This window comes from Choloepus didactylus, chromosome 1, assembly GCF_015220235.1.
Source record: "Choloepus didactylus isolate mChoDid1 chromosome 1, mChoDid1.pri, whole genome shotgun sequence".
NCBI lineage: Eukaryota > Metazoa > Chordata > Mammalia > Pilosa > Megalonychidae > Choloepus > Choloepus didactylus.
The window spans coordinates 229484066-229556154 of NC_051307.1; positions in this window are offsets into that span (position 1 = coordinate 229484066).

The following is a 72089-nucleotide window of genomic DNA, read 5'->3' on the forward strand; positions in this document are numbered from 1 at the left end:
TTTCTTTTGTCTTTATTTCTTTTCTGGAGTAATGAAAATATTCTAAAAATTCAAAAAAAAATTAATTGGGGTGATGGATGCACAGCTGTATGATGGCACCATGAGCAATTGATTGTACACTTTGGATATTTGGATAATTGTATGGTATGTGAACAATCTCAATTTAAAAAAAAAAAAAGGAATTGGCTCCCAGGGCCATATGGGTTGACAAGTCAAACCTCGATAGACCAAGCCAAAAGTTGGAAACTATGATAAAGATGACGTTGAAGCCTTTAATCTGAATTTTCCAGGGGAAGTTGGCTGGCTGGATATTCCAGCAAGAACCAGGGCTGAAGCTGAGGCAGAAATTCTTCCTCTAACCTCCGAAATCCTCAGGTCTGGCTTTTATAATGTCAACTGACTGGATGAGAGACACTCCTCAGATTGCTGAGGGCAGTCTCCTTTGTTGATTGTAGATGCAGGCAACTGATTATTGATGCAAATCCCATCTCTCACATACCTTCACAGGAACAAGCAGACTAGTGCCTGACCAGACAACTGAGCACAATAATCTAGCCAAGGTGACACTGAAACCAAACATCACACGAGTCTAACTCTAAATCCCTATTTTTTTTTAACCCTTATGGTTTACTTCCCTAAATTATAACTCAAATATTGGATATTTAACTTTTAATATTTCCATGTTTTCCTTCCCACCTGGAAAATTTCTCTGTAGCAGAGACTTCAATTTTCCCCAATATATTTTTCCTCATTATTCATAAGAATTGGAATCTTTTAGCTGAGCACATAGCCATCAAGAATAGGATCTTGAAGGAATATCATTAATATGACAACGTAAGACATCCAGTGGAAAGATCTCCCCTCAGAGTTAATAAAAGGATAAATCCCACTTACTTCGATCTCTGGAGAATGATAGAGACTGGAGAAGGACTCCACAAATGCTAAATCAAAGAAAAAGAAAATAATCACCAAAATCTGGTAGAAGATTTCATCCCAGATATGCCAGTCCAGACCCCTCCCATGCATTTTATGAGTACACAGAGGCAGCACAGTTCTGGTCCCTCCTGCCACAGATGCAAACTATAGAGCCATTGACAACAGCAAGTTAGAACCTCACACATATCCAGGCACAGGGTTACAAGTCCTCAGAGATCCAGTGCTCCATTCAAAAGTGCCCACAAGAGAACCGAAGATGGCGGCTAGGTGAGACAGGGCAAAAAAACACCTCTGTGAAAAATACTAGATAAAAACCAGAAAGTGACCCAGAACACCAGTTTCAGCGATGCACCAGATGAACAAGGTCTGCTAAAACCACAGGGACTGTGCACTTGGTGAAACCGGGAGTCTGCATTCTGAAACGAGTGAGTAAGCTGGCTGAAAGTCCTGTGGCTGTGCTGCAGTGTGGGGAAACTGTGGGTTGGCATTTGGAGACAGACTAGTTCTTTTTAAACAAAAAAAACAAAAAACCTGGGAGCGGCTGCAGATAACAGCAACGAGAACTACACAGTGAAGCATGGCAGGAGCAGGCTGTAGCCAGTGCCTCAGTGTCTGGCATAGAGGATAGACCTCCCCACGCCCACTGCTGATTGTCCCTGGGCCAGAGGAACAGAGGGGAGAGCCAAAAGGAGAAAGAAACTGTGCCCCTTGCAGCCAGCTTCCCGGCATGCTGACAACACTCCTGCCCAGGGCCATACTCACGGCCCAGAGCTTCACCAGGAAACCCAGTCTGACAGGAAGTGTTTCCCATGGCACCGCATACATGCCACAATACTGTCCGTGGACAGTGGCCTTGGGTGCACCCACAGCTACTTGTCCCAGAGCTGGGAAGGCAGAGCTGTGCGAAAAGGGGAGAGGGGGTTGAGACGCCCCATTCAGCTATTTTTGCATCAGGCTGGGAGCGCCCCTGCACGGCCCGGCAGCCCAGGGCTTCCCTTGAGGGAAGGCGTGCACTTGTGACGTAGTACAGCCTTCCCTCAGCAGAGGTCCTGGAAGATGACACCTATCAAGCAAAGCAAATGCCAAGAGGCCAAAAACAACAGAAATTCTTAAAACATTTGATAAAACCAGACAATATGCAGAACCCAATCCCAAACACCCAAATCAGACGATCAGAAGAGACACAGTACTTGGTGCAATTAATCAAAGGACTACAGTCAAAAAATGAGAGCATGGCACAGGATATAAAGGACATGAAGAAGAACATGGCACAGGATATAAAGGACATAAAGAAGGCCCTAGAAGAGCATAAAGAAGAAATTGCAAGACTAAATAAAAAAATAGATGATCTTATGGAAATAAAAGAAACTGTTGGCCAAATTAGAAAGAATCTGGATACTCATAATACAAGATTAGAGGAAGTTGAACAACAACTCAGTGTCCTAGAGGAGCACAGAACAGAAAATGAAAGAACAAAAGAAAGAATGGAGAAAAAAATCAAAAAAATCGAAATGGATCTCAGGGATACGATAGATAAAATAAAATGTCCAAATTTAAGACTCATTGGTGTCCCAGAAGGGGAAGAGAAGGGTAAAGTTCTGGAGAGACTATTCAAATAAATTGTTGGGGAAAACTTCCCAAACTTTCTACAAAATATAAATACACAAAGCATAAATGCCCAGCGAACTCCAAATAGAATAAATCCAAATAAACCCACTCCAAGACATATTGTGATGTGACTGTCAAATACTGAAGAGAAGGAGCAAGTTCTTAAAGCAGCAAGAGAAAAGCAATTCACCACATACAAAGGAAACAACAAAAGACTAAGTAGTGACTACTCGGTGGCCACCATGGAGGCAAGAAGGCAGTGGCATGACATATTTAAAATTCTGAGAGAGAAAAATTTCCAACCAAGAATACTTCATCCAGCAAAACTCTCCTTCAAATTTGAGGGAGAGCTTAAATTTTTCACAAACAAATGCTGAGAGATCTTGCTAATAAAAGACCTGCCCTACTTCAGATACTAAAGGGAGCCCTACCAACAGAGAAACAAAGAAAGGAGAGAGAGATATAGAGAATTTTAACAGATGTATATGGAACCTTACATCCCAAGTCACCAGGACACACATTTTTCTCTAGTGATCATGGATCTTTCTCCAGAATAGACCATATGCTGGGACATAAAACAAGCCTCAATAAATTTAAAAAAAACAAACAAACAATTGAATATATTCAAAGCACATTCTCTGACCACAATGGAATACAAATAGAAGTCAATAATTTTTGATTTGTAACTCCACTATTTACTTCCTACAGGATATAAAATACATGAACTCTAATGACAAATCAGTGGTTTTGGACTCAATGTAAAATATGTAATTTTTGACAAGAACTATATAAAGGTGGGGCAATGGAGGATTATAGAAACATAGTTTATGTGTCCTATTGAAGTTAAGTTGGTATCAAAGAAAAACAAGATTATTATGGATTTAAGAGGTTAAATTTAAGCCCACAGTCAACACAAAGAAATTATCAGAGAATATGACGATAGAGATGAAAAGTAGAGTATGGGTTATAAGAAGTGGGGGAAGGGGCAATGGGGAGTTAAGAAATGAGTGTAGGGTTGCTGTTTGATGTGAAGGGAAATTTCTAGTAATGAATGGTGGGAAAGTGATAGCATTACAACATTCTAAATGTGATTAATCCCACTAATGGAATGCTAGGGAGGGGGTGGAATGGGAAGATTTAGGCTGTATATATGTTTCCACAATTGAAAAAAAAAAAAAAGACAGTCTAAATAGATGACAGTTAAATGCCAAGGATGACCCTGGATGGGATCTGAAGATGGAGGACAGGAGGCTCAAAGGGACACAGTTGGGACATAAGGAAAAAAGGAAATATAGAATGTAAGCCTTGAATCGATGTTGAATTTCTTGAACTTCTTAGCTGCACTTAATGGGATTGCATACAAGAATGTTCTTGTTCATGGGAATTGTATATGTGAATTATAGTGTTTGCTCAAGGATGTGTGCAGCTTGCTCTCATATGTTCAGAAGACAGAGCAAAATATGATGGATGATTGATAGGGAGGGAGGGAGGGAAAGAAATGGTATGACAGCATGTTGAAGTTGATGGATCTGGGTATTGGGGGATGGGGTCAGGGTATGCTGTGTATGGGGTTTGTATTGTTTTTGCAACTGTTCCTGTACTTTGAATTTATTTCAAAATAAAATTAAAAAAATAAAATAAAATCTTAATCCTTTCCTGTGACTGTGAACCCATTGTAAACAGGACCTTTTGATGAAGTTACTTCAGGTAAGGTGTGGCTGAACTGAATCAGGATTGGTTTTAATCCTATTATTAGAGTCCTTTATAAGCAGAATGGATACATAGAGCAAGAGAGCCACAGAAAGAAGTCAGATGTCAGTGGAACCCACAGAACCCCGGAGAGGCCACCATGTGCACTGCCATGCCACAGGAAAGCCAAGGACCAAGGATCACTGAGAGCCAGCCCAGAACAGCAGTCTTCTGGGAGAAATCATTGTTTTGATTTTGGACTTCTCCTACCTAGCCTCAAAACTGTAAGCCAATAAATTCAAACTGTTTAAACCAAAAAAAAAAAAAAAAAAAAAAAAGTTACTGATGAGGAAAGACACTCATATGTCTGCAAATATGCCTTAATAAAATGTTCATTGTATAAAAAGCAAAAAAAAAAAAAAAAAAAAAAAGTGCCCACAAGAGGAATCAAATAGAGAGACCATGGGAGAACTGTTGGTAAGAGGTGTGTTTACTCAATCCAATCTCTGTTGGCTGGACCACCTAAATAGAAAAAAGGACCTTTCTGGATTCACCCACCTTTCTGGATTGATCCCATCTTAATGCCAGGAGTGGGATACCCTACAGGGGGAAGAACCTGGAGGCCAAAAAGCCTTACAGAAAAAAGAAGAAAAGGTGGGGGGTGGGGGTAGGGGACTAAACATCTGTGAGACAGGACAGGTCTCAGAGCTGAAAAGTGTGAAGAAAAGGGTGCACTGAGTGAAGACTACAATTTAAACAAATTATAGGAGCTGGGGAGAAAATTCTGCACAAAAACAAACAGAACAGATCGAGATTCCCAGAAAAGGAAGAGAGGAAAATAAGCTTTACCCTGAAAGTGAAACAGTTTCACGAAAGTGCAGTTTTAAAAATTGTACCACATATCCAGGACAAGAATCAGGAGAAGAAGAGTGGAAAAAATCTGAACAGTTAAAAATGGCTGCTATAAAGTTCCAGAATAAGTTGGCCTGAGTGTCAAAGAAGAGCCTTAATCAAAGCCAATAAACAATAAAACTCTAGGCAAGAGGGAGAAATTGACCTTCAGAGTTAACACATCAAAATAATCGCATGCCCAGGCATCAGCAAAAAATTACAAGAAAGAGTAAGATACTGCTCAGTCAAGGAACAAATTAAAACATCAGAGGAGACAAAGAATTTGGAAAATGAATCAAAGAGGTTCAAACAAATCTCCTAAATCAATTAAAGGAGATTAAGGAAATATGGATAAAAAGCTAAAGGATATTAAGAAGACAATGTGTGAGCATAAAGAAGAATTTGAAAGTTTAAAAAGGAACATCACAGAAATTATGGGTATTAAAGGCATGATAATGGAGAGTAAGAATACACTTGATGTGAACAACAGCAGATTTAAACAGTCAAAAGAAATAACTGGTGAACTAGAAATAAGAAGACAATAGAAATGATACAGTCAGAACAACAGATAAAGAAAAGAATTAAAAAAGTGAGCAGCGACTCAGGGATTTGAGTGATAACATGAAGCATACAAACATATGCATCATGGGTGTTGTGCCAGTTTGGATATGTCATATCCCCCAGAAAAGCCATATTTAATGCAATTTTGTGGGAGCAAACAATTAGTCTGTTGATTAGGGTGGAAACATTTGATTAAATTATTTCCATGGAGATGTGGACTCTGCCTGTTCAGGGTGGGTCTTAATTAAATCACTGGAGTCCTATAAGAGCAGCTGAGACTTATGGCGACAGCCGTTGAAAGCCGATGCTTGGAGATGCAGACAGAAGGACGTTTGGAGATGGTAAGCAAAGAGATGCTAGCCCACAGTTTGCTCCAGAGAAACTGAGAGGACTCTCCAGACGGTTAGAAGTACAAGAGCTGAAAAGGCTAAGAGAGACGTTTTTGGAGAGAGCCATTTTAAAACCAGAACCTTGGAGCAAAGGATAAGCAGACACCAGCCACATGCCTTCCCAGCTAACAGAGGTTTTCTGGACACCATTGGTATTTCTTCAGTGAAGGTATCTTCTTGTTTATGCCTTAATTTGGACATTTTCATGACCTTCAGACTGTAAATTTGTAACCTAATAAACCTCCTTTATAAAAGCCACTCCATTTATGGCATTTTGCATAATGGCAGCATTAGTAAACCGGAACACGTGTCACAGAAGGAGAAGAGAAGAGAACAGGGGCAGAAAGAATATTTGAGGAAATAAAGGCTGAAAATTTCCCAGAGCTTATGAAAGACATAAATGTACATGTCCAAGAAAAGTAACATAGTCCTAACAGAATAAATCCTAATAGACCTGTTCTGAGACACATGCTAATCAGAATATCAAATGCCAGTGATAGAATTCTGAAAGCAGCAAAAGGAAAGCAATTTGTCACATACAAGGGATTGTCAATAAGACTAAGTCCCGATTTCGCATCTGGAAACATTGAGGCACAAAGGCAGTGTATGAAGTATTTAATGTACTGAAAGAGTAAAAGTACCAGCCCAAAATTCTTTATCCATCAAAACTGCCTTTCAAAAATGAGGGATAGTTTAAAATATTCACAAATAAATAGTAACTGAGAGAGTGTATCAGTGAAAGACCTGTGCTACAGGAATTACTAAAAGGACTTATGTAGGTTGAAAGGAAAAGAACAGGAGAGAGTGACTTGAAGTAGTGTGAAGAAATGAATATCTTCAGTTAAGGTAATTGAGTAAATGTAAAACCTGGTAATGCTGTATCTTCAATATACAACTCTACAATTTAATTCCTGTAAGAGTCAGAATACAATTTAACAAGGAAAAAGGCATATTTCCTGAAAACAGACACACAAAATATAAAGAGGTAATGTGGAACAGAAAATATAAAGAGAGGAAAACAAAGGGATATGGGAGCAGAGATTGTGTATTGAAGCTAAGTTGGTATCTTTTCAAATTAGTAGAATATAGATGTAGTTTGTATAATAGAAACTCCAGATTAAACACAAAGAAAGTATTTAAAATATATAAAGAAACAGAAATGAAAAAGGGATCACTCAGATACATTACAGAAGATCGACTATACAGAAAAGAGGATCGCAAAAAGGAAAAGAGGGATAAAAAAGATATAACATATGAAAACCAAAGGACAAAATAGCTGAAGTAAGTACGGCCTTTACAGTAATAACACTGAATGTTAATGAATTACACTCCCTAGTCAAAAGATACTAGTTGGAAAAATGGATAAAAAAGCATGATCTATCTGTAGGTCATTTATAAGAGACTAACCTCAGACCCAAAGACTCAAGTAAGTTGAAAGTGAAAGTGAAAGGATGGGAAAAGATATTTCATACAAATAGTAACCAAGAAAAGAGCTGGAGTAGCTGTACTAATACCGTATAAAACAGACTTGAAATCAAAAGCTATTATAAGAGACAAATAAGGACCCTATATGTTAATAAAAGGGGCAAGAAGAAATAATAATCATTAATATTTATGCACCTAGTCATGATGCCCTAAAATACATGAGGCAAACATGGGCAAAACTGAAAGGAGACATCTGTAAATGGATAAATAAGAACACCTTTCTCATGGGGTTGCTGGGAGAATTAAATATGAACATATGTGAATAAAACATGCAAATTATTATGTCCTTAAAAAAAAAAAAAACAAAGGGAGAAATATAAACCTCTGACAAAACTGTTGGAGACTTCCCAATACATCACTCACATCAATAGATAGAACATCTAAACAGAAGATCAGTAAGGAAACAGAGGACTTGAACAATATGATAAATGAACTAGACCTAACAGAATATATAGAACATTGTACCCCGAAACAGCAGGATATACATTCTTCTCAAGTGCACATGGATTGTTTTCCAGGATAGACTACATATTGGGTTACAAAACAAGTCTCAATAAATTAAAAAATTTAAATTATGCAAAAAGTATTCTTTGACACAATAGAATGAATAGGCAGAGAGCTGAAAAAGCCACAAATGTATGGAAGTTAAGTAATGCATTCCTAAGCAATCAGTGGGTCAAAGACAGAATTATAAGGGAAATCAGTAAATATCTTGAGATGAATGAAAATGAGAACACAACATATCAAAACTCATGGAATACAGCAGAGGCAGTGCTGAGAGGGAAATCGATAGCCCTAAATGTTTACATCGTAAAAGAAAAAAGAGTTAAATTCAAAGACCTAAGTCCACACCTGGAGGAACTAGTGAAAGAACAGCAAACTAAATCCAAAGCAAGCAGAAGGAAAGAAATAACAAGGAATAGAACCGATGGCCCTAAATGTTTACATTACAAAAGAAAAAAAGAGTTAAAATTAAAGACCTAACTACACACCTGGAGGAAGCAGTAAAAGAACAGCAAACTAAATCCAAAGCAAGCAGAAGGAAAGAAGTAATGCAGATTAGAGCAGAAATAAATGAAGTAGAAAATAAAAGAGAGAGAACATTAATACAACCAAAAGAAGTTGGTTCTTGGAATATATCCATAATATTGACAAACCCTTAGCTAGGCTTAAAAAGGAAAAAAGAGAGAACATACAAAGAAATAAAATTGGAAATGAGAGGGGGGCATTACTACTGACGCCAAAGAAATAAAAGGATCATAAATGATACTGTGACGAACTGTATGCCAACAAATGAGACAACCTAGATGAAATGGACAAATTCCTAGAAACACAAGGGCAATCAATACTGGCTCTAAAAGAAATAGAAGATATCAGCAAGCCAATTACAAGTAAAGAGGTTGAATTGGCCATTAAAAACCTCCCAAGAAAGAAAAACCGAGAACCGTATGGCTTCACATGTGAATTCTACCAATCATTCTAAGAAAGGTTAATATCCATCCTGCTGAAATTCTTCCCCCAAAAAATGAAGAGGTGGGAACACCGTCTAACTCATTCTATGAGGACAACATCACCTTAACACCAAAGGCAGATAAAGATACTACAAGAAAATTAAATTACAGACCAATTTCTTTATGAATATAGATGCAAAAAGCCTCAACAAAATACTAGCAAATTGACTCCAACTGCAAATTAAAAGACACACAAGTGGGATTTATCCCAGGCATGCAAGGGTGGGTCAATATAAGAAAAGCAATTAATGTAAAAAATCATGTTAACCAACAAAGGGAAAAAAAACATGTGATCATCTCAATTAATGCATAAAACACATTTGACAACATTCAGCATCTTTTCTTGATAAAAACACTTAGAAAAATAGGAATGGAAGTAAACCTCCTCAACATTGTAAAGGGCATATATGAAAAACCGACAGCTAACGTCATACTCAATGGTGAAAGAATGAAAGGTTTCCTTCTAAGATTAGGAACGAGAGAAGGATACCTCCTGTCTCCACTGTTATTCAACATGGTACTGGAAGTTCTAGCCAGAGCAATTAGGAAGAAAGAGAAATAAAAAACATCCACATTGGAAAGGAAGAAGTAAAACTTTCACTATTTACAAACTGATAGCAACTAAAAGAATTAATTATCTAGGAATAAGTTTCACCAAGAATGTAAGGACTTACACATGGAAAACTACAAAACTTTACTGAAAGAAATCAAAGAAGATCTAAGTAAATTGATGGACATTCCATGCTCACAGATTGGAAAACTGAATATTGTTAAGATGTCAGCTCTTATCAAAATGATTTAGATTCAACCTCATCCCAATAAAAATCCCAACATTTGACTTTGTAGAAATAGAAAAGCCAATTATCAAATACCCCTAATAGCCAAAACTATCTTGAAGAAGAATAAAGTTATAGGACTCACAGTTCCTGCTATTAAAGCATATTACAAAGCTACAGTGATCAAAACAGCATGGTACTAGCACAAGGATAGTTAGACCTACAAATATAATTGAATTCAGAGTTCAGAAATAGACCCTTACATCTATGGCCAAAAGATTTTTGACAAGGCTGGCAAGTCCACTCAATTGGGAAAAAATAGTCTTTACAACATACAATGCTGGGAAAACTGGATATCCATTTGCAAAAAAAAATGGAAGAAGGCCACTATTACATACCGTATACAAATATTAACTCAAAATGGATCAAAGACCAAATACAAGAATGAGGAGTATAAAACTGTTAGAATAAAATGTGGGGAAGCATCTTCAGGATCTTGTGTTAGGTAGTGGTTTCTGAGACTTTACAACCAAAGCACAAGCAACAAGAAAAAATAGATAAGTGGGACCTCATCAAAATTAAACAGTTTTGTACATCAAAGGACTTTATCATGAAAGTGGAAAGACATCCTACTCAATGGGAGAAAATTTTTGGAATCCACATATCTGATAAGGGTTTAATATCCAGAATATATGTAAAGAAATCCATCAACTCAATAATAAAATGACAGACAGTCCAATTAAGAAGGGAAAAAGACTTAGACTTAAATAAAGATGTTTCACCAAGGAGGATATATGAATAACTAAAAAGTACCAGAAAAGATGCCCAACATCATTAACTACTAGGAAAAGGCAAATCAAAATGACAGTGAGTTACCGTTTCACACCCCACTACAATGGCTACTATTAAAAAAAAAAAGTTACAAGAGTTGGAGAGGATGTATAGAAATAGGAAAATGCATTCATGACTTGTGGGAATGTGAAATGGTGCAGCCACTGTGGAAGACAGTTTGGCAGTTCCTTAGAAAGCTAAGGATAGAATTACCATATGACCCAGTAATCCCTTTGTTAGGTATATTCGAAAGAATTAAAAGCAGGGACTCAAACAGATATTTGTACACTGATGTTCACAGCAGGATTATTCACAATTGCCAAAAGATGCAAACAACCCTAGTATCTATCAACCAATTAATGGATAAACAAAATATGGTGTATCCATACAGTGGAATATTATTTAGCATTAAAAAGGAGTTTTAGAAGTTTAGATTCATGTGATAACATGGGTGAAACTTTTACAACATTATATTGAGTGAAATCAGCCAGACAGAAGTGACAAATATTTTATGATATCACTGATATGAAATAATTAGAATAAGCAAACTCACAGAGTTAGAATCTAGAATATAGGTTACCAGGGGCTGGGTTGTGGTAGGGAATGGGGACTTCATTTATAAATTGTACGTAATTTCTATTTGGGTTGATTGTAAAGTTTTGGAATGGTACAATGTTGGTAGCACAACATTGTGAATATAATCAACAGCACTGAATTATACATGTGAATGTACTTTAAAGGGGAAATTTTAAGTTGTGTATATGTTGCTAGAATAAAAAGAGATGAAACACAGGACTGCAACACAGTGAACCTGATTGTAAACAATGGACTGTAGTTAGTAGAATTATAATATTCTTTCATTAGCTGTTACAAAGGTACCATATTAATGCAAAGTGTTAGTAATGGGGGAGGGGGAGGTGTGTATGGGAATGCTGCATTTCCTACATGATTTTTCTTTATACCTACAACTTCTCTAATTAAAAAATTTTTAAATGCCAAAATGAAAGAATGAAGTTCTTAAATCATACCTTCCCTATGCATCCATGTGATTAAATGTGGCTAATGAGATATCATGGGAGTTCTAATCAACTTTAGGGCAATGTCCTCAGAAAAGAGAAGGTATGCTCTCCTTTGATCCTTTCTTCACTCTGCCCACTGGAATTTGTTCCTGGGACTGGCACTGGATCAGCCATCTTGGTATAAGATATGGAAGCCATCCCACATGCGGAATGTAGCAGAGAAGCAATATGGAAGGACCTGGTTCCATGACTAGCACTAGGCTAGACTCTTCCTGTGCTTATTTTGAGAGAGAAATGAATTCCTGATATATTTATCTCAGTTATTTTGAAGTTTTGGTCTTTTAAAGCCAACCTAATCCTGACTAATGTACTCTTGGAGGCAGAGAGTTTTTGAACAAGTATACTTCATAGCATGTATAGAAGGTACTTGATAAATATCAGATTGTTTTATAGTAATTAGAAATTTCCAAATATACCAAGGCCTAAAATCATGAAAATCACAGTTTCTATTATACATAAATCCAAAACGGCAATGTATTTGAAACTCTTGGAATTGGATAGTTTATTAGGCTAAGGTTTATTTTGCGGCCACTCCAGTAACTTCCTCCATTTAAACTCATGGAAGCATTGTTATAAAATGTTGTTATACATAGTTGAGAATTTTCCCAGTGCTGTCAGAATAAGAAAAAGCTACATTTTAAATTCCTTTTCTGAAATAATGTCATGTTTTATTATGGAACTCTTAACTGGTATTATTATAATAAAGAACCTGTCATCAATTACTGTACAGATCTTCATTGTAATAATTGTATACATTCTTGTCCACTTAATGTAGGTTATTGTAATATGGCATTACAAAAAAAAGTCTTGGAGAATTTTCTAAGAACTAACTCAAGAAAGAAGCCAATCTGAGAAACGTCTTCTAACAAGAGCTATCAATGATACAGAGCTGAGATACTAGATGAGAGAAGAAAATAAACCAATGAACATTTCAGTGTTGCTGTTGTCTTAGGAACATTGCTTCAGGGCATTACTTTCTCTGAATACACAACTGTCTTCCGATTAAATAAAATGATAAAAGCATTCATATTAGGTTTGTCTTCTTTTATTTACTATCCCTATCCTTCATTAAATATTTTCAGGCTCCCAACATGGGCTAGGTACTAGCTCAACTCTAGTGATATTATTAATAAACATAGTCAAAATCCATGCCTTCCTGGAGCTTACTTTCTTCTGGAGGAAAACAGGCAAAATATGCCACTGTCAGAAAATTAGGGGAAAGAGCCATGCAAGCAGTGAAAACTGGGAGTGTACAATCCTGGAAGCTGGAACAATCTTGGTTGATTCAAGTTAACTCCAGGCTAACTTTAAAGTGCCTGGAACAAAGTGGAAAAGGAGAGAGTTATTGGCACTAGGTTGAGAGGAATGAGCAGAGCCTGGATCATTCAAGTTAACTCCAGGCTAACTTTAAAGTGCCTGGAACAAAGTGGAAAAGGAGAGAGTTATTGGCACTAGGTTGAGAGGAATGAGCAGAGCCTGGATCAAGTAGGACTTTAAAGACCATGGTAAGATGTTTGATTTAGAAGGAGGGTCAGTGGAAGTGCCAATTTTACGTCAGAAAGCTATTGTTCTTTGGCTTTCTTACTATGTCCTTCCTAGTTAAACTTAGAAATAGACTTTTAGGATGTGCACTCCTAAGTCCTCATATCCATACAATTTATGTAACTATCATTGCCAGAAATTGCGTGCTATTTCACAAATGCTCATGTTAGTGGATATTTGAAGGTTGGAACAAGTTATGAATTCTTGTGAACTATGAAAAATCATGAATCTTACTCAACTATTAACTTCTTTTTGTACTGAAAGCATGCAGAAAAGCAAATTCAACCTAACCTGTCTATAATGTATTAGGCTGATTAAATATTGATTTTTAATTTTAGATGTCATTTCCTATTTAATAATGTTTCAGATTTGCTGTTTCCTATTTATAACTCTGTACATCCATTTTTTTTACATATCTTTGAAAAGCTGTAGCAGACTTTTAAATACGTAGATACAAGTGGGTACATGAGTAAACAGTAATACTGAACTGTGTAGTTCTGGAAAAGTTCTTATATTGTTTGCAAAGAATATTAAGTATATTCTTCTCATGGATTTACATTGTGGAAATCACCATAAGAATCAAAAACTCGGTTGTGTTTCTGGGGCCTAAGTCAGAGACTATAAATACACCAGTACATGGCTTTCTCCTGGAAGGAATACAGACATCACCATCCACTCGTTCCTATTGAATCTGGCCTCAACTTCAGAATCTTTTCATGATGGTGTTCTAGACAGTCACTACCAATCAACTAGAGTTGGAAAGAGAAACTGACCCATCACTTGTCCTTGCCTTAGGTCATCAAGAAGCAAAGAAAATACAATATGCATCTTTTGCAGGTGTAAAAATTGTCCTTTCATTTCTTTGAGTGGAGGATATTGTGGAAACAATACAGTCATTATAATTAAATAGAGGTAGGATTGAATCTGGATGTGGTACTTATATTGGGCCAGTTTCTTAGCTTCTCTGAGCCTTCCTTTTCTCGAGAATGAAATAAGAATGATAACATTGTCTTCACGGGATTTGGGGGAATATAAATTAAATGGTTGACAATACGCGACATTTAATAAATTTTAGATATTAGAGTCCATATTTTTTCTAGAAACTAAATGATACCATTTTGGTCTCATAGTCTCCAAAGATTTTTTACTCCCAAATGGGAACAGTTTCTACTCTCATTACAAATAGAATCTGGACCCTTATTTAAGGGAACAGAGCATCCAAAGGGAAATGGAAATTATATATATATATATTTTATATATTTAGAGTAAGAGTGAGAGACCCCAGACATACATACATACCACATTCATTTGTTTTGATTTCAAGTCTGAATCTATCGCTTTTGTCCTTAAGCCTTTGCAAGACTTACAAACACTAAGGTAACTGTGATCTTTAAAATAAGTTCTAAAGAAGAGGAGGAAAAAGGCCTTTTCTCTTTTTTTTTAATCATAGTTTTTAATTGTGGAATGTAACATATATACATAGAAGTAATAACTTTCCAAGTGCAATTTAACAAGTAGTGGGAGCAAATTTCAAAGAATATTGTGGGTTATAGTTCCACAGTTTCAGTTATTTCCTTGTTGTGAAATATATATATACAATAAGATAATATCTTTCAAAGTATGATTTAGTAAGTAGTTATATAAGAAATCTCCAAAATTGTTATGGAAAAGGCCTTTTCTTTACATTAAGAATATAGGCATACCTCATTTTATTGTGCTTTGCTTTCCTGTACTTCACATTTTTTACAAATTGAAGGTTTGTGGCAAACCTGTATTAAGCAAGTCTGTCAGCACAATTTTCCAACAGTTTGTGCTCACTTCATGTCTCTGTGTCATATTTTGGTAATTCTAAAAATATTTCCAACTTTTTCATTAGTATTATATCTGTTATGGGGATCTGAGATCAGTGATCTTTAATGTTACTGTTCTAATTGTTTTTGGGTGTAATGAACTACACATTTATAAGATGGCAAACTTAATAAATGTATGTGTTCTGACTGCTCCACTGATTGGCCATTCCCCATCTTTCTCTCTTTGGGCCTCCCTATTCCGTGAGATACAATGATATTGGAATTAGGATAATCAATAACCTACAGTGGCCTTTCAGTGCCCAAGTGACAGGAAGAGTTGCATGTCTCGCACTTTTAAATCAAAAGTTAGAAAGAACTAAGCTTAGTGAGGAAAGCATGTCTAAAGCCAAGATAGGCCAAAGGCTAGGCCTCTTGCCGAACAGCTAGTTGTGAATACAAAGGAGAAGTTCTTGAAGGAAATGAAAAGTGCCATGCTACCGAATACATGAATGATAAAGTGAAACAGCCTTATTACTGATATGGATAAAGTTTTAGTGGTCTGTATAGAAGATTAAACCTGCCACAACATTTCCTTAAGCCAAAGCCTAATCCAGAGGAAGGCCCTAACTCTCTTCAAGTCAGTGAAAGCTGAGAGAGGTAAGGAAGCTGCAGAAGAAAAGTCTGAAGATAACAGAGGTAGGCTTATAAGGTTTAAGAAGAGAAGCCATCCCTATAACATAAAAATGCAACCTGAAGCAGCAAGTGCTGACATAGAAGCTGCAGCAAGTTACCCAGAAGATCTAGCTAAGATTATTGATGAAGGTGGCTGTGATAGTTAGTTTCATGTGTTAATTTGGCCAGGTGATGGTGTCCACTTTTGTGTTCAAGCAAGCACTGGCCTGTTACTACAAGGAGATTTCATGACTGGTTAATGAACCGGAAGGCTGGTTTATTAAATCATCAGTAAATTGAATTCATCCATGGCTGATTATATCTATGATCAACCAAGGGAGTGTCTTCCTCAATGAGAGAATCCAGTCAGTTGGATTTAATCTGATCAGCTGAAGATTTTTAAGGTAGAAGAGAGAACTCTCATTTCTTTTTCTTCAGCCAGACAGCCTCTCCTGGGGAGTTCATCAAGGAACTTCACTGGAGTTGCCAGCTTGTGGCCTGCCCTGCAGAATTTGGACTCGTGCATCCTGCCCTACAAAATTTGGACTTGTGCATCCCCACAGTTGTGTGAGACCCTTTTATAAAATCTCTTATTTACAGATATCTACTGTTGGTTCTGTTTCCCTAGAGAACCCTGACTAATACAGTGACTATACTGAACAAAATATTTTCAATATAGATGAAACAGCCTTCTATTAGAAGAAGATGCCATCTAGGTCTGCCATAGCTAGAGAGGAGAAGTCAATGCCTGACTCCAAAGCTTCAAAGGACAGGCTCATTTCTTGTTAGGGGCTAATGCAGCTGGTGACTTCAGCAAAGTCTGGATGACAGTGTATCTGTTTACAACATGCTTTACTGAATATTTTAAGCCCACTGTTGAGACTTGCTCAGAAAAAAAGGATTCCTTTCAAAATATTACTGCTCATTGTCAAGGCACCTGATCACCCAAGAGCTCTTATGGAGATGTACAATGAGATTAGTGTTGTTTTCATGCATCTAACCTAACATCCATTCTGCGGCCCAGGGATTAAGCAATCCTTTTGACTTGCAAGTCTTTCATTATTTCAGATACACATTTTGCAAGGCTAGAGCGGCCATAGGTAGTGATTCCTCTGATGGATTTGCGCAAAGTAAGTTTAAAACCTTCTGGAAGGGATTCACCATTCTAGAAGCCATTAAGAACATTTATAATTCATGGGAGGTGGTCTAAATATCAACATTAACAGGAATTTGGAAGAAGTTGATTTTAACCTCCATGGATGATTTGAGGGGTTCAAGACTTCAGTGAAGGAAATAACTGCAGATATGGTGGAAATAGCAAGAGAACTAGAAGAGGAGCCTGAAGATGTGACTGAGGAGTTGCTTCTTATGGATGAGCAAAGAAAGCACTTTCTTGAGATGAAATCTGCTCCTGGTGAAGATGCTGTGAACACTGTTGAAATGACAAAAAAGGATTTTGAATATTACATAAATTTAGCTCAAAAAGCAGTGACAGGGTTTGAGAGAATTGGCTCCAGTTTTGAAAGAAGTTCTACTGTGGGTAAAATGCTATCAAACAGCATCGCATTCTACAGAGAAGTCTTTCATGGAAGGAAGAGTCAATGGATGCAGCAAACTTCATGTTTGTCTTATTTTAATAAATTGTCCCAGTCTCCTCAACTTTCAGCAACCACCACCCTGATCAGTCAATAGCCATCAGCATCAAGTCAACACTCTAACAACAAAAAGATTATAACTTGCTGAATGCTCAGATGATTATTAGCATTTTTTAGCAATAAAATTTTTTAATTAAGGTATGGACATTGTTTTTTTAGACATAATGCTATTGCACACAATAGACTATAGATTAGTATAAGCGTAACTTTTATATGCACTGGGAAACCAAAAACTTCTTGTGACTTGCTTCATTACAATAGTGACTTTTAATTTTATTGCAGTGGTCTCTGAGTTGTGCCTGTAAAGACAAAGTTTTGCAAAGTTTTGTTTGTTTGTGATATTTTGCCAAATATTAAAGTTTTATTTTTGATAATAATATATTAAAAAATAAGATTCTAGCTTAAGTAATTTGACACAATATACCATCTACTCTTGACATAGATTTCTATTAAAGAGGAATTAAAAATGTGAGAACATGGCCATGATAATTTCATTGTCAAATTGCTTTATTATACTAGGATAGCATTTCTGTATGATTTGTATAATTTTAAAATATATCTTCAATTGTAAAGCCTGGGTTCAAAGCAGTGCTTCTTATCTATGTTCCTTGTCCTGAAGAAGTTATTGTTTCACTCTATCAGAGGCTCTCCAACATTATAGTTTTTAATATCTGAAAAATGCAGACTTATAACCCCATACCAAGAAATTTTTATTAAGAGGATCTGTGATAGGGTGAAGTAGGAGGAGTTCATGTCGGAATTTTCTTGTGGTTGGCAGGCATGTGTGTAGTTTCCAAAATGTTTTAATTTGTATTTAGTTACATTGCTGCATTTGTTTTAGAGTTTCAAATAATGTAAAAGGATAGTTGAGTTGTGCTTTGTAAAACTAAGGAATGAGTTAAAAAGAAAATTCATTCTGAAACACAGCACCTTGAAAGGAGACAAGTTTTATTAATTTTTGAACCCTCAGTATAGTGCTGTCACTCAATAAATGTTTGTTGAATAAATAAATTAATAATCTGAATGAAGTTTTAACTTTTTAAAATGAGATGACTTCTTCCCAAATGAAAAATAAATGCAAAAAGGCACCTCTATAGAATTTAATTTCTCTCTAGACTCCCAAACTGAAACATCTGTTTTATATAGTACAAGAATATTGCTTTTACTCACTAACTCTAACCCTGAAAATGTCTGTTACAAATAACTGAGCTCTCTAATCATTCATAATGACCCTGTCCTCAAAGCAGAACTAATCAGTGATTTGGAATCAAATTGGCAATTCTAAAAATGAGACATTGTTCACATTGATTTCTTTTTTTTTTTTATTTTGAAATAAATTCAAAGTTATGGGAACAGTTGCAAAAACAATACTAACCACATACAAAGAATTCCATCATACCCTGACCCCCCTCCCCCGATAGCTCAATCCACCAACCTTAACATGCTGTCACATCGCTATTTCTTTCCCTCCCTCTCTAGCTATCATTCGTCATCTATTGCTCTGTCTTCTGAACATATGAGAGCTAGCTGCACACATCCTTGAACATACACTATAATTCACGTATACACTTCCCATGAACAAGAACATTCTTTTATGCAGTCCCATTAAGCGCAGCTAAGAAGTACAAGAGATTCAACAATGATGCAAAGTTTACATTCTGTATTTCCTTTACCTTATTATCAACTGTGTCCCTTGGAGCCACCTGTCCTCCATCCTCCAGTTCCAAGTTCATCCTTGGCATTCAATCATCATCTATTTAGACTGTCTTTTTTTTTTTTTTTTCCCAGTTGTGGAAACATATATACAGCCTAAATCTTCCCATTCCACCCCCTCCCTAGCCTTCCATTAGTGGGATTAATCACCTTTAGAATGTTGTAATGCTCTTTCCCACCATCCATTACTAGAAATTTCCCTTCACCTCAAATAGCAACCCTACACTCATTTCTTAACTCCCCATTGCCCCTTCCCCCATTTCTCTTAACTCAAACTCTACATTTCATCTCTATGGTTATATTCTCTGATAATTTCTTTGTGTTTGCTGTGGGGCTTAAAATTAACCTCTTAAATCCCTATCAATCTTGTTTTTCTTTGATACCACCTTCACTTCAATAGGACACATAAACTGTTCCTGTACTCCTCCATTCCCCTACCTTTATATAGTTTTCCAAAATTACATATTTTACATTGAGTTCAAAACCACTGATTTGTCATTAGAGTTTGTGTAATTTATATCATGTAGGAAGTAAATAGTGGAGTTACAGTTCAAAAATTATTGACTTCTATTTGTATTCCATTGTGGTTGGAGAATGTGCTTTGAGTATATTCAATTTTTTTTTAAATTTCTTGAGGCTTGTTTTATGTTCCAGCTTATGGTCCCTTCTGGAGAAAGATCCGTGATCACTAGAGAAAAATGAGTGTCCTGGTGCTTTGGGATGTAAGTTACTATATATTTCTGTTAAAATTCTCTATATCTCTTTCTCCTTTCTGTTGTTTCTCTGTTGGTAGGGCTCCCTTTAGAATCTGAAGTAGGGCAGGTCTTTCATTGGCAAAGTCTCTCAGCATTTGTTTGTGAAAAATTTAAGCTCTCCCTCAAATTTGAAGGAGAGTTTTGCTGGATAAAGTATTATTGGTTGGAAACTTTTCTCTCTCAGAATTTTAAATATGTCATGCCACTGCCTTCTCACCTCCATGGTGGCCGCTGAGTAGTCACAACTTAGTCTTATGTTGTTTCCTTTGTATGTGGTGAATTGCTTTTCTCTTGCTGCTTTCAGAACTTGCTCCTTCTCTTCAGTATTTGAGAGTCACATCAGAATATGTGTCAGAGTGGGTTTATTTGGATTTATTCTATTTGGAGTTTGCTGGGCATTTATGCTTTGTGTATTTGTATTGTGTAGAAGGTTTGGGAAGTTTTCCCCAACAATTTCTTTGAATGCTCTTTCTAGACCTTTACCCTTCTCTTCCCCTTGTGGGACACCAATGAGTCTTAAGTTTGGACGTTTTATTTTATCTATTGTTTCCCTGAGATCCATTTCGATTTTTTCGATTTTTTTCTCCATTCTTTCTTTTGTTCTTTCATTTTCTGTTCTGTGGACTTCTAGAACACTGAGATGTTGTTCAGCTTCCTCTAGTCTTGTATTGTGAATATCCAGAGTCTTTTTAATTTGGCCAACAGTTTCTTTTATTTCCATAAGATCTTCTATTTTTTTATTTACTCTTGCAGTGTCTTCTTTATGCTCTTCTAGGGTCTTCTTTATGTCACTTATATCCTGGGCCATGGTCTTCTTGATGCCCTTTAAATCCTTTGCCATGCTTTCATTCCTCAGTTGTATTTCTTTGATTAATTCTGCGAGGAACTTTTGTTTCTTCTGACAACTTGATTTGTGTTTGGAGTTGGATTCTCCATATTGTCTGGTTTTATCATATGCATTGAGATTTTCTGTTGTTTTTGGCCTCTTGGCATTTGCTCTGCTTGACAGGGTTCTTTCAATTTGTAAAAAGAAACCTATCTAATTTTTCAGAAACACTCTTTGGTGACATACACTTTCTCTAACTAACCAGCTGATGGTGTCTGTGAGTCACCTATACCTCTCAAGTCAGTTCTCCATCTTGTCCCCGCAGTGTGTGGGGAAATTATTCTTGTGGGTTCCAGCCGGAGAACTCAGCCTGGGTGTGTTGCTGGAGCCGTCCGCCCTGAATGTGGGGCGCTTGTACGGGTGGCCAGGGAGAAAGGACAGCCTCAATATTCAAATCCCCCTGTTCCCAGAGATTCAAGGCTGCCGCAAGAGTCCAAGCCTTCATTTCATTTCAGCCACAGACCCTCTCTCTCGCTGTCCCACAAACCACTGGACTTGGCGTAGTGTCCCTGGGATCTCTGAGCGGGTCCCCCCACCCAGCTGCGATCCTCCAGGACCTCTGCTGAGGGAATGCCGTGCTATGTCACCAGTGCACGCTGTCCCTCAAGGGAAGCCCTGGGCCGCCAGGCCGAGCCAGCTCGCTTTCAGCCTGATGCAAAAATGGCCGAACAGGGCATCTCCACACCCCCCTCCTCACACAGTTCCTCCTTCCCAGCTGCGGGACAACTGGCGGGGCTCTGGGCTGTGGGCACAGCCCCAGGCAGGAGTTTATCCAGCCCTCCCGGGAATGAGCTGCTAGCCGCGGGGTTTCACTCGGCTTCTGGCTCTTCCCTCCGTTCCCCCGGCCCCAGGGATATCTGCAGCGGGCTATCTTCCAGGCCAGACACTGAGAGGCTGGCCCAGCCCCCTCTTGCTATGTTTTACTGCGTGGTTCCCACGATCGCACCTGCAGCCGCTCCTGGGTTTTTCCCTTTTTTTTTTTTTTTTTTTAATTGAAAGAGCCCATCGGTCTCCAGACGCCAAACCCTGGCTTTGCCAGATCGCAGCACGGCTTTGGGACTTCCAGCCAGCTCACTCACTCGTTTCAGAATGCAGACTCCCGGTTTCACCAAGTATACAGCCCCTGGGAACTAGCAGATCTCGTCCAGCTGGCACGTTGCTGTAACCGGTATTCTGGGTCAGTCTCTGGTCCTTATCTAGTGTTTTCCACGGAGGTGTTCCTTAGCCCTGTCTCACCTAGCTGCCATCTTGGTGTCTCTCCTCACATTGATTTCTTACATGGTCGTCATCTTTGCATTAAAGGAGACAATTGCAACAGGCTGATATCAATCAATATTATGATTAAACTTTCGAACCATGAGGTGCAATGACTATGGCATGTTTTGATGTTAATTTGTTCTTAATTCCTGATGCCTTTTTTTTTTTTTTTTTTTTTTTCAGTAAGAAAGCTAATGTTACTGTGTTACTCCTGGAAATTCTTACTTCCATTTAAATTGATACTATTTAAGATTCCTTTTGTTTTATATACCTCCTTTGAATTGTTTACACAATCTACTGGGTTCCCTACATTTGTATGCTTTAAAATGTTATATACAAATCATAAAATTTGCCATACTTGTTGTGTTGACTGATGGTGCTATACAAATCTTGAAATGGTATTTTTTTTTTTTTAACTTGATGGGTTATTTCTTGTAGGAAAAAAATCCATGTTGTTTTATAGACTGGTTGTAGAAAATGTTTGAATCAGTTAACTGGATTGTAAGCAAAGAGGCCAAGGCTTTGAAATACTTTTCATGGCGGGGTCAGGGGACAGGGATGGAAAGCTTTTGGTCAGCCTACAGCTCAAATCAGTAAACTAAATCAGATAGATGATTACATGAAAGAGCTTAACCTGCTTAATACAAATTCACCATTTAAATGATTAAAAAAATTAATGAAACATAACTTAACAGTTGTTGGGTCAGAAAAGTGTTGCCTTCATGTTTGAAAGACTTTTTATAAGTGCTGTCTATTTTAAATGACTCTAAATTTCAAGTCACAGATGGTCTTGGTACTAAAATGATGTTAATAAACTATTCTATAGTGAATAAAATGGGAAATCAATCTAAATACATGTTACAAAACCCTGGGTACCTGTCTTCCTCAGGCGAAGTTTGATTTCAAGTGTAGGACAATTAATCTTCTTAGTCTTTCTTTCTTGATAGCCAAGTGACTTAAGCTAATGACCTATAACTTGATAAATGAGACAGAATAATTGTCAGGTTTATTTTTTATTCAATTCTAAAAAAATTCTTTTACATGAATTGTCCCAGTGCCTCTAGGAAAGAGCTAAATCAGTACATATTACCTCTTATTGAAAACATCAAACCTTAACGAAACCTATTTTCCTTTGTAAAAATGTGTTTCAGTTATTCTTTCTCTTAAATCTTTAAAATTTAAAAACTGTCTATATTTAATACATAGTATCTATTTATTTTTTAAATTTCAGGCATGAGCTTAATTTATATGTCTTTTTTAACAATGCAAATAATTATTTACAATTTGGATATTTATTTAACTGCCAAGTTTTTTTTCTTTAGCAATGTACTTTTAGTACATTTTATTATTATTATTTTAAAATATTTGAGTAAGTATACTGTATCAACTTGAAATACTAGCAGGGTGCCTTAGAGGAGTTTGAGGGTTGTCAAAATCAAACTTGAAGGAAATGTTGCTTTGGACTGAACTCACTGTCAATTACCACAAGTCACATCTCATAGATTTCTCAAAGCAGATAGGAATGAAGCAGAGGTGTGATCCATATCACAGTTCACGATCATAGTCATTTTATGAAAACATCGTGAGAAAAGTATTAACAATTTACCTGGGCAGATCCCTCAAGATGATCAAGTTTTGTCTGTGAAAAGAAGATGGCAGTCAATTCATGAAGGGGGGGAAAATCCTAAAACATTCCCAGGAATGGAGTATCACATGCAAATTCACTGACATAGTGTTTTAACAATGTTTTTAGAAATACAAATTGTGTTCTGCTTGGCACCAATCTCTGAATATTTTTTAGCATTCGAGATTAAAAGTGGGAGAAATTGTCTTGATTATATTCCTTAATGAGAATGTTATAGAAGTTACTGTAAATAAATAAATTGTCACTTATTAATCACTAGGTTGAAATAACCAGTTACCTAAACTTGGCCGTCTTTATTTCATGAGGTACGCAACATATATTGTGGATAACTGATACTTTCAGAAATTGTTATTACTCAATATACTTTCTTAGTTCTGAGCATCTTAATTTATAAAAAATCATGATTCTTCAAAGGCCTAGACTCCAGAATTACTTTTGAAAGTGAAACAACCTAATCACTTATGGATATTGTGTAGATGTATAAAAAAGATGTGGCAAATATCATAATACTTGGTCATAGAGCACATAAAAATACAATACTTACCACAGTTAAAAGTGTTTTTTGTACCAATTTACAATGAAGGTGGGGGATCATGGTGTCAGAAAGAGAAATGTTGCATCTAGAAAATGATGTAAAAGAGTATTTCAAATTTGTAGTGCTGAGTTTGATTCATAGAGTGATTTATTTTTTTCAGTCAAATATCAATAGAATCAAATATGGTTAGTAACAAGTACAAGGGCTTCTCTGTAAATTGAGAAATCTTTATTCAATTTGAAATATTCAAGTCATTCTTAGTCAATAGCTCCCTCTTTAGTTCTATGAGAGTTATCAGCATTTATTTATGCCATAGAAAATCAAATTTACAAGGGCTTTTGTGTAGGTACCTGTTGAAATTTGGCCGCTGTATTAATTTTGGAACCAGAATTCCTACTCATGAAACAAATAAAAGTTCCAGAAGTAAAGAGTTGAAAACAAATTTTAATAAAAGTGCTGAATTTGTAGTAATTATTAGTTATATTTAAATAGATGAACTTAATATTTTTAAATAATAATTTTAATGAGAATAAAACTTAAACATTTCAAATATTATACTCTATTTTCAACTTTTTAGCTTATTTAAAATTTGGCAATGTTTTGTTTTCTTATTTGTTAGCTTTCTTGGCATGCTTGCATCTTTCTTTGACTCTGCATGAGCACACTTCTACCAAGTTATATTTTTATTTTGGGATTGGATTAGCTTTCCTTAGAATCAATGATTGTAGAACCTAATCATCAATTGGAATATCCTTCATTAAAATCTGAACCCATTAATATGCTCAATTAACAAGGTTTCGTCTATCTACCTATCTATTTCTATTGCTATCTCTATTTCAACTTCTGTCTTCTTCGAGTGACATGTTTATTTCCCCAATTAGAAATTTAATAGATGTTAATTTCAGAGAATTTCAAAAATTGTCATGGAACTCCCAAAAGGAATTTAAAAAAAAATCATTCATTATAGCATCCTACAGATATAACCACACTTAATATTTAATATTATTTCCTTTTGGTTTGTTTTTGTACAGAGATATATTTTTATAAAAGTGGGATCAAATTGCAAAATATGTTTTTATACCCTTTCAAAAAATCAATATTATAACATGAACCATTAATGTCACATTATATATGCCTTTCCCTCATGTAATTATCTTTCAGAAAATACCATTCAAAATTCCTGAATAGTGTTTCATTGAAGGAAGATAACAAACTGATTTAGGCATAGTTGTGCACTTAGAATGTTGCTGCAATGACTGTCTTTGTGTACGTATCTTTGAATGGGTCTCCAGTGATTTCCTTGGAAAAGTCACTTCCTGGAAGTGAAGTTGTTTGTTGGATGGGCAGGACTCCTTTGATATATTGCCAACTAATTTTTTAGAGTGTAAAAAAAATTGTACAAATTGTTTTTCCTAATATGAGGATCTGGGTTTGATTGATAGGAGAGTGATCATTTTTTAAGACAGTATTTAATTTACCAACCCCTGGTCACTATATCCCCTCCCCCCCAAACACTACAGTAAATGTCTTACTGACTATAAGTTTATGATTATACTGCTTAAAAATGAAGAGAAAATACAGATCTCTCCTAGAAATATATAATAGGTATCCTGGTGGCATTTAACTGAGGTGTTTCCAGTTATTATTTAATTTGCATTTTAAAAGCATGTCTTATAAATTAATGAATCAGTTGATGCTCTAGGGAGCATTTAATAAGATTTATTGCCTTATAAAATTTATATGGCTCTCAGCTACATAACTGAAATTATAATTATTAGCAGTTGCATAATTACATTTGTGATAATTGTAGAGATGACCAAAGATAGAAAATGCCTTAAACTTTCTATATTTTATATAGGAATGGGTAGTTTTAAAGTGTGATTGTAAAGCATATTCATAACTTTGAGGCACCTGTATTTGTTGTTTTTAATTGAAAGGTATAAAAAAAATTTATTACCTAAAAATATGAGTCCTTCATAATAGCAGTAGGATGGAGGAACAAGTGCTGTTAATTAAGAAATATAAAATTCTGGAGAGTTTAAAATGCTCTATTGCCTAGTAATTTCTATAAGTTACCCTGCCTGGGTGGTAGAAGGTTCCTAACCTTCTACAACTTGTCTTCTGAGTGTTAACAAGCTGATCTCAGGCCACTCCTACTTATCCATTCTCTACTTCAGCCTGCCTGGTTCCATGGCTTAGCTGAAGGCATTTTCTCTTCCCCAAATGCACGCCTTCCTCTCACTTTTCCCCTGTCCAGCTGTTACTGGGAGACTCACTCCTTAATCAAATTTTCTCCATCACTGTCTCCTTTTATCCTTGCCAGTCTGATCTTTCACTATATTGAATCTTTTACTTTGCTGTCCCTCTTCCCTCTCCGTATAACCCATTCCCCCTTTGTTTGAGAGAGAAGTGATACGATACAGCACAAAAAGCTTGGTTATGTGACTTGCTTCAGCCAATAAGATCTTCTCAAATGTGATGCACCCAGAGGCTTGAAAAGCACTTGCTCATCTCCCCCTCTCACCGTAGAGAACCCTGCTGCTAACACTGCCTCCAGCTTGCCTGAGGAGGATGCATGAACACGGTGGATCTGAGACTGACCATCCCACTAATTCCCCCTGTTCCATCCAGCCCCCAGATTATTGGCCACCTAACTGCAGCTGCATAAGTGACCCCAAGAGAGACCAGCAGGAGACCATCCCAGCTGAATCAGTCCAAATGGCTGACACATGGATTGGTAGGCAAATAAAATAGTTGTTGTTTAAGCCACTAAATTTTGAAGTAGGTTTTTTCATGCAGCAATAGATACCTGTTACAATTATCTGCCTTACCTTTCAGACCTGTTTTCTCATCTGTAAAATGGAGAATCTTAACTCCTTGTTAATTTGGTCTAATGACATAGAGTAGTGTATATACTTCTTACACTTGAAGTATATATGGTATGTACACTCATACCATCCTGATTCAGCCCTGACTCCATCATGTACTAACTGGGTTTCCTAGAATGAATGCTTTGGAGATCTCTGTGCCTCTGTTTAGTTTTCTCATTTGTGAAATATATATAATAACAGTACTGGAGAATGAGTTAAGAGTCTTTTGCTGCAAATGACAGAATACATGATTTATACTGGCTTGAAGAAAAACGGAATATGGCTCAGTTAACTGAAAAGTGCAAGGGTAGTCCGTTGCCAGGTATTTCCAGATTCAGGAGTTTAAATGACACCATTAGTACCTCGTTTCTCTCCATCTGCCAACCTCTTTCCTCCATGTTGGTATCATTGTCAGCCTCCACGAAGTGCTGAGGTGGCTACGTCCAGCTCCACAACTATATCCTTTATGTTCAAATCCTGTGAAAGGAAAGACTCCCTCACTTTATCTCTCTCCCTCCCCCATCCTCTCTCTCTCAGCAATACCTACAAAAGCTTTATTGGCTCTGACTAAATTGTGTACCTATCACGTGATGAAGAGAAACAAAATTTTGTTGGTTCAAACTGAGTGATATGCTCAGCCTTGGACCTTAAATAAGGAGTCAGTCACTGAAGGTGCAGAGACTAAGGGTGAAGAACAGGGTGATTTTATCCAGAGGAAAATCAGAGTACCTAAATGCAGGTACACTGCTATAACCAGTGGATACCTCAGCCATTTGAGTTAAATGAGTCAATGAATGTAAATGCCTAGTGCTGAGGATGACACTTAGTAAGAATTCAATAAATGTTATCTATGAACATTAATATTCACACACACAAAAGCACAGAGCGATGGAACTCTTGTCTGTCTTGACAGTGGTGGTGGTCACATGGATCTACACATCATGTGATAAAATTACATCAGCCTGAATACATGTGTATATATACACGTATACATGCAAAACTGGTGAACTGAGGTGATATCAGAGTCAGTTTCCTGCTTTGAGATTGTACTATGGTTATGCAAGTTGTTACCATTGAGGGGAACTCGTGAGAGGTATACAGAGTCTCTCTGTACTATTTCTTATGTAATTATGTACATGTTCTGGTTTGCTAATGCTGCCTGAATGCAAAATACCAGAAATGGATTGGCTTTTATAAAGGGGGTTTATTTGGTTACAAAGTTACAGTCTTAAGGCCATAAAGTGTCCAAGGTAAGGCGTCAACAATAGGGTACCTTCACCGAAGGATGGCAGATGGCATCTGGAAAACCTGTTAACTGGAAGGCACATGACTGGTGTTTGCTAATCCTGGTTTAAGTTCCAAAATGGCATTCTCCAAAATGTCAGTTTTCAACTGCCATCTTCAAAATGTCTCTCTTAGTTGCTCTCCAAAATGTCACTCTCAGCTGCACTGAGTTCCTTCTGTTTGTCATCTCATTTATATGGCTCCAGTGATTTAATTCAGACCTACCCTGAATGGGTTGGGTAACACCTCCATGGAAATTATCCAAAGTCATCACCCACAGTTGGGTGGTTCATATCTCCATGGAAACATCCAATCAAAGGTCACACCCTAATCAAAAAGATTAATCAATCTGTCCCCACAAGATTGCATCAAAGATAATGGTGTTTTGGGGGCCATAATACATCCAAACTGGCACAGTACATGTGAATGTACAATTTTCTCAAAATAAAAAATAAAAAAAAAATCTCTTGAGCACAGTGTCTGGCACAGGGTTGACATGAAGGGCACTTATTACAATCATTATTGAATTCTGAAGTAATTAACAGCTTTCCTTTTAAAAAGGCAAATTTTCTTTTAACCGCCTCAAAAAGTTTTCTTGGTTTCCCCCATAGGAACCAATTTGTCTTTCTCTAGGACTCTATTTCAAAGAATGTCACTGTTGCACTATACCTGGGACTGCTGAGTGTCATGAGGATCAGAGTTCTTCATTTATATACCTGCCCCAATTGATTATGAGCTCCTGGAAAGCGAGGAAGATTTTTTTATTTATTTGTTCATCTGTTCATTCATTTACATTTTGAATCTTACCATATCTCTTAGCACAGGTTGTTTTCCATATTGGACTTTCAATAAAATATTAAGATTTGACTTTTGTGTGAGCATATGTTTTTCATGACTTGATTATGATGATTACTGAAGAATGACATTAGACATATTTCTTTATGTACTTGTTTCAAAACTATTATATCATGGCTAATATTTTTCTGAGTTAGATTGCCTTTGGGACATTTCTTATCAGTGTTCAAAGAGACTCTGAAGATAGGAGATATCTACAAAAAAAGGGTTTTGTTTCACAGAAGCCTGGGGATCTGAGATTAGCTTTTGAATGATCATCACAGCAGAGCTTCAATTCCCTTTTTATTTAGGTGTTGTGTGTTTCTGTCGTAGAGGTTTTACATAGAATGGAGTTCATGATCTCCTAAGGAGTTTCTGATTTAAGTGAATTTTTGGGAGCAGTGGAAAAAAAAAATGTCCAAGTGATTTTTTTAATAGAGGATTACTCTCCCACTAGTCAACTGCAGTTCTCATATATATAGATTCCTGGCCATGGCTGAGTGAACAGATAATAGCCTGTTTAGAAGCATTCGCCTTTGTTCAGTGAAGGGCATTCTGTCCTCCCACCACCCTGCCTTTTTCTGTTCATCACGCCTACCAAATAAGTGTGATGCCAAGTCCACAAATAGAAAGCAAGACCATTAACATATTGAGCACTTCCGAGATCAAAATACTGCATGCAGCATGTGTGTTTTAATGAAAATTTAGAAGCAGAGGCAGCTGGAGTCTGCATTTTGTGTTTCCCAGATAAAAGTATAATTTCAATGGGAAAAGAAACCTTTCACACTCAAAGTAAAAATTGTTTCTTACATTTAGTGCCAATTAGTTTCCCATGTTACAATATATATCATTGTTGAGCTACACGTTTTCCAAGGGAGATGAAGTATGCATTCTTTTGCCTGAATTTCTTTTTGCCTAAGGGAATCTACCTCCTGTGGTCTGGTTCCTGCTATTAGTTGTCTTGAAAGTTGGACATTTCATTTATTTGGAATCCCTTCTTCTTGGGGATTGGTGCTTCTGACGGCCTTATCTGTTACCCCTTGGTTTTGCATTTCTTCAGTTGATGGCTTTGAGGCTAATGTTATTGATCACCTTGATAGCATGGCTCATCATCCTGGGAAAATGAGGTTACTGCCTCCATTTCCTTTTGTCTAGCATATGCTTTGATGAACTCATATATTTCTTCCACTTTCTTTAGTGTTTCCTTTTTCTGCTCACCTTCCTGACACCTTTCTTACAGAGGAAGGGAAATGCAATCTCAAGCATGGTGGGATAGAGGATTACAAAAGAAAGGGAAATCTTGAGACTTGAAAGTCTCTTCATTCATCCTAACAGAAAACTATTTGTTTTCTATAGCTTCATAACAAATTACTACAGATTCAGCAGCTTAAATCAGTGTACATTTATTATTGCACAATTTTCATGGGCAAGGAATCCAAGTATGGCTTAGCTGGATCCTCTACTTAGGGTCTCACAAGACTGTAACAAAGGGGTTGGCTGGGGGTCACTCCCAGCTGAGGTGCCAGGTCCTCTTCCAAGTTCATCCAGGTTTTGGTAGAAATGAGTTCCTTGTGGTTGTAGGACTGTGGTTCTCAGCGCCTAGAGGCCATCCATCCATAGGCAGTCAACATGCCTGTTTGCTTACCTCCTTCAAGCAAGCAGGAGAATCTGAAGCTTCACCTTCTTTTAAGAGCTCACCTTATTAGATCAGGCCATGCAGTATAAGCTCCCTTTTGAGGAACTCAAAGCCAACTGTTTGGTCATATAATCACATGAATGATATATCATCATATTTTCAGGCTGATTAATTCTTAGAATTGTACTTTGTACATAGTATGAAAACAATACAGTATACTAAATAAATGAATCGCCACTCTCATTTTTTGAATTATTACAAAAAATAAGATTTCAAGTTTATTGTTGTAGATTACCAATCTTAAAAATGAATCATCCCCCCCCCCAAAAAAAAATGAATCATTCCCTTGCACCAAGTATCAGAGGTTTTTGATAATGGGTTTGTATAAATATTTGACTCTAATATAGTACAATTTAAACTAGATGGAGAATGATTAGTTAGTGCATTTATTTGTCATGGAGAGAAAGCCAGAATTTTTCATTCTTTAAAACTAGCACCTATCTCCAAGTACAGATTTAGCTGATGAATCATTGCAGAAATCATTTAGCTGTATGTGCCACATTCTCCGGTTTTCACAAATTTGCATGCTGGTTGCTGACAGGTGCACCATGTTTTCCAAAGCTGCCTTAGTATTTCCCAGTGCCTCCTTCTGTCTTAATGCATGTGGCTCTCCATGTAGGGACTAGATTTCTGCTTTCATAAATTGCAGACCTCTGTTTAAATTGATAAATAAATTGCTACTTATCAATTGGTCTCTATTTCAGATCATAATTTGATATCTTTTTCAGGTTTTTGATAGTGCTGTAGTTGTGGACTTGGTTTTGGAACGATAGCTAGGGAAAAAGACCAGATTAGGGAATACAGTGCTATTTTGTTCTTTTGGTGAGTGGTGCTTAGGAGGCTTCTGAAACATATGTATTTGTTCATATTCATATAAATAGTTTATGTTATATATATTCAATATAAATACATTTTATATTCCTATACATTTATGTAATTCATGCATATGTGTATGTGTGTGTGAGTGTGTGTGTGTATGTGTATTTGTTACACAATTTAGTAGAGACGTGAATCTCCCTAAAGATTTAGGGTTAAGTTTGGAACCTAGAAATCCTAGCCTAAGATCCTAAACATAAATGTAGACAATTTGGGTAATTCCCATCTACTGTGCTGAAGGAAAAATTCTCTAGCCCTTCCAGACCTTTCTAAATTTTTCAGACAAGATTCCACAATATGGTTATAACTTGCCAGGAGCACTTGCAGTGTTAACCCATAACACTGACCTAAATTCAGAATACTCTCCTTAGTGAACAATTATATGACCTTTGGCAAATCTCCTTAAGCCTAAGATTAGATTCCTCGTCTGTGAAATAAGAGACCACAATAGCATTACTTCTTAAGAGGATGGTTGTGAAGATTAAGTTAGAGCATGCTGCATGTGAAGTTCTTAGCACTTAACCTTTTTAAGCCAGAAATTTCCACCTGTATTACAGAATACTCAATTAAGTGATTAGAATTATTTATCATTGTTGTTGTTAAAGATGAAAACACTTTGTAAATTGAACACTTCTTTACAAATGTGTGAACATATCACTAAATAGTAAAGGACAAGAACCTTAAAAAAAGTAACAATCAGTTAGACTTGGTATCAGTATGTTCAGTTTAGAGTGTCAGCACAGCAACAAGTAGAGTCAAGCTCCTAAGAATGTCTCAAATCACTCACATGTTTATATCTGCACTACCCCTCCTAGAGGAAGCAAACATTCTCTCTTGTTTTAGGCAGAACATTCAAAATAGTACAACAAAGCATACTGGAGAGATGCAAAGTTGGTCCCCTACTTTCTCATCAACCTGGTGTGAAGCCAAAAAAGTTGTTTAAGGTGCTAGAATCCTTCCACCTTTCACATGCTGTTCCCACTGCTGCCTGCCTGAAATAATCTCTGAGCATGCGTGCATGCGCGCGCGCACACACACACACACACACACACACACACACAATCTTCTGGTTACCTTTTTCTGATCCTTCAGCTCAAAGTCTCATCCTTTGGAAAGCCTCCTCTGATTGTTCCTCATCCCCTACTAGATCAGGTCTCCCTTAAATATAGCCTTGTAGCAACCAGTACTTCTGTTTCATCACACTTATAATTTTAATCAGAAGCTCAATTGTACACCTGTCCCCTTTAAACCATCACCTTTCCCCCAATCTCTGCCAGAGCTTTTCAAAGAATGACTAAATGACTCACATTTTCAAAATGGCTTTTCTTATTTCCTTTTGTTCCCAGCTAATTGATTTAGAGCAGTTTTCTTAATCAAGTATCTTTAAACCTTGGGCTCAGTTATGGCTTTTCCTGAGTTCTAAGAAGACAAGGATAGTGGGTATTGTTGTTTTTGTTTTTTCACACATTCGGTGCTTAACAATGCATGAAATAATTAAATATTTAAAAAAGCAGAATCAATTCAATGTTTATGAACTCGAGATTTAAATGAAACACTTCTTATTAATTGAGAACTTCTCAATTACATGTGTTTCCAATAGAATAGAAAATAATGAGGAAAAGTCTCCTGGAATCTTTGATCTCTAAGTTGTTTATGAGTTCAAAGTCATAAGATTTTTAAGAGCACTAATCTTCTCAGAATAAAGATTCAAGCTCAACTCCAAAGAACAATAGTCAATAAATGAGGAACCCTTCAAAATGTTTGCCGATCATAATTTTGCTAGTTTATATCAAAAGTCTTGCTGTGTTTCATAGACCTGGTATGACACAGTCAAAGCGGGTCTGGTGGTGACTTTCACAGGCCCTTCAAAAAGAAAACAACACAATTTAACATTTTCTCTTCTTTTTAGTTAATTTTCTTCCCTAACAAACATGACAAAACAAAATAAAAACTGCATTCATTAAATAATATTGATAATTTTAGGCTTTGTTAATATGAATAATAGAGATTTACGAAACCAGGGACTTGCTAAATCATTATAGGGCAAAAATCATCAACCTGCAAATATTTTCCCTACCATTCCAGGTTCAAACTGGAACATAAGTGATCTAGGGTACTAAATGAAAGTTATTTAACATCACTTTTCTTTAGTTTCCTCATCTGTGAGGTGGGAATAGTCACAGACATAAATACCTCATAGTATATGTTATGAGGAATTAATAAGTTATAAGAGTTAAATAATTTAGACAAATTCCTAGCACATAGTGAGCCCTAAATCTTATTATAAAATGGGGATTAAAAAAGCTAAGGATCCCAGGAACATGTATCCTAATAAGAGTTTTTAATACTTTAGTGTCCTTTCCAAAATTTCATTTTTAATAGTTTTATGCCAAGTGTTGGCATATATATTATTGATAATATATATCTATATTGGTAATATATATCTAGTATGAAAGTTAAATTATAAATAAAATCAAACAGAAAACCTTAAATCTATGATCCTCTGTCAGTCGCAGCCTGAACTCCCTGGAAGTTTTACCATACTTAGAGCCTGGCCCCTGGCCCCAGGCTCCCTGGATCTAACCCTGGCTCCATCTCTACTAGTGATGTGATGTGATATAGGACAAGTTATTTAGCCTACTCTACTTCAGGTTTCCCTATTTTAAAAATTTGTTTCATAATAATAATAGTAATACCATTATCTACATAAAATTAATAAAAGGATTAAATAAGTTTAATATTTGTAAAAATTATAACAGTGCCCCGTACTTACTATGTGCTATATAGGTGTCTGTTAATAAATAATAGTGTTTAAACAAACATTCCTGCAGACATTGGTCTGAGATAAATCTCTCCATGAACAACTGTCTCAGTGGCAAAAGGGAATACTCTATGTTTCATCCTCTCTGGCATATAAAACATAAAATTTAGAGATGTGGGCATTTGTCAGGTTTACAGATTATGAACCATTTTGTGTATCATATCAGGATTATCCAGGAAAGAAGTTTAAGATGGGGGATGTGAATTGTCTCTCCAAATAAGGGCCACTTCACTTCCTTCGTTCCCCCAATAAGGAGGGGGGTGACTATGGCTTCAAGGTTGAAGATGATAGAATTAATGGTGGGGACTTGGCAAGTATTATAATAATAGTACTAATAAAACTTTGATGAAAACCCTTCTCTCTGAAGTTGCCCTGATTCTCATGGTGTGAGTGTATTTCATTGTTAGAAAACCTCAATTCATCCCAACTATCTTTTTGTTAATTTTCAGGACCCAGGATTCAAGCAGTCATAACTAAGAAAGGGAGGGGAAGATGTGTCCTGAAAATTGTTATACCCTTCATTGCCATCCCTTTCCAATCTCTCCTGATCTGCCTCTTCCCCTCTATTCCTCCCAACATCCACTGTTCTCCTTAATTTTGCTGCTCTTTAGGCTACAGCTGATGTATTCTAAATTCTCCTTTAGCATTTGATCCCCGTCAAAACCAAACCATGAGGACTGAGGTAGAAAAGGCATAGTACAATGAATTCTTTTAAGTTTGCAACCCAATTTACTTAATTTGACTCTCCCTAAGTTAATTTAGGCTCTGGACACATTTGCCAGTGCTTATTTTCAAAATACATCCATTTTCCTAACTACAAACAGAAAGAACTACAGTCATAATTACTTTCTTTTCAGTAGATTCTCAGAATAACTTTGCTTAATTCAAAGGAAGAAATATCAGAGTATTGTTGAAAAATAACTAATGAAAGAGTTCAGGTTATGAAAGGTATATTATTCCAGTTTGAAGGCATTTCATTTTTGAGAAATTGTACAGTAATTAAATTTTTGAGAAATTGGTATATTTAGTAAGTATCTATTTCCTAAGTTTATAAAACCATAGTAAAATAGGCAGGTTTAGCTGACAGTCAATACCAGATCTGGGTCATGATAATAGTAATTGCTCACATTTTGCAAGGCATTTGCCATTGCTCAACAGTGTTCTGCAGGCTTCCCAGGCACTCTCTCATTCAATCTGTACAACTTACTGAAGTAGGCAGTAGATAATAATAGGAGGGTAGTTGGTCATATTAGAAAAGAGGATTTTCTAAGTTAAGAATTAAGTACAAAAGTACTCTATAAATGATAAGAAGTTTGTGAGTTTAATCAAAGGTATAATTGTATTGATGCACACATAGATTTGTAGCTAGCTAGCTAGTTAGATAGAGATAAATGATACATGGATGATTGATTACATAGGTAGAAAAATAGATAATGTTCCACTTTGCTAATGCTGCCATTTTGCAAAACACCAGAAATGGGTTGGCTTTTATAAAGGGGGTTTATTTGGTTACAAAGTTACAGTCTTAAGGCCATTAAGTGTCCAAGAGAAGGCATCAACAGTAGGTACCTTCACTAGAGAAAGGCCATTGGCATCGGGGAAACCTCTGTTAGTTGGAAAGGCACGTGGCTGGTGTCTGCTTGCTCCCAGGTTGCGTTCAAAATGGCATTCTCCAAAAAGCTGTGTCAGTTTTCAATGGCCATCTTCAAAATGTCTCCCTAAGCTTCTCTGTGAGCTCCTTCTGTCTGAATGGGCGGGGCCAAACCTCCATGGAAATAATCTAATCAAAGGTATTACAGTTGGGTGGGTCACATCCCCATGGAAACAACCTAATCCAAAGATTCCAACCTAATCAACACAAATATGTCTGCTCCCACAAGACTGCATTAAAGAACATGTGTTTTGGGGGACATAATACATCCAAACCAGGATGGATGGATGGTAGATAGATAGATAGACAGACAGACACAAGAAGATACTTTGTGTTTAAAGTTAGTCAATAGAAACAATGTATGTAAATCAGTGATGTCAGGTCAGGGACCTTTCAGCAAGATGGCAAGAGTGACGAAGAAATAAAATGAATTCCAGTAAGGTATGGGGCAACAAATGTTCTTGTGAGCTTTATTTTGGGGCAAATTTAAATGGCATTTGGGACTGAATGGCAAGCTTAAGATCAACTGGGGAAAGTCTTGAGGAGGAAATAAAGAGGCTATAACAAGACCTTGTGCCCTAGAGGGCTTGAGCATGGTCCTTGACTGTCTTCTCCTGATGCTGCTGGGAAACCATTGGAAATAAATCAATAGTTCATGGACCACTTTGCCTCACAATTCGTGCATATCACCATTTTTTGCCTTATGGAAAGACGATGAGAATGAGAAATGGCTCATGATTCTGCTAACTTATTTGAATTGGTTTGGGTTGCTTGCAATTATGACACCTTTTAACCTCAGTTGACATTTGTCCCTAATACTGCTAAGAGGACTCAGACTTGCCCTGAAGGAGTAGAATGGGGAGAGGGAAGGGAAGGGAGGCAGCATTCAAAAGGAAGTAGAGAGAGAGGAACCTAAGATGGCGGCTAGGTGAGACAGAGAAAAAAACACCTCCGTGGAAAACACTAGATAAAAAACCAGAAAGTTACCCAGAACACTACTTCCAGAGTAGCACCAGCCAGACAAGTTCTGCTAAAGCCACAGGGAACGTGCATTTGGTGAAACAAGGAGTCTGCATTCTGAAATGAGTGAGTGAGTTGGCTGAATCCCTCGGCCGCGCTGCAGTGTGGGGAAACGGTGGGTTGGCGTTTTTAAAAAAAAAAAAAAAAAAACAAAAAAGAAGCCCGGGAATAGCTGCAGATAAGACGGGAGCAGTCTGGACTAACGCCTCGGTGTCTGGGGTGGAGGATACTCCTTCCCACACCCACTGCTGATTGTCTCGGGTCCAGGGGAGCAAAGGGGAGACGCACGACTTGCAGCTCTCTCCCCAGTGGGCGGGGCTACTCCTTCCCGGGGCCAAACACACAGCACAGAGCCGAGCCAAGAAACCCAGCCTGACAGGGAGTCTTTCCTGCAGCACCGCTCACATGACACAATATCAGCTGTGGACAGTGGCCTTGAATACACCCACGGCTGATTCTCCAGGAGCTGGGAGAGCGGAGCTGTGCGGAAAAGGGGAAGGGAACGCCCCTACACAGCCCGGCGGCCCAGGGTGTCCCTGGAGGCTGGCGCTCACTTGTGATGTGGCACAGCCCTCTCCCCCTCAGCAGAGGTCCTGGAAAAGCACAGGAGGGAGGGGGTTACCGCTCAGAAATCCCAGGAAACCTATGCCAATACCAAGGACTTTTGGGTCAGCGGCAGAGAACAGCCTTAAATCTCCGGGAACACCTGGGAGGTTTGATTATTAAACCTGCCCTTCCTCCCTAACTGCTCAGGCACATGCCCCTCATTGAGGGGAGACAGCACCGACAACACACCCAAATTAAGTGCACCAATTGGACCCCAAAAGAATCAGATCCTCACACACCACAACGTTGGGGAGAACTGACTTGAGGGGAATAAGTGACTCACGGATGCCATCTGCTGGTTAGTTAGAGAAAGTGTAAGTCACCAGGCTGCAATTCTAACAAATTAAAGATCAAGTAAAGCAAATGCCAAGAGGCCAAAAACAACAGAAAATCTTAAAGCATATGATAAAACCAGACGACATGGAGAACCTGAACCCAAACACTCAAATCCAAAGATCTGAAGACACACAATTCCTGGCAGAATTAATCAAAGAACTACAGACAGGCATTGAGAGCATGGCATAGGATATAAAAGACTTGAAGAAGAGCATGGCACAGAATATAAAAGACATAAAGAAGACCCTAGAAGAGCATAAAGAAGATATTGCAAGAGTAAATAAAAAAATAGAAGATCTTATGGAAAGTAAAGAAACTGTAGGCCAAATTAAAAAGACTCTGGATACTCATAATACAAGATTAGAGGAAGCTGAACAACAACTCAGCCTCCTCGAGGAGCACAGAACAGAAAATGAAAGAACAAAAGAAAGAATGGGGAAAAAAATTGAAAAAATTTGAAATGGATCTCAGGGATACGATAGATAAAATGTCCAAATTTAAGATTCATTGGTGTTCCAGAAGGGGAAGAGAAGGGTAAAGGTCTAGAAAGAGTATTCAAAGAAATTGTTAGGGAAAACTTCCCAAACCTTCTACACAATATAAATACACAAAGCATAAATGCCCAGCGAACTCCAAACAGAATAAATTCAAACAAACCCACTCCGAGACATATTCTGATTAGACTGTCAAATACTGAAGAGAAGGAGCAAGTTCTGAAAGCAGCAAGAGAAAAGCAATTCACCACGTACAAAGGAAACAACATAAGACTATGTAGTGACTACTCAGCGGCCACCATGGAGGCGAGAAGGCAGTGGCATGACATGTTTAAGATTCTGAGAGAGAAAAATTTCCAACCAAGAATACTCTATCCAATAAAATTCTCCTTCAAATTTGAGGGAGAGCTTAAATTTTTCACAGACAAACAAATGCTGACAGAGTTTGCTAATAAAAGACCTGCCCTACTTCAGATACTAAAGCGAGCCCTACCGACAGAGAAACAAAGAAGTGAGAGAGAGATAGAGAGACTTTTAACAGACATGTATAGACTATTACATCCCAGGTCACTGGGACACGTGTTCTTCACTAGTGATCATGGATCTTTCTCCAGAATGGACTGTATGCGGGGACATAAAAACAAGCCTCAATAAAATAAAAAATAAAAAAATGAATTTGTTCAAAGCACATTCTCTGACCACAATGGAATACAAATAGAAGTCAATAACCATCAGAGACTTGGAGAATTCACAAACACCTGAAGGATAAAAATGAGGGGGAGATGAAAACATTCCCAGATAATCAAAAGCTGAGGAACTTCATCACCAGTAGATCAGTCCTAAGCAGGCTGAAGGAAGGGACACCAAACAATTGACTGAAACTACATGAAGAAATAAAGATTTCCAGTAAAGATCACATGGTAAATATAAAGACCAATACTACTGTATTGTTGATTTATAACTCCACTGTTTACTTCCTACAGGATCTAAAATACATAAACTGTAAAGATAAATCAGTGGTTTTGGACTCAATGTAAAATATGTAATTCTTGACAAGAACTACGTAAAGGTTGGGGAATGGAGGAGTATAGGAACACAGTTTACATGTCCTATTGAAGTTAAGTTGGTATCAAAGAAAAACAAGATTTTTATAGATTTAAGATGTTAAATTTAAGCCCCATGGTAAACGCAAAGAAAGTATCAGAGAGTATGACCATAGAGATGAATAGTGGAGTAGGGGTTACGAGAAGTGGGGGAAGAGGCAATGGGGAGTTAAGAAATGAGTGTAGGGTTTTTGTTTGCAGTGAAGAGAAACTTCTAGAAGTGGATGGTCGGAAGGTGATAGCATTGCAACATTCTAAATGTGATTAATCCCACTAATGGAATGCTAGGGAGGGGTGGAATAGGAAGATTAAGGCTATATATATCTTTCCACAATTGAAAAAAAAAATTAAAAAAAAATAAGACAGTCTAAATAGATGACAATTAAATGCCAAGGATGACCCTGGATGGGATCTGAGGTCGGAGGAGAGGAGGCTCAAAGGGACACAGATGGGACACAATGAAAAAAAAAAAAAAAGGGAAATATAGAATGTAAGCTTTATATCAATGTTGAATTTCTTGAACTTCTTAGCTGCATTTAATGAGATTGCATAAAATTATGTTCTTGTCTATGGGAAAGGTATATGTGAATTATATTGTTTGTTCAAAGATATGTGCAGTTTGCTCTCATATATTCAGAGGACAGAGCAATAGATGATGGGTGTTAGGGAAAGAGACAGTGGTGTGACAGGATCTTAAAGGTGATGGATCGGGGGAGGGGGAGGGGGTCGGGGTATGCTGGAGTTCTATGTATGAGGTTTGTACTGTTTTTACAACTATTCCTGTAGGATTGAACTTATTTCAAAATAAAATTTATTATTAAAAAAAAAAAGGAAGTGAGATTATTTTATTATTTTCTTTTTGAGAAAACCAAACTTAGAGCAGTGGTTCTCAGCCTTAGCTTCACATTGAAATTACCTGGGGATATTTACAAACTACTATGTGTATGACATAGATTTTAATTTAATTGCCCCAAGGGCATCCTGAGCACCAGGAAGATGTTAAAACTTCCTAGTTATTCCAGCATATAGCCAAGTTAAGAATCACTGATTCAGGAATGGATTAGAAAGTAGTAGAAAACCCTAGGAAGCTTGATTTTAGTCTTGCATGAACACTACAAGACAATGCAGTATTAAGCAAGGATAAACAGAGTTTTGCAGTTTCTGCAATATGCAACCATTGAGAGTGCCATTTGCATCATTGTTTCAGGAGTCTAAATGGAAATAGTGGTGACAGAATTCAGAGATCTGGTAAAATTCCAGTTTGAGCAGACTGTATGAGGACAGGACAGAGACATGCAGTGTCAAGTTCAAAAAAAGACTTGATGGCTAAACAGTTTTCTGCCCTGTGTGCAGCTATCTATTTCTGTTCCCATCCTTACCAGAACAGGAACCACTCCCTAATCAGGACTTGCCTGGGGGCTTTCCGGAGAGCTGCCGGCAAACAAACAGATGTGGAAAGTAGCAAAAGACTAGATGTCATCCTTATCCAGGACAACTCTTGGTGGTGAGAAAAAAGTGTTAGAAATTTTCTGAAATTATAACTTCAGAATTGGATCAGAAATTATCAATTTAGTGGTCTTTTCTCATAAGGATATGTCACAGAAACTAAACACAGGTTAGTGTGTGTAGCAGAGAAGAACAGTCAACACATTCATTAATCAAGATCCTGTTTAGGCATCTGCTGTGTAGGATATTTACTCATTAACTTAAGTGAGACCCTGTTTATGCTAACATTTCATTTTGTGACAGTGTTGACTCTACCCACACTACCTGCTTCAAAACCTAAGACTTAGGAAATGCACACCGTGGTGGTTTGAAGCTGTCTGTACCCCCAGAAAAACACATTCTTAAATTTAATCCATTCTTGTGGGTGTGACCCAGTTGTAAGTAGGACCTATTGATGAGGTTATTCAGTTCATCCCTCATCAGGATGGGTCTTAATCCTATTATTGGAGTCCTGTATAAGTGGAATGAAATCCAGAAAAAGAGAGAGAAGGCCATAGGAAGCAAGAAGCTGAAATCAGTGAAAACAGAAGAGAAGAGAAGAGACCAGAGCCGCCGCCATGTGCCTTGCCATATGATAATCTAGGGACCAAGGATCGCTGGCAGCCAGCCCCAGAATGCAGCAGTCTTCAGGGAGAAAGCATAACCTTGAACATGCCTTTCTTTTACCCCTGAAAGTGTAAGCCAATAAATTTCCTTTGTTTAAGTCGACCCATTTCATGGTATTTACTGGAGCAGCATAGGTAACTAAAACACACACTTTAAAACTTAATCTCATTTTTCTAATTTAAAAAGTTAATATTTCACTGTAGAAATTATGCAGAGAAGGAGAAAACTAAATAACATAATGGCAGCACTCCATGATCATCTCTGTTAACATGTTTCATTTCTTTTATATTTACTCTGTACATGTGTGTATCAAAAAAAATTATAAAATCAGAATCTTATAATACTTATAGTATTTGTAGTTTTCAATCCTGTTTTTATTTACTATATCATGGCCATTTCCCCACTCATTATATATTCTTTATAAGGATGAATTTAAATGGCTGTATAGTATTTCATTGTCTGGCTATACTACATAGTATGTAACCAATCCCCTTTTAGTGAATATTTTATTATGGACTTTAGCTATTATTCATGGCTTACAATGAACATCCTTGAACATCACCAATCTCTGATCTGTTCAATGGAGATTGAACATTTTAGGGCAAATCCATAGAGGTGGGACACTTTAAAGATTTTAAGGATTTTAAAGTTTTTCATTCATGCTGTCAAGTTGCACTCCAGGAAAATTTTACCAATTGACACGAGAGGTGTCTGTAAGAATGCTATTCTTCTGTACCATCTCTAACATTGGATGTTGCTGTATGTGAAACATTTGTCAATTTGATCCCAAAGCCACTGCCAAGGACAACTACAAACCCTTTGCATGTTTCAATTTTATCATTTATAAAATGATGCTAATGGAAGTATCAACTGTATAAGATTGTTTTATTAAACGTGTAAACACAAATAAAGAGTTGTAATTGTGCCTTCCCACACAGTGAATAGTCAACAAAGATTAGCTCAAATTCTTATTGGCAAAGAATAGCATCCTATTATAATTTTCTTCTTTTTGGGTTACTAATAAACTTGACATTTTTCATATGATTAGCTGTGTGTGTTTTGTCTATCTTAAATTATCTATTACAATTATTTGCCCTTTTACTGTTTGAGTCTTCTCCCTATTTTATCCATTTATAAAACTCATTACATAGTAAAGTTATTAATTATTTTCCTGTCATGTTTTTAAATTATTTCATGAGTTCCTATTTCCTGTTAAATTTCTCCATTTAATGTTAGGGAGGAGGGGTCAATTTTATCCTAAAAACTTAGGAATGCAACTAATATTATCCATCACTTAGCAGAAATCCATGAGCAAGTTTGCCAAATCTGCAAGGTAATTTTGAATAGCATAGGTTTACAAATGCTATAAATTTGCCTCTAAGAAAAGTTTTGAAAGCATTCTTTGTGCTTTAATATGTTTATGTGCTTTAATATATCGTATCCTTGCTTTCTTTTAGCTGTCAAAATAGCTTCTAGTTATGTTTCAATTTTTCTTTTAATCAGAATTAATACCTGAATAATTTTAGGACTTTTATTCCATTTCTAAGTAGTTGGCAAATATCTAAACTTTTGTCACTAATTTTTAGTTGTATCACATTGTAATCAGATACTTTGGCCTCTACAGTTTATACTTTAGGGACACTTACTGAGATTTTCTTTGAGGCCTAGAATATATTTTGAGTTCCTAAAAATGTAACTTGAACATATAAAATATATATTATCTTCTTGCAAAATGTTTATTGTATTGCATATTTATGAATTCAACAATATTTAATATATTATTCACAGTCTCTGTATCATTGGTTTTCAGTGGGGATGGGATAGAGAGGGGAGATGAAGATAACAAAATGAATATGGCTGAGCCTTTCTATTTCACATACTCAGTTCAAGGATGCATCACAATCTCCAGATTTATGGGATTGGGAGTGAAGTCAGGTTGCACTGAGAATGGGTGTTTTTGGAGAAACCCTCAGATAAACCTGCTACTGTCTTCATATCCTTTCCTGTCCCCCTGGAGAAGCATGGTCCTAGAGCCCTCTTTATTTTGGACTACATCATCTGTCAAACACTACAAGAGCTGTGCTTTAGATTTCCCACAAGGATCATCATCATAGACATGCATCATTTACCTTCCAAATATCATTCCCCCTTCCACCATCTAAAGATCGAATTCTTCCCCAGTTTATTCCAAGTGGTCTCCAGCCTTTCTTTTGCAAGAACAAATCTGAATTAATTCCTTGCACAACCTCTGCTTTTTCTCTTCACCTTGCCTTTTTTTACTGCCTCTATCTTTACCTGGAATTCTGGACCACCTCCCGCAGGCAGACGCACTATTGTTTACCTAACTAAAGAGATTGTTATTTTAAACCAGATGCCCCTTTCTCAGGGATGTCTTTCCTGATGCTTTCAGAAGTCTGTTTCTCTGCTTTATCACTGAACATCCACATTTGTGTTATAATTTGTTGGCTTATGTGTCTGTGTGCCTGAATGTATGGTTAGCAACTTGATAGCATCATCTGTCACACCAGTGGATGTTCAGTTAATGTTTGCTGGATGATTATGGAGGGGAAAAAAAGAAATTAGCAAGGGTCAAAGAAAGGAAAGAAAGAAGAAAATGGAGAATGATAAGATATATATATATGAAAATAAAGGTGGATGGGTTCTGAGCTATCTTAGTATACTGCTTTTGCTTTATTCATCAATAGGTCCCCTCCTTCTGGCAGAGTTCCTGGTACATGAAGGGCATTCCATAAATATTTATAGAAGGGCATTCCATAAATATTATAGAAAAATAAATTAATATTTATTTATTTATTTACAAATGCTACAAAATAATTTTAATGAGCAAACTATTTTAAAAACCTGATAATTAAATTTTTTTAATTTTTGCTAGATATTAGAATGTGTTCCAAAGTTTGATTTAAAAATGTGCCCTTACTTTATAGGACATAATTCAGGAAAGCCTTAAAAAAAATGTAGCAATTGAGTTTAGAAGAGCTATAAAAGAGACAATTGATTTACAGACATTTAAGTAAAACCTGTCTCATCCTGGGGGATGATTTCTTTGACTATTTTTTTCAGTTCTGTTTTAATGATTAAAGATGTCCGTCTATCTGTTTTCAAAATGGTAAATGTCAGTAGAATTCTTCCCATATTCCAAGGCTTGGATTTACAATATTTTCTTCCATTTTTACTATAACATCATAACAATTCCAAAACCAGACAAGATATTCTCAGCTTCTGGCTTTGCTTTCCACTGCACACGAACCTTTGTCTCCAATCCAAGTTTCAGTTTGAGTTATGTCAGCTCTACATATAACGTCTTGTGAAAAATGTTATACTTTAAACGGGGAATACACATAATCAACAGGCTGCACTTTGAAGGGGAAATAATGTACTCAATCTTAGCATTTCCCCAAAATGAAATGTAATGACACAAACTCAATAGGCAAGAATTAAAGTGAAATGGTTGAACATGACTGTCAACACTTCTAAATAGATTGCCTTTTTTATTGTGTGCTGCACATTTTTGTCCAGGGAATTTGATAATTATAAACTGCACAATAATGAGATTTTGAATATTCATAGGCAATTAAACTGCCTCTGTGCATTTTAGCTGTGCCCTGTGGAAGTGTTATTCATTTTTAGAAATAACTGGGCTGTAATAATGAAATTCCCAAATATTCTGTTAATAATAGAGAGGGGAAGAGCCTAATTTAGTAATTTTTTAGGTACTAGAAACACTGATACTTGACTGACCCAAGGTTGCTATTATTATGCTTAATTTGTAGCATTTGGGGTCATTTTGACATAATATCATGCCTACATCTTTTTACATCCTTGAAGGTCACAGGGAATCCTCCAGTATATTTTTTAAAGTGCCCATTTACAGTTTTTCTGACCTCAACTTTGGAGTTGTTTGGGGACAGGGGAGCACTTTTAATTTTGCATGGAGTGGTATAGACTGTTCACTACCTTAGCTTCCTCTTCCTGGGGGTGCAAATGGACAACACTACCAGCCTACTTTTTTTCGGTGACTGTATAGCCATGTTGAAGTTGCAGCTGACAGAATGGAAGCAGGAGTGAAGAGCTCCACTCCTAGTCAGGTTGAAAAGATCCTCTCACTCCAGGCACCCACGTGCTTTTCCCTTCTGGCTGGCTGGACTGAAGAGAGCTCCCAGCACAAGCTTTTGAAAATGGCAGAACCACACATGGTGAAGGAGTCTGGGGTCCCTGAATCACAGCCTGGAAGGAAGCCATCTAACTAAAACACCCACATTCCATGGTTACTATCTTACAAAGTAAACTTTCATTGTTACCTCTGGAATTTGAGAGTTTGTTTATTATAGCAGCTAACATGAGCCTAACGTAGTACACATGGGGTGGAGAGATAAATACCATCTCAGGCTTTCTCCAGCCATATCTGAAAGAATAGGTATAGTTACTGCTAGAGGGAGTCTTTGAATTTTTTGTAATGCAACATTTTAAAGGCTTTTATTTAATATCATTGACAAAATTAATTTCACCCTCTAAAGCTGGCCTCTTCATTTTTGGTTCATTTTAGGGTTATAGCAAGAGAATTTAAGAGCCATTCTTTTATACTAATTGTCTTTACCAATGAATGGTATTCATTCACTAATTTGCCTATCATTTCACACATATTTTTGAACAGGTCTTAAGTGTCAGGCTATACACTGGAGTTTGGAAAACAGTGGTAAATAAGGCAGATAGGATCTTTACCCTCATGGAGCTTGCAGTCTAGTGGAAGAGGCAGACATGCCACAAGTAATCATAGAAATGACTCTTTGTTATTATTACTAATGATTTGAAAGAAAACCTAGTAAAGTGTGTGAGAGACCTAATCTAGGAATAGAAATGTGGTATCAGGAAGGGCTTCCAAAACAAATGATATTTTAACTGAGACCTAAGGGATGAGTCACCAACTTAGCTAGGTAAAGAGGGAGGGAGCAGCCAGAAAAGCTTTGCTATAAAAGCCTTTCTCATCATCCTCACAGGTCACACCCACATTCAAGGGTTTGGGTTTATACAGGGTGTGACCAAGGAAGAGAGAATCGTAGGGTTCATATTAGAGTTCTTCCTAGACTTCTTGTGTGGGGAGATGGGCCCATCAGCTATGGAAGCATAGAAAAATTAGAGTCTGTGAAGCAATTAACACTGTCCATATAGCCATTCAACATTCTTCAGGAAAAAGCTGATCCTACTATCTTCCTGGCATTTAGTATCTCTGGTGAGCTATGTCCTAATTTGCGTTCGACAATTCTGAGGCCTATTGTCCCCATGTAATTTTAATAGTGTTCCCTTTAACTCTGGAGACTGGATATTCCAGTCTGGAGATAAATTTCATTGTCATTGTATCTATAGCTCTATCATGGAAAGGGACCAACAAAGCCATCAGAGCCTGATGCCATTCAATATTAGAGTCATATAATTCCCTTGTCCCGATTCCAGTCCTCGCTAACCACATTTATGATCATTGGATTCCCGTGTAGCATGTCTATAAGAAGAAAATTCTGGTTGGACTGACATCGAAATCAGGTCCACTCAATGCTTGTCCTCATTATAAATTAATATACAGACTTTTGGACTTATAAAAGTCAATCCCTTGTGAGTGGTGAAAGAAAGACAACTTCCCCAATACCAGTCAGTTTCATGACCCTGAGCAGACTGAGTTTCAGTATCCAGAGTTGAGGACCACAAAATGATGCAGCTTGGTAAACTCATCAAGTCAAATGCTTCCCTAAAAAACCATGCATCCAGATCACTGATCTTTGCAGATTCACCCGGACCACCCTTTGTGGATATTTCTTTTGAATACCTCCGAGATGGATAGCTAGTAAGGAATGAGAGAGGTAAGTGGAGACCAGACCCAAATTGTTAGAGAAGTCAAGGCAGATTTGTTTTCTTGTTCCTAGAGGAGTAATGTAACAGGAACAAAAAAATTCATTAAAGTCATTTTACATTCTGCATTAATTTGCCATTCATCAGCTGAGTTTCCAGTTAGCTCCAACCAGTGTTTTGCTTTCCCCCTGCACCATCATATTCTACAGAGAGACTACCTCTCCTTCTTAGCCACTGATTAACTTCAGGCATTGGTAGTAAGAAAGTGAGACTTTTAGGATGGGTCCATTGATTCAATGAATAGTTATTGAACACTAGAATTAACCTGGTGCTGGGCTAGGTTCTGGGAATACAGTGGTGTAGAAGAACATTGTATCCTTAGATCGTACCATCTGCAGGGGAAGACACACAGGAACAAGGCAATTCTACCATGATGGGATTCTTTTCGGATGCAGTGGAAGTGTGTAAGTGGTGGTGCTTCAGAGAAGGCTTCTCAGAGGAGAACTGTCACAGCTTGTGTGGGCCTTGCTAATCCAGAGGCCAAAGAAGACATTGGGCATTTTCTGATACATGAACTTTTATTCAGGGTTTGCTTACAGGGTGAGAAGTTTTGAAGAGATCATGACGGCTTTCTCATGCCAGCCAGGCATCACATTTGCAGGGAAGTTGACTGTGTACTTAAAGAGTACAGCAAGCCAGTTATAAGGGTTTGAGACAAAGACATTCCTAAGGGTACAAGTGCAGGAATCGAATCTTGTGACATGGTGGGGTGGGGGCTATTGGTGTTGGGGGGTGTGGGGGGTCATGGTGATCCGATAGATAACCACAGTTATAAAGGAAGTAAACTATTAACACTTGACTGCGGGAAGTCTGGGGACCATTTACATCTTGCTGCTTTGTGAGACCAAGAGTTTCTCACCTCCTGCTTACTCCCCATTTCACGTTTTAAAGTTTACATTTTAAGGTTAATTTGTGATTTTTTCTCTACTGGTTTACAAAAATGACAGGTTAAACATTAGCTGCCCAGGTCATGCAGGCTGCTGTGCAACCACAGCCAGGGGCTGCCACAAACATCTTAGCAATATTTTTGTGAAAACCCAAGCAGGATTAATCAGGGTAAAGGTCAAGGGAGGTGTGTTCTTGAAACAAAGAAAATTTGCAAAACCCTCAACTTCAGGAGAAAACAGCTCCTTTCCATCACTTTGATCTGTAATGTTTAAATAATTATAAAAAATACCCTCAAATGAAAACAGCTTCTCAAATTATATACTAGTTGAGTCTGAGTCTGGTACGCATTTGGTGGAAATGACTTCGTTACAATTGACAGAGAATCAGGCCCAGAAAACCCCAATGCATGTGTAAATGTTTCTTTGCAAGTTCAGTGCAGTCTTGGAATGAGTGAACGCGTCTTGACAATTTTTGAAGCCTTAGTAACAAAAAGTGCTTATCCTCAAAGCATCAAAAAGCATCACCCAAAAAAGGAGAATAGAGTTTCTTGTGAGTTTATGAGAAGGTGTTTTATGTGGAATCGGCAGCTTACTGTACCACAGTATAACCTTCTAAGCCTTTCTCACTGTCATCTTAACTAGCATAAATGATATTTTTATAGGAACAGAACCACTGAAATTTTCATGAAGACAAGTTAAAAGGAGACAAGTTTTGTAAGGAAATAAATCTGCAAATGGTAAATTCTTCAGTGGTACTTCCCTGGAAATGTTAAAGATATGATGTACCAATTATACCTTAATAATTTAAGAAGTGTCTACCCCGTCTTTACTAACTAATGCATACCCTTGCAATTCAGGTCCTACTGCCAGAATATATTTTTATAAAGTGATATTTTCCTCTTGAGAAGAAGCACACAGCCAGCCGCAGAAGTTCTCAATGCAAAGTGAAGGAGCCTCTATCAGAGAAAGGAGAAATCTCTTAAGTTACCTTAAATTGGAAGAAAGAAACCCTCAAGTAAAGGACATTAAGAGGAAGTGAACTTTGCCCTGTTAACTCAATACACACTCTGCCATTTGGGGCATCAGTGCTTCACTGGTAGTCAGACTAGATCAATATGCCAAAAAAACACCAGGCAGCAGTAAGTTAATAGTCTTTTGTGTTCCTGTGTGAGGAACTAGGTAGAGAAAAGAACAAATTATGAACTGTTCTCAAGTCATAAGATCTTAACAACTGGGAAAGAGATTTGAGTATACAGACTCATTCATATATGTGTACTGAGACTGAATCTGTTGTACATTTTCCTCATAACCTTGTGCTGCATTTATATATAGGTAGTCATTCTAGATGTATACTATGGATATATATTTTTTTCTCAGTTCATCTCAAAAGCAGAATAAACCATACTGTATTTATTCTTTCCTAGAATCATTTTAGATTTTATATAAGCAACCATCAAATAGGAAAAAGAAGATACTGATGTGATTATGTCTATGGTTTAAATCCGATTGCTTGACCTTGCTGTGACTCGGTGTCTTCCTCTGCAAATTAATAGTAATAATAAATAATGATAATGATGCCTTCAATAGGGATTAAATGAGTTAATACATGTAAAGTATTTAAAAGATGGCATGGGGCATAGTAAGTGCTCAATAAATATCTGCTGTTATTATTTATGGCTATTCCTGTTGTCAGGATGCCATCTTGTTGTCATATAATTGTCAGTATATTGGTGCATTTTTAGCACCAATAAATGTGCTTGATCTGATCATGAAATTCAGCATACAGTGAAACCTGACTAGATTTTTCCTGTTGTTACTTTTCACCACAGTTCCTTTATAAATTAGGCAGAGGGGTGACGTGGAAAGGATAATGTACTGATAATCGTAAAGCCTTGGTTCTCATTTTTAACATTGCCTCTAGCTGGCTTTGTTCCCTAGTGCTTGTCTCTTAGCCCATCTGGGCCTCAGTTTCCTTGTATGTAAAAGGAATTTTCGGCATTTTACATACAAGGCTATGGTTCTGTGGTGGCGTTTACTGCTCACGTTGTACCAAATACTATAAAGACCACAGATAAAAGATGTTCTTATTGTACAATCCCCTGCACCTCTCCCTGCCCAAAATCTATTTTTTTCAAAATTTTTTTGTTTTTGGTTTTGTTTTCCTTACTATGAAAATAAACACCCACAATTAGGGTAAACTCACAGCAGATACTTAGGAACTCACTAGGGATTAATTTGTTTTACTTATTAGAATACATTTTTTTACATGACATAGTGTTACATTGTTCATGGATATCTCAGCATGTGGCAAACAATTATAACTTCAGTGCTGATGTTTGAAAGATTATGACTGGTAAGGTAAGCCTTATGCTTTCATATATCTTCTGTTTCCACTTCATTCTCATTATAAATAATTCATAGAACAAAATTACTGTCCCAGAAAAACACAAGTCTGTTTCATCAGCCTCTTCACACTTTGTTAATCAGCACATATAATTTTTAATATATATCCATGAATTTAGAAATCTAGTAAGATTTTCCTTTGTTCCATGGGACTTTAGAGGTATATATTTCTCCCGCAGTATTTGTATTTTTAAACTCTATACTGCAAAAGCATTGCTCCTACTCCTTCTGCTTGAGCCTTATCTCTCTTTTGATGTTAAGGACAATTTTCAACAGCTATAATTATCAAACTAGCCATCATTCATATTTTTGTCTTTACAACAGTACCATGAAGTATCACCATAACCTTTTAACAGGTGAAGAAACTGAGCTCACAGAAATTAAATAATTTTCCCAAGGTCATCCAGAGGGTTAGTGCTAAAGCTTGTATGCAAATTCTGAGTGTTCAGACATCAGAGTCCATGCTGTCAACCATTAGACATGGCACTTTTTATGGTCAGCCTTTAGGAGTGGAGTCAAGATTCCGGCTCTGGCTGTGGAAATCTGTGTTTCCATCATGCTGTTCCCTAAGTAATTGATGATGTTTAGATTTTTAAACTATCCTTCCAATATGATCAATTTGAAAAGTTCTAGCAAGTAAGAGAACCCAATTGTATTGTCCAATAAAAAGAATCTATCTAGACTTTCATCTGTATAGATGTGCCATGTTGTTTTGACTAAAGTTGTCTTTTCAGACAGAGGCTAAAGATGTGGTGACCAGTACCGAGATAGCAAGGTCAGCCAGTCCACCACGGCCAGTCAGTGAACTGAGATGCACCAGAGGAAGGATCACATCCTTGAAATATGAAATGTCAGAATGTTCAAAAGCAGTGAGAAAAATGTCATCACAGTAGGAAGATTGAATGAAACAGTGTTAGAGGGGGAAAATAGGCAAAGAAATAAGAGACTAAACAAAGAATTTTAGATTCATGAACAACCAAAACAAAATTAAGATCCTCTTAAGTATCTTTTAATTACCTTTTCTTGAATGTTTCAACAGACATGCTTTAAAGAGTGAAGAAATATTCGAATATGTCCCATATATGAGAGTGAGTTACCAATCCTCATGTAAATACGTAGAAAGTGTGGAAAGAAGATAGACTTTAGAGCAATGAATGTTTATTTACAAGAAAAGTAACTTTAGAATATCCTGCCCTATCATATTCTATTTTTTACCCTGCTCCCTTGAATCTGATGCCTAGATTCCATTCCTTCCCTTAGTAAACATTTACATATAAGCAATAAAATTTACTTTTTAATATAATATTTGTTTAAAGTATTTGGATTTAAATGAAGTCCTCGAAGATTTTGTGGTCCTTCAAACAAACAAACAAAAAATTCTTAGACAGTTTTCCAAATGCAATATATTGGAATTTTTCAAAGACATGAAAGAACATAAATAGTGAATTTTAATTTAAAAGTTTGAAATTTTCTTAGGAAAAAGTTATAAATAGAAAACATTTTATAAACATGTAAACTTTTTTAAAATTGGAAATGGAATTTTGATTGTTTTAGGTAGTCATATTTTACCAAATGCTATCCATCAGGTCTGCTGATCTGTAAATAAAACCTCCAATATTAAGGAACACAAATACTTGTTAAATGAATGAATTGAATAATTAATCAAAATATAGATATATCAACATAACCTTTATATTTATAGCTTGCATCTTCTTAAAAGAAGACATTGCATTATGCAATACAATTCATTTTTCATTTTGAAGTGAACAAAAGATAATTAATAGTACATTATGTTTTTCTCATATTTAGCTGTGTTTTTTTCCCTTTGCTTTCCTTTTAATATTTAATTAGTTTTTCAGATGTACATCTTTGTAAGTTTTTAAAACATTAGATATGATACAGAGCCTAATCTTTTAAGTAAGTGAAATTAATAAAGATTTCATTTCTGTATTAGGATCACAAGATTTATATGTTTTTAATAATGATTTTCACAAGTTCCAAGAAAAAAATAATCTTTTAGATTAGATTTTACATGAGACCACATATTCTATATATTAAAATAGCTTGTTATATTCCAGTTCACACTTTAAGCTTTGGAAATAGAGTCGGTTAAAAATTTTAAAAAGTCCCAACTTTTCCATAAGCTCAAAGACTTTCCATAAAAGTCAAACTTTGCATCAGTTAATACCTTATAGAACCAACTTCTTTTCCATTTACATCCTCTTCAGAATCCATTGCTGATAGAGTGGGCTTTGCATATTCCTTCAAGGAATTCATACTATACAACAGTTTTTAGTTAGTTACAGAAGCCCAGAAGAATCTTATATAGACAGAGTTTAAATTAACCTTTGCTATTTTTTTTGGGTAGGTTTGGGAGGTGTTGTTGAAATTAGGAACCCCAGGCTCCCAATTTGGAGTGATGGGGGTTAAGGAAAGGATCTGGAGAAGAGATTTATTTTAAAGCCAGTGACTGAAGAAAGTATCTTGAGAAACTGAATGTCACATACAATTTGCCAACCCACATATCATTGTTGCTTAGTTTATGGGATGAGTATAATTGATTCTAGCAGGTTTTAACCATGTTACTGACAGCCACAGTATCCCAGCTCACATAATACATTGTGATTGTGAGCACAAGGTTCCAGGACATCTATATATAACTGAAGTTTTCTTTAAAATTACTAGTAATCCAATGCACAATTGTTGACATTAATTTCATTCAGTTCCTTTTCCCAACTAATCCAATTATTTTGTATTATTACAGCCGAGACCCCATGCATATTTGCTTATTGTGTTACATGATTGACTGGAAGTAAGGACAGTAAGGTTTTGGTAGCAGTTTTGTTAGTCTTGCTACCCAAAGTGTGGTCCGTGGATGAGCAGCATCGGCAATGCCTGGGAGATGTTAGAAATGCAGACTCTGGGGCTGCGTCCCAGATGTACTAAATTAGAATTCATGGTTGAACAGGATCACCAGGTTATTCCTATGCATATTCAAGTTTGAGAAGTACTGAACTAGAGGAGTCATTCTCATCCTTAGCTATAGAGTATAATAATCTGGGAAATTTTTAATAACTAGTATGTCTTCTGACCATCTAAGTCAGATTCTGTAAGCTGGGCCTGGGCTTCAGTTTTTTAAACAGCTGACTAGGAGAGCCTAATGCACAGTCAGAGCTGAAAACCACTGCATTTAAACAAATGACTTTATTTGTTAAATATTTATTACTCATCTACTATGTGCCAGTCACTGTGCTATGAGGTATGTAATGAATAAGAAAGACGGAGCTCTGACCTCCTGGAGCTTGAAGTCTATTGGGAGCCAAAGATATTAAGTGGCACCAAAAACAGAAATGTAAATATTTGATGACTTTATATTGTTATGAGTGCTAAGGAAATCTGGGGAAGCACTTTATGTAAGACTGAGAAAGTCTTTACTATGTACCCATGTACCTACTACATACATACTATGAAGAATAGGGGCAGGGGAGGAATCTGTGGTCTATTATGGAAGACTTAAATTCTAAGCCTGGGAAGGGACACCACAAATGCTTGTGCAGATGGTGCCTTACCCAAGTGTTCCAGCCCAGTATGTGTCTTACTCTCCAGTATGCAGGTGTATTCCCCCAGACTGTATTGGAGAGGACTTTTTCTAATTTATCTTTTATTAGCACAGAGGGAAGCACCGTTTCTAATTTGCACTAAGGCATATATACACACTCAGTAGCCATGTTCTTGTGCTTCTCTAATCTCCCCACCCCCAACCCAGGCTCTCTCTTGTTGGTACCCCAGGCCACAGCTGTGGTAAGTAGGAGAGACGTTTCAGGAGATAAGGGCTGGCAGATCATTTTACAGAGCCTTCTCAGCCTTGACAAGGTTTTGAATTTACCCCAAGGGCAGAAGAGAACCACTGAAGTATTTTAAACTGGGAGTGATATACTCTGATTTACATTCTTAAAGACCTGATAAAATTATGGTGATTGGATTACAGAAGGATGTACTTTTAGATTAATGGATGTGGCAAACCTATTAGGAGTCAATTATAGTCATTCAGGGGAGAGATGATAACATCCTGGACAAAAGTGGTCATAAGAAAAATAATGTGGATTCAAGATATAGTTTTACACAAAAATATCTTCAGTGAAATCCATCAGTCTCTGACATTAGTGGAATCTAAGGTCAGAAATAAGAATCTAAATTTCAGAAGGAGTAAAATCTAGCCTTGGCCTTACTGAAAGGCCTGAGCAGGGAAAGTACTCAATATATGACAATTCCCCTTTTTCCCTCAGGAAGGAAATATTGCTACATATAATAAGGTTTTTTTTGTTTTTGTTTTTGTTTTTGTTTTTTGTAAATCACAAATCACCAATTGAATCAGTACTGCTACACTTTTCTTAGGAGAGTATGTATGGATAAGAGATGAAGAAAATATAAGATGTTTCTCACTTCTTCCCCTGGCCAGAGTAGAGCAGTAAGAGAAAGGAAATGTGTAAGCTGGACAGATTATATAGAACTTAAACTCCTTGCTAAGATTCATTGGGAATCTGTTGTATAATTTGGAGGAAGATGGGGCTGAGAAAGTGTATGTTATTTAAACAGCACATAAAATACAGAGGGATCCACACCGAGGGTCTTCACTACTAGTGAAAATAGATGTCTCTTTAATTTCTCCTTGAGTCCTGAAATTAAGTCTCTAAGTAAGCAGTACTTTTTAAAGAGATTTAAGAGAGTCCCCTACGTATTAATTTGTGCACCTTTTTCTCCCAACTTTTCCTAACTCCAGCCACTTGTTTCCAAGAAAATTTTTAAAACTTCATCCATGTTCTCTGTTCTATCCACAAGTCTGTAAGCAACCATAGCAACAAGAGAGCTGAAACCTGTTTCTTTCCTCACTCTTTAGGTTCTTCATTCTCCATATAACTAATTTTCTAGTCCAAAATAAATTTTTCTCATACCTAGCAAATTGAACATGTATAGTAGTATCATGGCTGAACATTTTTCTGTCATTTATAAATTTCTTTGTTCATGAAGATCCAAAGGAAAATCTAATTGGGTATTTATTTCCCATTTAGTATTTCCTTGCTTCTCAATCCCTTGAAAAGAGAACTAGATTTCATTGTAAAAGTGACAGTTACTGTGAGAATAAGAACTCTTAAAAGAAATCTCTGTGGTTTTAACCCATGGTACTAACTATCATGACATTCTGTTTTAAAAATCAGCATTTACACATGGAATTAAAAACTCCTGTGGGAATATTCTGCTGGAAAGGCAAACATGATTGTTCAAGTAAAACTGAAGCGTGGAGTGTGGATGACATATTTTCAAGTGAATATAAAAAGACCATTTGGCAGTTTTGAAAGGAGAGGTATCAGAACAAAGTGAGACATTGTTCCATGTCAGAACCTAATGTTACATTTTAAACTGGTCTTCCAGATTGTGGTTCCATTTTCTTCGAACTCTTTATTCTGTAGACTCTTAAACTTTGTAAGTAAAAACTTCGACATCTGATGACTTGGGAAAGGCATGAAATTGAGTTCTGTCTTCACTGTAAATGAAAAGGATAGTGGATTTCTAGGCTAAGTCTTATGAAAACTTAGCAAATAGATCTCTCTCCAGTGTACATAGCATGAAATGGTTTAACAAATAGTTTTGGACCATCTAGAGTTTCCTGAATGTGCCTCGAAGATAGATAGCATTGTTGATATTGTTGTGGCCCTGGGTATAATGCTTTTTACTTTTGTCAAAACTTACTCCCTGAAGTAAAAAAGGTGGGGAGGAGGGGTGCCACATAAATAAAGAACACTTTTGTTAATCTAGTTTTAAGAAAGATATATTAAACATTCTCTCATATATTTAGAGCAGGGAAGATAGGCTTTGGAGACATAAAGACCTTAGTTTAGGTTTTAGATTTACCCTTCTTTTAATCCCAGTGTTCTTGGCCATGTCACTTAATTTCTCCAATCACCTCATTCATTCAGTAAGGATCTTATGTCCATTAGGATGATTAAATTACACATTATATAGCCCTTCCTCTCAGTCTGTCTATATGTATATGAAGTGTAGAATTATGCCTGGCACATAGGAAGCACTCTCAGATATTAGCTGTTGTTAACATCACAGACTTTCAAGTTAGTGAGCAAAAGATTCTGTATCTTTATGTACAACTTTTTTTTTTTTTTTTTTTTTTTTTTTTTTTGCAAAAGAGGCACAACAAGGATGGAAGAGAAAGAGAAAATGAATAATGGAAGAGAAAGAGAAATCTTATTCAAAAATGATTTACCCCATGCTTCACTTGATAGAGTTGAGAGAGAGCCTCTATCTAGTGACAATTCAGGCTGATGACAATGTAAGCAACAGTTAATTGCTTTCATCCGTGGTGCCAGGCAAATGCACTCTCAGAAACAGGCAGAGCCTGGGGAGGATGCACATAGACCAACTCCTTATACATTCGTTAGTTTGTTATTAAGCCCCACTTTCCCCAGATTTGTAATCTGGAGTCTCTGACTCTGGGTTTCTTAGTTTTGTTGCTGCTGCTGATGTTGTCTTTGTTATTTTAGGTGTGGGTTCCCTATATTTGTGTCTGGCTTCCACGGACTTCTCTTAACGGCCTTGCCCTCTATTGTTGCCTTACATCCTTGGAGTAAATCTTTCAAATGCTAACTGGCTTGAAAAGGTCAGTTACTGAAAACTGCTAGACAATTGGTCCTTTGGGCAGGTTCATTCTATCCGGAGTAAAAGGAATGATGGGTAGAAAATCCTCTCACTGAGTTAAATGGACAAAATGCGGACAGGGGATGGAAGAAGTTTCTTGTTTATCTACATAAATTGGAGGGAAACTGGAAATTATCAGTAAGATAATGTTAAAAAGTCATTAGTTTAAAAGTTGCTTTGTGGGCTGGAATAGAATACATTTTAAAGGTTTTTTTCTCTTACCTTAAATTTTTAAATGTGTCCTTATTACAGTCTTATATGAAAGAAGACAGCTCCAACCAGACCAATGCTTATCAACGTGCTTTGTGTTTTTTCTGCTGCCAAGAGATGTAGGGAGTAGCTGCATCCCCATTTTACAGATGTGAAAACTGAATCATGAATGTTAAATAACTCACCTAAAGCTAATTAGTAATTATGTGGTGGATACTAAAGGATGTAACTCAACTCTGCCTAACTCAAAGAGATTCTTAACTATGCTACTTTACTTCCTCCATGGGAGACTTTGAAGAAATACTTTCTAATTTTATAGGAGAGGGGTGAGAAGGACATTTTGAAGAACTGAATTTCAAAATGAAGAGTAACTAACTAGTTACATGTCCTTCTAAGAACCACCAGGAAATTTAAAAGTACCAATTCAATACATTGTTAACTTTTCCATTTAATATCAGTGCTTGATCTGATATTGACTTGGTTTTTATCATATTTGAGCTCCAACTGAGAGTTTTCAAATGTTGAAATAACATCACCATATGTATAATTACTAGATTAGCTATTTTTGCAACTGTTTTGAAGAAAAATAATTAGCTGCTAATGTACCACTTGCTTATTTTATTTGGTTTTGATCCTGCTTTGTAGGTTTTATAAAAATTTTGAATGAAAATGCACTATTAAAAAACCAATGAATAGATTGTAAGTTTTCACAAGTAAAAATTTGGAGGGAATGTCAGTGAATTAGAGGAAATGAGTACTGCACTATAGCATAGTGGTTAAGAACATGGGCTCTAAAACCAGATTGCCTCTCCTTTATCAATGCCCTTTGTAAGGTAATTTTTGCAGATCCTCCCATAAAAGAGGTATAGTTGATTTTTCCATCCCTTCAATCTGGGCTGGTCTTGTGACTGGCTTTGGCCAATTGATCATAGCAGAAACAAAGTTATGGCAGTCTGGTCTTGCAGGCTTCCTCTTATTCTTTGAGCACCCTGCCACCATAGCCCTTAGGTCAAGCTTGGGCTCACTTGCTAACAGATGAGGTTGTGCAGCAGAAAGCAGCCATCCTCACTGAACCACCTTAGACCAGTCAGCCCCCAGGTGACATAGCAACTAATCTCAGAAGCAGGAGTGAGCTCAGTGCAAACTAGTCAGGCCTAATGGAAATGATCATTCAGATGAGCCCAACCCAAATGGGCAACCCACAGAGTCATGAACAAAATAAATGGTTGTTTTTTTTAAGCCAGTAAATTTTGTTTGTGTGGGAAATTGTTGTTACTTAGCAAAATGAACTCACCTGGATTTGAATCCCAATTCCAACAATTACTATCTGTATGACCTTGAGCAAGTCATTAATCTTACTATGTCATATTTCTCAACTGCAAAATGGGGATAATGTGCAGCTAATTAATATCATTAGCAGATAGATGCTTGCAGTTCTCCTTCTTTGGACACTTGTGAGAATTGTACCTCGCTGACCCCTTGAAGTTAGATGTGGCCATGTAACTTGCTTGGCACTGTGAAATGTGAATGGAAGCCTTTAAAAATAGTTATAAAGTTCAAAATATTCATTTCTTCTATCATTGCAGTATTCCAGAGGGGGAAGTTCCATCATCCCATGTCCCTAAGCAAGGAGAACATGCATCTTGGAGACCCATTCTGACCTACAGTGGATACTATAATTTTGTGGTTGTTTATTATCACAACAAATCCTAGCCTATGCTAACTGATACAGAAATTAATTGTACTCTCCTTTTGGAGTTGCTGGGTGATAACCCTAAGCACAATGCTTGGCACATCTTAAATATTCTTATTAACCAATAATAATTGATTAATGACTGCCTGATCAGATAGCAAAACAAAAATATCCTTGAGAGAGACTGTAAAGGTTTGTTTTAGAAAATAATTATCTTCTTAATTGATATTCATGTACCATTTTAATATTATCCTACAATAAATCAGTGCTTAAAACTTTGTTCACTGTACCAAAAAAATGCCACATAATTGGAGCTTAATATTATTTACTTCCTTTTCAACTCTATAATCATAACATAATATTAGTTCTTCTGCTTTTATCTGCAAAATAATTTTAAAATTATCTTAGGGAATTAAGGATTATTTTTAATATATATATTTATAATATTTCCCAGCATTTGTTTTAGATTACTTTTTAATTTACTACTGACACTACATTGTAGCACTCCAGAAAAATCTGAGTGTGAAGGTAAATGTTTATTGCATTTTTATATGAGTATTTGGGAAGACATCAACAGATTACACCAATTTACACAAGGTTCTAATTTACATGGTGTTTAAACCATCATCCTCAAATATCCAGAAAATCTTATGAAAGATTGTATAGACTGTGTAGTTACATGTCAATGGGTAGTGATTACAAGGAGGCATATTTTAGTTGAACATGGGAAAGAATACTCTAATAAATAGAACTCTGTGATGGTAGAGAAGAATATGCCTTAAGTCCAGAGTTCCCAAATGGGGGTAATTTTGCTCCTAGGAGACATTTGCCAATGTCTGAAGACATTATTGATTGTCATGATGGGGGGAGAGATGTTTGCTGCTGGCACCTAACTGTTAGAGGGCAGCGATACTGCTTAACACCCTACAATGCACAGGACAGCCCCCACAACAAAGAATTACGTGGTTTGAAATACTGATGGTAGTGCTCTTGCAAAACCATGGTCTATAGCCTAGACCCCGAACCTGAATGTTTTCCAACAGAGTGTATCATAGGTGCTAAGTGATTCTTGAATTGAGTATAGAACCCCTTTCAACACATGAACAACAATATTTATTATATATTAATTCCCAGGTGTTTGTTATGCTTCAGGCAGTATTAGTTGTGCCTCACAACAACACTGTAAATCCTTAATTCTTTTATTTTATGGATTTTCACTATTGCTTGGATCTGATAAAGGAGTAGAAGTTTGCAAGAAGAGACCAAACTGTATTGGTAGGTGTTTTGATGACTTTCTGTGCATTCCATTTGTTTTTGGTATATTTCTCTCATAGATCAATCCACTGTCCTCCTCCCTCACAGTGTGGTAGGCAAACACAGAGATATCAGGCTAGGAAACCACAGTCAAAAGGACATGTTTTCTAACATTGGCATTCTTGATCTAACACCATAGGACAGTGAAGAGGCAGAAAAGGCTTGATGGAGTGTCTCGAGTTTCTAGATAACTGGTTTGGAACTGATGGGTGCATACTGCCAGTTTGTCCCAGAGTGGAATGCTTAGGTCATTTTATCCCAGCTGTATTCTCAGATAAATGGACATATCCCTGTGTCCTCCATACTCTCTTCCTTTTATGTGTCAGACTCTGAACTGATTAATCTTCTTTAACTAGAAGTTCATCATTTCCTCTTTGTTGCCACAAGACACAGAGAGAAATAAAGAGATGGGAGTGATTTGTGGTTGAGGGAGAAGAGATCAGAACTCAGCCAGAAGAAATGAAAAAGAGTGAAATAAAGGGAGAGATCAGGCCAACTTATATTTGCTGAGCACCTACTATATTCCAGCATCTATGTGTGGTGTGAGGGTTGGAGTCAACAAGGAATAGGATAAGGTTTTGCCCACAGAGAGTGTAGCATAGTCAGTATCTTATTTCCGTGGATGACAGAAATATCATCATATGTGCTCTTTCTTTAATTCAACAAACATTTATTGAATTCCTACTATATGGCAAGTACAACCCCAAGTACAGGAATATAGTATAGAAAGAGGCAGACATGGTAGCTGCCTAACAGAACTTATGCTGTGTGATAAGTACAGTGAGTTTTACAGACACAGACAGAAAGGAAATCTATTCTGAGAGTTGAGAACAGGAGGAGGGCAGAATAGAGCAGGCTACCTGGGGCAGAGCTTGACCAAGGATGACTTTCAGAGCTTAAGAAACAGCCTGGTGAAGAAGGCATGGAATGGAACTCCAGGCATAGATGCATGAATTTGGCATGGTGCCTGTGGGTTAACTATGAGATTAGGGTTTGCAGAAGTCCAAAGTGGAGTCAGAGGGTGATAGAAACTGAAGCTATAAAGATATGCTGGGCCCAAAATTTTGTACAGTATGGGGTACTGCTGGGAGTTTCATAAACAAGGCGTTGACATATTAGATTTGCTGGATAGATAGATGGGTAAAAGATAGATAATAGGTAAGTAGGTAGGTAGGCTGGTAGGTAGACAGATTAGATAGATAGATAATGATTGATAGAAGGAAAGAAGATAGATAATAGATGATAGATAACAGATACATACATAGACTAGATAGATAAACCAGATAGATAGATAGATAGATAGATAGATAGATAGAGGTTCAGTAAAAAATGAGGGAATACAAACACAATTGAGATGGGTAGACCACTTAGGAGTTTATTACTATTGTCCAAGTAGGAGTCAATTGAGTACTGTGTTGAAGCAGGATTGTTAGGAATGGAAAGGAGCTTCCAATGGAAAGGGTTTCTAGAAATATCAAGGAAGTAAAATTGGCAGCTTGTTGTGGTTATTCATATTTGGGAGAATGGGACCAATCCAGGGGACTTTTTTCCCTTTCTCTTTCTATTGTAACCTTTTATTTTTCTTTCCTTTACATCTCAGTTTAAATTTTAAAGTATAATAAATTGAGAACACTTAAAGTCAAATGTGCCTCTATGCTTTCTCCAAACCCTACCCAGGCTTACATTTATTTTGCAAAATTCCAAAGTAGTTTTGGACTGGGAACTGTAATGTATGGTTATGTCAGTGGAATCATAAGGCAATGGGATCATAAAGCAATGGTTATTTCAAGGAAATTTTTTTATAAAATATTGTCCAATATACATTTAAATTAATAAACCCACATCTGTGTTATTAATTTTCCATATTTGAGTTTCTGACATTAAAATTGCTTCATCAGTGAATAAGCCTCATTGAGAGCATGTGAAGTTTATTCAGTTTTACTTGATCATAAGGCTTATGGGAAATCAAGCATGTAAAAAAATTTTCCAGTATATGATGAAAATAAAACTAATCATTGTTTTGAAATACATCAAACATTAACACATACAGAGAGTCCCAGGAAAGGGTGGGCATAATAAAATAACTAGCATAAATTAACCTATTGAACGCTGCCTTTGATAATTAGGCATTTTCATGATTGATAAGTCTTTGGCAATTTTAAGGATCAAGTAGGCCCCAGTTGGCATTAGACTATTTTTGACATTTAGTAAATAGCAGTCAATTTTTATAAATGTAAATATGCTCTAAAGTACAAAATGGCAATAATTTTCTTTCATGATTAAGAGACACATTTTTCCCAATCATCCTTAAGCCTGTAATAATTAAGGAAGGACTCTTTCTAGATACAAAAGTAGTATTTCTTTCAAAGGCAAAGGAAGAATTTTATAGACTTCACAGAGAAAAAGTTGAAAAGATCAAAAGATTTTCTGTGACATCCTCAATTTATTTTCACTTTTCTGGTTATTCAGACTAGTGTTGAGAAGAATATCAAAGAGTACTGTAGAAAGTGTATAAACTATGAGCTATATATACACAGTCTATGTATGTTTCTCTCTTCAGCATCTTAAATGCTTTGGACTCAATTTTTCCTGATGCTGTTGTTTTGCTTGAGATATATTTTTTGCAATGATTATCATTATTTCCAATCTTTGTTATTTGTGACCATTTAGTTAGTGCCAATATGATATAGTTTTGATTCTAATTATCAAATTCTAATTGTTGATCAAATTCCAATATCAACTGAAGGGTGACTTAGTAACCTATTAGTGTTATGACAGTTTAACTTTTTAAGTTTAAAAAACCATTGTGGGTAACACTTTTGCTCATAATAGTTCATAAAACCATCTCATTTCTTGAGTATCATTTATTCATTCAGTGTCAATTAATGAGCATTTATAATGTGCCATTCATATATATTTTTCTTACAATGGATGTGAAAATTGAGGTGTAAAGTTGTAATTTCAACCAAGGTTAAATTTCAGGGAAAACCAGGGTAAAATTAAATGGCTCATAAAGAACAATGTTACTCTGATTTTCATGGGCCCAGCACCATGCCAGGTACTGAGGGGGACTGAAAAAAATATATAAAGCATGAGGTGTTTCTTCAAGGAAATTAGAATCTATTTGGAAAGGGAGACCTAACATATCTGGTAACAAGATTATTTTATCAAATACTATTTAAATGCATCCTGAGTATTGACAGTCATGAGAATAAAATTAGTGTGAAAGGACAGTATCCCACTCATATCCCCTTTTGCTTTAATCTGCATAGTGGAGCAATTCCCAGATTTTCCTGAACATACTTTATTAGCTACCATCACTAGGTCCATATTCTCCCGTGTTAACAGGCTAATGCTAATTAGGGGCTGTCCTCTTTAGAGAGAGCATGTACTTCTCAGGTTGCCACAGACTCCACCTCTCCCTATCGTCCCACTGACACTGAGGCTGAGCATCAGTGGCTATTGATCATCCTGAATGCTGCTGCTTCTCTTATCTTGAGCAAAGCATTTCCTCTGCTTGTATCTCCAATGAAAGTTAGAGAGCTGTGCTGGTTTGAATCTATTATGTACCTCAGAAAAGACTAAGTTTTTATAATCCAATCTTGTGGGGGGCAGACACATTGTGGGTGGGACCTTTTACTTAGGTTGTTTTCATGGAGATATGGCCATGCCCATTCAAGGTGGGTCTTAATTGCTTTGTTGCAGTCCTCTTTGAGAGGATAAGAGGCAGAGACATTTTTGGAGAGAGCTCAGAGAAGCTAAGATACATAATCCAGTGTTTGCCCCTGGGAGAAGTTAAGGGAGAAGCTAAGAGAGAAGCTAAGACAGAAGCCCAGAGACATTTTGGAGAAAGCCAGAAGCTAAACCTGGGAGAGGACTAGCAGATTCTGGCCATGTGCCTTCCCATGTGACAGAGGAACACCAGATGCCATTGACCTTTCTTCAGAGAAGGTATCATCCTGTTGGTGTCTTAATTGGGGCATTTTCATGGGTTCAGAACTGTACATTTGTGAACTAATGAACTCCCATTGTAAAAGCCAGTCCATTTCTGGTATATTGCATTTCAGCAACTTTAGCAAACCAAAACAAGAGCACAGAAGAAATTGATAGAGCTTTGTGTTTTAAAGTTTAAAAGAGCCAGTTTCTGGGTAGAAATGAAAGAATATTCCTACATACTTCATAGACAAAAATATAATTTTGTCTAAATTATGCCACCCACTTCATTTGTATGTAGCTTAGCCCTAAGCCACTTGATTTTCTAACTGCTGAGTTAGAAAAAGATCCTGGGATTTCATGCTTATGGGAGAAATGTAAGTCAAGCATGAGACTGATAAATGGAGAAATCAGGCTGTACAGGAGAACATAGATATATTAAAGGAGGAGTTTCAATATGTGTAAAGGTGGTGAGACAGTTAGTAGTGTGTTTCGTGTTTAGGGAAAGACTCATCTATCATGCATAGATGATTAATAATAAGCAACAGTAGCAAGTATGATCGGCTTTTCAGGGGAGTGTGGTTAAAGGCTAGAGGGTCTTGAAGATCACGTAGTGGAATTGGAACGTGGGGTTCCAACCATTAAGAAACCACTGTCAGTGTCAGCCATAAAGTGTTCTGATGAGAAAGGCATTTTCAGAACACCATGCCAAGACTCCATCAGGAGAGCCTCACGGTCTGGAGATGACTGGAGTAAACATGATGTGATGTGTAGGTTTAAAATTGAATAGTGGTAGAAAATCTATACAAATGTACCATCTGGGAGAGACATTTTAAAGGAAAGAGCAGAATAGGTTCAGGAACAGGAGCGTACTTGGACAGTGCCTCAAATGTGTTAGCAGAAAAGAGGAGGTAGAAAAGCAAGCAAAGGAGATGGAGAATTTTGGAGAAATAAGGAAGCCATGAGAGGAGTGAATTTAAGCAACAAGGACATGGTAAATAGTGTGAAAAATTCAGACACAGCAAGGGTGAAAATAAAATGAAATACATCCTTGTTCATTTGGAATCATACCTAATGGCCACTTGCTCCTGGAGGATAAATAACTCCCAATTTATTGGACAGGCTTTCTCAGAAGTACCACAATCCTTTCAAGTTATTGAGCTCCTCCACTGTGTTATCCATGAACCAATAGAAGCCTATTAAGATAAAAAGTTAATCTGTTTCACAAGTTCTTTCCCAGCTGCATTATATAAAGCAGCATCATATACTAACGAAAGAAAGGGCTTGTTATACAGAACAAGAACGGAAAATGCAAGCAAATTAAGGAAGTGAGAATTCATTATGGATTGGAATTATCAGTGGAAGATCACTTGAAGACATGGGACTGGAACTGTGTAGGAAATGAAAAAACTGTAAAAGGGTAATGATGTTGTATTATTAGCTGTGTTTGATTTTAGTTAGTGGAGAGAGAGGACAGAAAGAAAATTTTAAAACAAAGTTATAACATCACTTTTTTTCTGATAGTCTCTCCAGATGTTGCTTAGTTTCAGCTGTGTCTACAAAAATTTAGAGTGGTTTTATTTTTTTACTTGACTCCACTAACTATGAAATTTTATCTCCTACCAGCATGACCAGAATCTACTGCTGGATTTTTCAAGAAAGAAAGAGAAGCTGTTTAAAGAAAAAAAAATTATTAGAGAAGTTATGGATTTAAAGAAAATGCAGGGTTCTAATATACATCCTATTATTAATACCTTGCATTAATGTGGTACATTTGTTACATTTGTTACAATTCACGAAAGAACATTTTTATAATTATACTATTAACTATAGTCCATGGTTTACCTTAAAGTTCACATACCATCCCAAGGATTTTCTTAAATTTTTTTTATAGTGACATATATAAACCTAAAATTTCCCCTTTTAACCACATACAAATATATAATTCAGTGCTGTTAATTACATTCACACTGTTCTGCCACATTTACCACTATCTATTACCAAAGCTTTTCCATCATCCCAAATAGAAACTCTGTACAGATCCATGAACTGCCTGTTCCCTACATCCACCCCATCCCATGGTAACCTATATTCTAGTTTCCAGCTAGTTGTCTTATTCTAATTATTTCATATCATTGATATCATACAATATTTGTTCTTTTGTATCTGGCTTTTTTTACTCAATGTGATGTCTTCAGGGTTCATCTGTATTGTCACATGTATCAGAACTTCATTCTTTTATGGGTAAATAATATTCCCTTGGGTTTATATACCACATTTTGCTTATCCATTCATCCACTGATGGACACTTGGGTTGCTTCCGTCTTGTGACAGCCGTGAATAGTGCTGCTATGAACAGTGTGCATATAACTGTTAGACTCCCTGCTTTTAATTCATTTGGTTATATATCTATAAGTGGCTTTTCCAGGTCATATGATAATTTTATACTTAACTTTCTGAGGAATTACCAAACTGTCTTCCACAGGAGCTACACCATTTTACATTTCCACCAACAATGAGTAAGTGTTCCTATTTTTCCACACACTCTCCAACACTTTTAATTTTCTGTTTTGTAAATAGTAGCATTCTAGTGGGTGTGAAATGGTATCTCGTGGTTTTGATTTGCATTTCCCATAATGGCTAATGATGTTGAGCATCTTTTCTTATGCTTCTTGGTCATTTATATCTTCTTTGGAAAGATGTCTATTCCCTGTACTTTCTTCAGGGAGTTTTAGAATTCTGTCTCTTATATTTAGTTCTTTGATCAGTCTTGAGTTGATTTTTGTATATGGTGTGAGGTGGAGGTCCATGTTCATTCTTTTGTAAATGGAGATCCAGTTTTCCCATCACCATTTGTTGAAGAGACTATTCCTTCCCAGTTGAGTGATCTTTGTCCTGTTGTCAAAAATTGGATTATATGTCTTTCCTTATGCCAGTACCATACCAGTTTGGTTACTGTGGCTTTGGAAAAGTTTTAAGATCAGGAAGTGAGTCCTCCAACTCCATTCTGTTTTGAAATGGCTTTAGCTATGTGGGTCATTCAGTCTGAAGAACTCCTTTTAGTATTGCTTTTCGGGCAGGTCTAGTGGTAATGAACTCCCTCAGCTTTTGTTTATCTGGGATGTCTTAATCTCTCCCTCATTTTTGAAAGAAAGTCTTACTGGATATAAAATTCTTGGTTAGCAGTTGTTTTCTCTCAGTCCTTTAAATATTTTAACCCATTGCCTTCTTGGCCCTGTGGTTTCAGATGAAAAATTGGCATGGAATCTCATTGAGACTCCCCAGTACCTCACATGGTGCTATTCATTTGCAGAACTCTCTCCCTGTCCTTTGCATTTGACAATTTGACAATTTGATCAATATGTAGTGGGCATGCTTCTCTTCAAGTTTCTCATGTTTGCTGTTCTCTGGGCTTCTTAAATGTGCATATTCATGTCTTTTGCTAAGTTTAGGAAGTTTTATGTAATTTTTTTTTTTTTTAATAATCCTTCTGCCTCTTTCTTCTTGTATTGGGACTCTCATAATTTGTATGTTGACATGCTTGATGGTTTCCTAAGGGTCTCATGATATTTTTTAAAAAACTTTTTTTTTGTGTGCTCCTCAGCCTGACTCCTCTTGATTGTCTTGTTTTGAGTTCACTGATTATTTTTTTCTGCCAACTGTGGAAACCCTCCTGGGGGATTTCTGTTTCAGTTATTCTGGTCTTTATAGTACTTCTATTTGTTTCCTTTTTAAAATTTCTTTCTCTTTACTGAAATTCTCACATTGTTCCTTCATTGTTTTCCTGATATCTCTTAGGTTTTTCTTCTTATTTTCCTTCATCTCCTTGAATATGTTGATGTCCTGATATCCTTTATTTTTTCCTCTATATTTTTCTTAATATCTTAGAGCATATTGAAGATCAGTTTTGTGAAGTCTTTTCTGGTATATACACGGTCTGGTCTTCTTTGATGATCTTTTTTGATTTTTATTCTCTTCCTTTGGATGGACCATAATTTCCTGTTTCTTTGTCTTCTAAGTATTTCTTGCATGCTGTATTTTAATAGTTTAAAATGTTAACTCTGGGAGTTATTCTCTGATAACATCTGCTTTTTGAGTTTGAATCCAGCTAATGATATGACAGAGACTTTCCTGAATGTCAAAAATGAACAAAAACAAAAAAAAAAAACAATGCAAAAACGCCTTTCACCATCTTTGTAAATTGGCTTTACATTGGCTGGTGCTTTTCTTCACAGAAATTTTGTTGAGTATCATCCCCCCTAATAGGAGGATCAGCCCAAGGTGAGTGAAAAGTGCAGGATCCTCCCTCTTTTCTGGGCCTGTGTTTTATCCTGGGCTTTTGCTTTTTAGTGGCCTTAGGAGTTCTTCTATTTCCAGGAATTTGAATGTCCCCTCCACTCCCCAGGAAACAGATCCCCCTCTACTGGGTGTTAAACTACAGGACTTAAAGCAGATGAGCCTTTGCCCCAGGACATCCACCTCAGTTGTTTCTTACTCTGATTTCACTGTCTCAAGCTGCTTTTGCTTAAGAGGGCAAATTTTAGGAGGGGAGTACACCAGAGAGGAGTTTCCCAAGTCATCTCTTTTAGCCAAAACTAGCAATGGACCTACAAAGGGAGTGCTGGCCAGCTCCCAAATGCCCTGGGGAGGGAATTATGGAGCCAAGATGGACAGCAGGAGCTTCTCCCAATGGCTCCCCAAAGCTGTCCTTCTTTGTCTGGGCACCTAACCAGCAAATACAGTCCTTCAACTGTGGTTCTGCATCTCTGAGGAAGCATAATATCTTTAAGTCTTGTCCACTGCCTTTGTGTGGGGTGGTTTGGAACAGTGGCTGCCCTCAGAGCCATGCCCCCAGTGATGTGAAGTAGCAAATCAAATTAATGAACAGTGCTCAGACTGTACACCTCTAGATCTTGGGGAACTGGGTTTTTATTTCCGATTCTGGTGGCAGCAAGTTGGGCCAGTACTTTACTCCTGCTTGCCACGAGTTTGGGTGATACACAATGGTTCCCATTGCCCAGAGAGTATAATTCAGTGGTATTTGCTGTAGTTTACCAGTCTCTTCCTCCTGCTCTTCCCTGGATGCTGCACAGTATTCTACTGGTCTCTGGAATTACAAAACAGTTGATTCAGACACTTTCAGCCTGTTCAATAGTTGTTCTGGTTGAGGGAGCTTCCTCCTCTGCCACTTCCCATAATCCTCTTTTTATAACCAAGTAGCCATCCTGTGCTTTCGAATACAGTGGCCACTACCCACACATAGCTATTAAAATTAAAATTAATTGAAACTAAATAAATTATGAAATTCAGTTTCTCAGTCATACCATCTTCATTTCAGGCACTCAATAGCCCCATGGGACTTGTGGCTACTGTATTAGCACAGAATGATATTGGAAATATTTTTCGTCAGAGAAATTTCTATTGGACAGCACTGAAAAAACAATAACATGCATTAGTAGTTTCCCTGTGGTTGAAGATGGTTGATTCAGTTTATAAGAATAAGCTTGTAAGAATTGGAATATTGGTGATCATTATGTGCTGGAAACTCTAATTGGTTTTTTAAATCATCAATTCGTTTATAAATTCAATAATTAAATACTGAGAGCTCATTCTGCATGAGGGATTATGCTTGACTTTGGAGATACCCTAAAATAGATCCACATTTTAATCTAGTTATCACTCAAATGTAAAATCACAACTGTGGTGTTTGACAATGAAGAGGTGTATGGCTCCATGAGAGAGGCTATTTGATCTAAAGGGTCAGGGAACTCTTCTCTGCAGATGTGGCTTCTTAGATGTAAAGTGAAGGTTTAGTAGGATTTTGAGAGATCCAAGAGAATATTGTAGTAGAAGTACTGGAGAATAAGGGAGGAGACCATTTCAAACAGAGAAACAAAATGCGTAAAGTCTTTATGGAAAAAGAGAGTAAGGCACATTCAAGAGACTGAAAGAGGGCCTATGCTTGGTGTGCTGGTTTGGATGTATTATGTCCCCCAAATGCCATGTTCTTTGATGCTGTCTTGTGGGGGCCGATGTATTAGTGTTGATTAGATTGGAAATCTTTGATTAAGTGTTTCCATAGAGATGTGACTCAATCAACTGTGAGTGAAACGTCTGATTGGATAATTTTCATGGAGGTGTTACCTGGCCCATTCAGGGTGGGTGTTAATTGGATCACTGGAGTCATATAAAGGAGTTCACAGACAGAAGGACCAGAGAGCAACTGAGAGTGACATTTTGAAGAGGAGCTGCAGCTAAGAGTGGACAAAATGCCCCAAGAGGAACATTTTGGAGAATGCCATTTTGAAACGCAACCTGGGAGCAAATGGACACCAGTCACGTGCCTTCCGAGCTAACAGAGGTTTTCCCCACGCCAGTGACTTTTCTCCAGTGAAGGTACCTGTTGTTGGTGCCTTACCTTGGACACTTTATGGCCTTAAGACTGTAACTTTTTAACCAATAAACCCCCTTTATAAAAGCCAATCCATTTCTGGTATTTTGCAAAAGGCAGCATTAGCGAACTAGAATACTTGGTTACTTTTTAACTTCAAGTTTAATCTTATAAAAGTGTGTCTCAGCAATACAAATAGAGTTAAGATTGGGTATACCATTCAGTTTAGTAAAAAGTGTTTGATTTTTAAAGTGAAAATTAGAATACTGGATATTAAAACTTTATGTGTATCCAAAACAACATTGGGTACTGAAGTTGCAACAGTAGCTGATGGGTAAAGAAGGCAACATGTATCGTTGATCCATAAATTATTTGAAGATGTAGACTTTTCTTAGCAGTTTAACATTAATCACTTTCTTCATTATAGCTTTTCCTCATTATGTACACCTCTTACCATCTTGCCCTAAATCAGTCTTCCCACAAAAGATAATCCAGTTTCAAGTCCTGTTAAATTACTGCAATCATCAATGAGGAAATAACCCTCATGGAACACACTCTGGAGTGGAAAAACACATTAATACTAATAACACAAAAGCTGTACTGTGAAATTAGGGTATAATGCTAGAATCACTGTGCTTAACCTCCTATTCACTGTAGTGGAAAGTCGCAAAGACATAGTGTACGACAAATCCATTGGCACAATGTTTCCATGGTTGCTCAGG